Source organism: Herpailurus yagouaroundi, unplaced genomic scaffold (assembly GCF_014898765.1).
Source record: "Herpailurus yagouaroundi ecotype Mexico unplaced genomic scaffold, PumYag 186, whole genome shotgun sequence".
Lineage (NCBI taxonomy): Eukaryota > Metazoa > Chordata > Mammalia > Carnivora > Felidae > Herpailurus > Herpailurus yagouaroundi.
The window spans coordinates 30,794,707-30,866,795 of NW_024412417.1; the positions used below are offsets into that span (position 1 = coordinate 30,794,707).

General features: G+C 40.9%; 1 protein-coding gene across 1 annotated transcript; it reads right to left on the minus strand.

The window, feature by feature from the left end:
• Nucleotides 1-9,196: 9,196 nt before the first annotated feature.
• On the minus strand, nt 9,197-39,381 carry HAS2 (hyaluronan synthase 2). The gene is made up of 4 exons (XM_040494336.1): nt 38,708-39,381; nt 26,588-27,214; nt 13,974-14,075; nt 9,197-12,130 (listed from the first exon to the last, which is right to left on the minus strand). Exons 2-4 carry the CDS (start codon nt 27,212-27,214, stop codon nt 11,201-11,203), a joined length of 1,659 nt encoding a protein of 552 aa, XP_040350270.1. The 5' UTR covers nt 38,708-39,381; the 3' UTR covers nt 9,197-11,200.
• Between the last annotated feature and the right edge of the window lie 32,708 nt (nt 39,382-72,089).

The following is a 72,089-nucleotide window of genomic DNA, read 5'->3' on the forward strand; positions in this document are numbered from 1 at the left end:
GGATATTAATGTTTAATTTATAGGCTTGTTCAGTGTTTATGAAATCGTTTATTCAAAACTGCTTGTCATTTGGCAGGCTCTCAACCAAAATTTACTTGTCATTGACTTAAGGATTCTGTATTTTTTGCTAAATTAAGATATATAACTCTTATGTACTCACTTGATGACTTATTTACTCACATGATCAGCAAATACAAAGTCTTCAGTCAATAAGCATTTCATGGAGGTAAGATATGTTTACAAAGATGAGTAAGAGGGTCACTTGGGAGGCTCAGTAGGTTAAATGTCTGACTTTGGCTCAGGTCATGATCTTGCTGTTCCTGAGTTCGAGTCCCACGTCAGGCTCTGTGCTGACAGCTCAGAGCCTGGAGCTGCTTCAGATTCTGTGTCTCCCTCTCTCTCTGCCCCTCCTCCATTCGTTCTCTCTCTCTCTCTCTCTCTCAAAAATAAAGAAACATTAAAAAATATTTTTGAAAAAGATGAGTAAGATACAGCCCTTCTCCTTGGGCATATCACGGCCTCTTAGAAAGTAGAGAGAAACTTTTAAATCATTAAATATAGTATTTTATATTAAGGGCATTATCCCTGGAAAATACAGGTGCCATTTGGAAATAAATGATGGAGTCACTGACTCCCAGATGGAGTTTAGCGACTACCAAAAGGCTTCACAGAGGTTGTTACTTCACAGGATGACGTGACAAGTTGAGTGAACTAATCAGGACTGGCGAAATAGTCATGAATAGGAATCAGTTGAATTAAAGTGATTGTCTACTAATTTTTACCCCCAATCAAAGCCTCCATCCACCGTACGATTTACATCTGTCAACTTAGTTTAAACAGGAAAAAAAGAAGAATTTATCAGTGAGTTTAGACTAAACGAAATAAGACAAAGACACTGGTTCATACATGTTCTCATTCATGATGGTAGAAAGAAACAATGAGATTATAGCTGGGACCCATATTTGTCTGACTCCAGAAGTTCAGCTGGACAAGATCAACTCTGAAGAAATAGTTCAATGTTTATATACAGATTCTCACCCAGTTATATTTCTGTAGACTGCTCGTTATCTGGTCTATGAAGGAAATGATTCAAGAATGGAAAGGGAAGGCAGATAATGCCTATGGCATCATTGGATTTGTCCCTTGCCAGATAGTATTCCAATGGAGATGCTTTCTTAACTGGACCTTGTCCAGGCTGGGCTTCTATCCCTGCACTGAGATATCAGCTCTATATGCCCAGAAGTAATGTTTTGAACAGTTTGGAAGGTGGCCATCTGATGGAGTCACGGCAACATAAGCAGCCTTAATCAAGGCCCCAGAAGGTCAATGGAAGCTTTCAGCCCTCTTCACACTCCTTAATCTCTAGCTGTTTCTTCTGCCAAAAATATACTTGGGGAAAACTAGTACTGGTTCCAAATAACCATCCAGTTCCTAGATTCTTGGCAGGACTGGGTGGGACTTCTCCTGGGTGGAGTTGAAAATTAGGCAAGCAATAGCTGTGGTCATCAACGCACACAGAAGTAGCGTATTTCCCTTTTTAAAGTTATCTTCTCCAGATACTCAGAGATAAAAAGAAGGTTGTCAGCTATCAAAGATGGTAAAAAAAAATAAAACCCTCTTTGTGTGCTTAAATCCACATCTATGCAATATTGATTAAAACATGGAAAAAAAAATTTAGATCCGCAGTCTGTATATAACCAAGCCACACAGTTTCAAGTATTTCCTTGGGTCTAACATGTGGGGTAAGTTCTTGCTTCATGGAAATGAACAGCAGAGAAGAAGAAAATCCCTTTTTAAAATTTGAATAACAAATGAGGCATTCTTTATACTCTTGATGTCCTCTATTACCTGTTCTATGCTTCAATTTGGAGCAAGCAGGTACAAGATTTACGAAAGTTGAGCATTTAGCACCATTATTTTATACCTGTATGTACTTAGCAGTATTCACTGGGCACTTTCTATCTATCCAGCACCGTTCTAGGCTCTACAGACTCTACCCCTGCTCTCTGGGTTTTATTCTAGGAGCTGAGAGACAACAGTCAAGCAAACAAATCGATAAATATTTTAGTTTCCATTAATGGTAAAAGTGTTGAGGAAAATCACAGGATGATTTGTTAGAAAGTGACTAGGAATGGAGTTGTCACTTTAGGGAGCAGAATCAAGGCCTCTCTGAGGAGGTGACCTAAATAAGAAGAAACCAAGCATGCTAAGTTCTTAGGCAAAATAAATAGTAACAGGTAGTGATCTTGAAGTGGAAACAAGCTTGTCTCGGTTGAGGAACAGAAAGAGTTCCAGTGCGTTGTACAATAAGGAAGAAAGACGGGAATTCAACAATAGGTCATGGAAACAGAAGGCAAATCACGAAGGACCTTGTGGAGCATAGTATCTCAAGAGAAGAAGACACATTTGAAGGATTTGAAGGCTTCTAAGCAGGCACGTGACATGATCTCCCACTGACTGCTCCATGGAAAAATAACGAGGAGCGAGAGTGGAGGACAGATGGATGTCTGTGACAACAGGCACAAGATGATGGCAGTGCAACTAGGGTGTAGCAATAAGGATTATAGAAAGTGTCCATTAAGACTAAGGGCCCTAATCTCACTTCAGCCATGGTAAAAATCTGAATGCCTCTTGACGCTCAGAACTAACAACAGGAACTCAAATCTGAAGGATTTTTCTGAATTTCCGATGGCCTTTCCCTTCCATTATTTGTATCGACCCCAACAGCAGCCTTATAAGGTTTGTGGCAGGGGAGTTATACTTTTACCAATGAAAAAAACTGGGGTTTTCACTAAGAGTCAACCGGAATATGGTGGAGGCAGGACTCAAATCCATCTGATGCCAACGCCATGCTCTTCCTACTTCTCATCTACCCTGTTCTAGACATTTCAAAATATTTATTTTGTCAGACACAAAATCGTATTGAGTGCTCTTCTCAAAGTCAGAACATACTAGGCAATTGTAACAGTTCACCTGCTTTGTGTCTAAAGGAAAAGAAGGCCACCTATTCCCAGAAGAAATCTTAAGGGCATATAGAAACCAACAATTGGGTGATTTAAAATGCACATTTGAGGTACGTTGAAGGACACAACCAGTGGAATTGGTGGCTTTTGCAAGATTGAAATCATGGCAGGTCCAGAAACAGATGCCCAATCCCATTTCAGTGGTACCAGAAAAGTTTCAACTCACCCTCTCACAGGGAGAATGAATTGTGTACTGGCCACACATGAGGCATTTGCTCTGAGGTCTAAAAAAAGAGCTGGGCATCGGGCTCTGTGCTGACAGCTTGGGATCCTCTCTCTCCCTCTCTCTCTCTCTCTCTTTCTCTGCCCCTGCCCTGCTTGTGGCTGCAGCTCTCAAAATAAATTAAAAAATGAATAAATAAACATGAAAAAAATTAATGAAAATATTTTAAAAATAAAAAATTATAAAATTAAAAATTAAAAACACCAACCATGAAAGAGACACAAACAGAATTTAAAGTGCGCCATATCTGTTAAGTTCCCGGGCCGGGAGAAGCTGGTGCTGCCTCATCATGTGATAGTCAATTTGTACCATCGTGAATTATGAACCTGGAAACAAAATAAAGATAAAATGCATTCCTGAGAAGAAAAATTCCTTGGTATTTGAGCTAAACGTCCCAGCCCTTGGTTCAGTGGTTTGCTGCGTAAAGAAATTTTAAGAAGAAAGTAGGGAACAAGTGAAGGAAACAAATTAAGAAAAGGAGCATTGCTTTAGTTGCATTAAAGTTAGTTGCTTAGGAAGGAAGGGGAAAAGAAAAGAAAATTTTACTAAACTTCCATTCTGTGGCAACTTTCTTTCCTAGGGTACTTTTCATAGGCTGTCTTGACACGGTAACTTTGAGATGTGTCACCCCCATTATCCAGATGAGGAAAATAAGAAAGAAGTGGGATAATTTTCTCAAGTTTAAGTCAATCTGCAACCAAAGCCCAAATACAAAATAAGTCAGACCTCCACACTTGTTCTGGCCTTATGCACTTCCAAAGTGGGAAATATGGCAACAATTTGTTTTAGGGCAAGAACTTTGGAATATCCATTTTTGACACGTTAAGATATTTCTTAACAGTGCTGAAAATTTCAGGTATTGTTGTAGACTGCCCAGGGTGGGTTTTTATTTAAAATCCAAATATCAAAGCTTATAATTTACAACCCCTTTTGAGGGGAATGGATTTAAGAATAGCCTCAAAATGTCAGATGTAAGAGTAGGGTAGCTGCCCAGAAATCGCTAATTTGAGGTTTTCTGCAGTATAAAGCAGGCCAAAACATCTGGATAAAAGAAACCCAGATTTGTAGCCAGATGTGCAACCTTGAGCAAAGTGCTAAAATAACTGGATTGCAGTTTGATTCCTTTGAGATAAGGAGCCTTCACTCTCCCTCTCTTTCTTTAGGTCCTTGCCTCGTTCCACCAAAGATTTGAGGCAACTGAGTTGGACTGAATGAACCTCAAGTTTCCTTTTGTGACTATACTGACAGCTTCACTTAAACAGCCACTCAATTTTGATCCCAGAGATCCTTTTTTTCCAAGATTTTTATATCCTTAAAACTTTCATTTATGGTTTTTTTTTTTTTTCTTACTTGAAGAGACACATCACGTGTTTTCTAGAAAAGCGGGATGTGTCCCTACGTGACATGCTCATGCCTCTGTTCCTTCTGAGTAAACATGTATAACTGTGACTCTATCCTGACCTGGTTAAGAGATGAATGTGTTTGATTTTGCCTCCCAACAACCAACTCAATCCAAGATAAAAGGCAACCTTCCCTTTGGCTTATAAAGTAATTGTGCCTCTTTTCGGTCAGTTCTCTATACAATGCCAAATTCTTTCAGAGAATAGGCTCCCTACTCATTGCATGTCTCCCCAGCGTATCAGGATTGAACTTCTTGTTGCCCTAAATAGCAGAGCAAAAACATGTCACCTAGGTTTGCTGAAGCCAGAGCAGGGAGAGCTTTCTGACAGCAAGTGGGTGAATTGAACTCTTTTTTTTTTAATTTTTTTTTTCAACGTTTATTTTTGGGACAGAGAGAGACAGAGCATGAACGGGGGAGGGGCAGAGAGAGAGAGAGCCACAGAATCGGAAACAGGCTCCAGGCTCTGAGCCATCAGCCCAGAGCCCGACGCGGGGCTCGAACTCACGGACCGCGAGATCGTGACCTGGCTGAAGTCGGACGCTTAACCGACTGCACCACCCAGGCACCCCAGAATTGAACTCTTTTGAGAAGAGCCTGTTTCTGTAGTCCACAGGCTGAGCCATAATGAACCTGAAGGCTTCTCCCCCTTAACCCCTGACGTCTCCACACCTGGAGCTGATACTCAAGAAATAAGGAGCTTTAAGCTTTGCATTTTTTCTAGATCTTGAAAGAACACAAATCCAACTTGTGGTGTCAGGAATTATATACTGGCGTTACCTAAACTATATCCTGCAGGACAACAGTGTTAATCCAGACGTTAGTCAACATCACCATGGAATGGATGCCATAGTCATCTAAGTGTAGGACCTTCTCTAGGCGATGAGCCTCTCTTACATATTCATAAAACTCTTCAGCACACTGAGGTTTCTGAGAATGTCTGCAATACAGAAACTTGACTAAGGCAAAGAGCAACATGTGTACAACGAGGGAGCAACACTACTTTGATGGGACCACAAAAAATAGTAGGATTATGGACTGCAAGAGAGGACGTAAACAGATCATTAGCCTTGAATGCATTCGTAAAGATGTAATGCTTTTATCTTGCTGACAATGAGATGAAATGAAACCTTTTGTTCAGAGTTAGGTCTTAGAAGGAGAAGTTTGACAGAAATGTAGAGACTCCACTGGATGAAACAGAAATGAGGAAAAGAGGTAGTCAGGAAGTGTTTTTAACAGTTCAGGCAAGATATACAGAATGTCTAAAGTAGGGTGAGAGACGAAGTTGAGTGACATGGCAAGGGCGGGGGAATCAAATGGTTGTGACCAGCTGGTTATACGGCATATAAAAGAAGCTGAAGGTGGTATTTGGGTACCTGGAGGGAAACCTACAGGGAACAGGATGAAAGGAGCCAAGTGCCTGGAAGAGCAATACCAGTTTATTATAAGCACACGTGAACCAAATCATACTTGTTCATGTGGGACATTCAAATCCAAACCTCCACCATGTAGCTCAGTTTGCAATGTTAGAACCCCATTCAAAATTATCCGCAGGTACCGTGATCTATCACATTCAAACACTTCATCCTAGTATTTCTCCCTGTTGGGTTATGGTCTTCTATGATGTACCGTCAGATGTTCTTTCTATAGCTAAATCTGAACTCTTGGTTAAATACTGCCCACACCTTAAACTTGTTAATTCTGTGGAAAGGAACACATATCAAAATCACACCACCTCCTTTTCATCTGGAAAGTCTTCAGTCCCCATAAAGCCACACAACCTTAAAGAATCACCCCAGTGCCACACTAAATTGAAGCCTATCTTTACAGAACTACTCATTCACTTCATTCCTTCTTTTCATATCCCCATGCCATTCTTTATACCTTTATTATTCCATTTTGCACCAAATGTTTGTGTAATCATCATATCCTTCTTACTCAATTATAACCTCTTTGAGTATAAATTTTGATTTCTGGCTCATAAGAGGTGCTCAGTAAACTTCATTAAAACCAGGTATCTGCCAACATCCGTATTTGATACTAAATGTAGAAAGCTCAACAGGAAAATGCAAATATTTGAAATGATAGTTATCATAGGGATGATACTTAGTCTGAGGAAACCGATACACTAGATTAGAGCAATGCTTCTCAAACTCTAATGGGAGTAAAATCATCTATAGATCTTTTTTTGTTTGTTTAAGTTTATTTATTTATTGGGGCATCTGGGTGGCTCAGTCAGTTAAGCATCCAACTTTGGCTAGGTCATGATCTCACATTCTTGGGTTGGAGCCCTGCATTGGGCTCTGTGCTGACAGCTCAGAGCCTGGAGCCTGCTTTGGATTCTGTGTGTCTGTCTCTCTCTGCCCCTTTCCCACTCATGCTCTCTCTCTCTCTCTCTCTCTTTCTTAAAAGTCAATAAACAATAAAATTTTTTTCAAGTGTATTTATTTATTTTGAGAGAGACAGACAGTGCGAGTGGTGGAGGGCGGAGAGAGGGAGAAAGAAAACCGAAGCAGGGCTTGAACCCACAAAGCCGTGAGATCATGACCTGAGCCAAAACCAAGAGCTGGACGCTTAACCAACTCAGCCACCCAGGTGCCCGCATCTAGGAATCTTATTAAGCAGGTTCTGGGGCCCAGCCCAAGATTTTGATTCAGTGGGTCTGGGGCAGGGCACGCATTTGCATTTTTTTTTCCCCCTGAAGTTTATTTATCTATTTTGAGGGAGAGAGAGTGTGTGCACAAGCAGGGGAAGGGGCAGAGGGAGGAGAGAGAGAATCTTAAGCAGGCTCCAGGCCCAGCACAGAGACCAGTACAGGGCTTCATCTCACAAACCATAAGATCATGACCTGAGCCAAAATCAAGAGTCATGCACTTAACAGACTGAGCCATGGGCGCCCCATGCATTTTCATTTCTAACCAAATTCCAGGCGCTGCTTGTGCTGCTGGACCACAGACGGCACACTGAGTATAAACTGTTTAAAAGGTAATTCTGACATCAGAATGCCTGGACCTAAATTCCACCATCACAATTTAATAGCTTTATGGTCTCAAGATATCAACTCTAAGCCTCAAATTCCTCACCTGTAAGTGGCAAAAATAGTGGAACCCCTTCAGACTGATAGAGCTAAAATAGCCCGTCTGTACAATGTGCTCTGGCAGTACCTGATGCATGGTATGTGCTCGAAACTTAGGTGTTGGTGTATTTAATGGTACAGATGAGTCAGTAGATTCCTATAGACTAATAAGCGTCTTTAAACCATGGCCGGCAGGCCAGATCTGGTTCGTTGCCTGTTTTAGTAATGCTGGTAAACTAGGAATAGTTTTAAGATATTTAAATGACTAAAAAATACTCAAAAGAATACTTCAAAATGCATGCAAATTATAAATTCAAATGTCAGTGTCCATAATGTGTTATTGGAAGCTGGCCACACGCATTGGTTGGCATATTGCCTATGGATGCTTTTGTAGTCCAAAAGAAGAGAAGAGTGGTCACATGACAGACCACACAGCCAGAAAAGGCTACCCTGTATACTGGCTCGTTATGTTAACTTTGCCAGCCTCTAACAGAGCACCAAGTGACTTTATCAGCGAATCACTGATCACTGAGATTAGAACCATCACTGGAGTGGCAATAATGGTCAGTGGCTTAACGTTGTTTTATATTGTGTGTGTGTGTGTGTGTGTGTGTGTGTATAATGTAACTGTGCCAAAGTAATGAGAGATTCTCAGGAACTAAATAATAAAAAGAAAATCAGGAAGCAAGATGAATTTGAGGGATGAGTGGCAAAATGGATTAGCATCAGAGTTCCTCAAACCAGGAAATGCTATTAGATGCCCCGACCCACTTTTTAAAAAAAAGCAATATTTATTGTCCTTTTTCTGATTATAAAAACAATACAGGATCGTGGTATTTGGAAAATACAAAAATGTATACAGTATAGAAACCTGTGATATTCCCAATAGTAGAGATGATATTTAAACATGTTTCTTTTTACAAATTTGAGATGTTACTGTACAAAATGGTTATAAAATTTTAATGTAACATTTTTCCCATATCCTCACGTTCTCTGAAAACATTTTAATGGGCAATAATGTTACATTGAAAATGCCATAATTCACTTAATTATTGCCCTCTATTGGAGTTCAAGTTATTTTTAAGATTTTGTTATTATTTATAATAATAAAGTTGCTTATGAATTTTCTGAAAATCTGTGGCTTTTTCTCCACTATGATAAATTATTATAATAAAATAATTTTTGTCTAAATTTGGGATGCTTCCAAGGGAAATATAATATTAAAGAAAAGGCAAGATTATATTAACTGAATCTCTCTCTCTCTCGCTCCTCTGTTTTCCAGATTTCCAAACCACACTAATTTGAGGGATTTCTGCTTCATCATTAGTAACATGAAATGATTTCTATTACCTTTTACCAACTATGTTTGTTTATTTTCTATATACCCCATTCTTAAATCTATTCCACTACCATCAGGAAAACAGAGGTTTTGTTTCATTTGAAATTTCCCCTTCCCTTAGAAAAAAAGGCAATACTCTTATCAAAAATATTTTATTTACAAAAAATCAATTATACTATACATCCTATACTGGAAATACATTGAATAATTGCTACAATAAATACAGGCAATTAATTCAATCTTTTATAAGAATGAGAGAATTTGACATTTGAAAGTTATCAAAGCTTAACTTAGAACATAAATAGTTAAAAAGGCAAACTCAAGTTTTAGTTTCATTTATTGGCATGCTGTGTTTTTTCCCCACCAACTCTCCCATCAGTGAGTTTGAGTTGCAGAATGGTATGTACCTTTTGTACTCCGAAGGTAGAATGTGCAGCTTTTTCTTAAGCAGGACAGATGGAACGTAGGCATCTGCACGGAAAGGAAGCAGAATGACAGAGGCACACAGTTGAACCCTTTGCCACATTCACACTCTGCCTCATCACAACATTTTCTATGCGACGACTCATGTGTTCGATTGTGTTTAACACAGGTCTACACAGCACCAGCTACAAGGCAAGATGGGTCATGTCAAATGTCAAACTGGGTAACTGAGGCCCTTGGAGTAGCTAAATTAGCCGGGTTAGGGGTAGCTGGTCCATCAATTTCTTTTAGGTGCCAATTCTTGATACACTTATTAAACCTTGATATTATTTTTACTATGTAAACATACCTATGTAGGCCAATAACAAGACAGATGAAGCAATTATCTGCATAAATTCAGAAAAAAAATCCTCCCTAGAAAGTAGAAGAGGAACTTAAATGTATCAATTTTCATATCTATAGGCTTTACACTTATTGAAATGTATCCAACTCACCAGTGTAAACCTCATGGTAACATGTAAAGTGAACTGGTAAGCTGGGAAAAAAAAAAAAAAAAAAAAAAAAGACCGGCAAATTATGTTCAATATGTGGACAGTATCTGGTGAATTCAAGCCACAGAACAAAATGATGAACTGCATTGTATTTGTTTGTCCAAATAATACAGATAATTTTTTTCCACTTTCCATTGTACTCAGCCTGAGGAAACACTGCCAGAAACCCCAAAGGTTATTAATCTCTGATACCCATGTTTTGTCCAGTGCTGATGCCTAGTGTTTTCTTTCAAGGACTAGCATTCCCTTTTTTTTTTTTAATCTTATGAAAAATTGCACTTTTCTACCCCTTTGGCCTTGATTTTCTGATTTTCCTTTTATTTTGTACACCTAAGTACGTATTTCTACTTCCAAAGTGTGACAGGTATATTGGCCTTTTCTAAAAGAAATGAAGTTAAAATATTGAAAGTTTAAATATTTTTCACAGAAAGAAACTATTCCATTTTAAAAGGTAGAGAGAGAGAGAGAAATATTTTATTCTTTCTATCATGAACAACATCAGTCAACCAAGCTTCACATTTTGGGTAGATTTTTTTTTTTTAAGTATGAATTTTTTCAGAACCTATTTTAATAATAATAAAAAAGAACAGGTGTATTTTGGCAGAGAAGTAAAATATAGAATATGCAAAATTTGCTTTAAAAATTGGCATACAAAATTTTAAAACACAGTACAGTTATATAAAAATACAGCACAGCCAACGGCCTTTAAAATTTCCTTTGGCATTTCATTTGGTAGAGTTAAACAGAAAATCCTTTCTAAAAAAAAAAAAAAATTAGCTATCAACACAGTCCATAAGTTAGGTTGTATACGTTGAAAGAACTTTTCCTTGAGTTTCCAAAATCCTTTTCTTCCGTGATAACCCACATAAAGCATGGCTAGTGAGGTATATAGGACAAACACTGTTAGGCGGATGTACAGTAAGGAAAAAGTGCATAAACAAAGAATGTTTCCCATTTTCATAGAAATAACAGGTTAAACTCTGAGTTTCTTCTCATTGATGTCTTGTTTTACTTTGGCAGAATCAAAATAAACCCATAGAAATGTCTTTGTTCAAGTCCCAGCAGCAGTGATATGTCTCCTTTGGTGGCACTGTCTGATGCCACAAGAGGAACTAAGGTTTTGTGTGTGTCTGCGTGTGTGACTGCAAACGTCAAACAACGTGAGATCATACATCGAGCACCATGTCATACTGTTGTCCCTTCTTCCTCCTGCCACATTTATTGATGAGAACCACATACAGCGTCAAAAGCATGACCCAATAGCACGCATAGAGCAACGTTCCAACAATTAGAACGGTCTGTTTGGATTCTGAGAATGGCTTCTTAGATTCCTTATAAATGGTGAAAATCACACCGCCCAGGAGGATTGTAAACCAAACTGATACTGGAATGAGTCCTATGAAATTAACAACAATGGTTTTCCTTCCAGATGTGCCCCACCCAGCTTTGTTTATCGTGGCAATTGCAAACATCTTGGCAGGAAGTAAACTTGACATGTATAACACTGAGTAGAGGGACATGAAGACCATGACAATATTTCCTCTAAGGCAGCTGGCAAAGGATGACTTTATGAGACCTACTAACTGGACAGTTAACAAGAAGAGGAGGATGTTCCAAATTTTTCCCCTGTAGAAGAGCTGGATTACTGTGGCAATGAGGAAGAAAGGGAAGAATCCAGTGATAACTGCCTCATAGGTCATCCACAAGTGATGTTTATGAAACCACATCGCATTGTACAGCCACTCTCGGAAGTAGGACTTACTCCAACGGGTCTGCTGGTTTAACCATCTCAGATATTCTATAGGTGTCTCCGTAAGGCACTTGGATCGAGCTGTGTATTTTGTTGCATAGCCCAGACTCAGCACTCGGTTCGTTAGATGCCGATCGTCACCAAAACTACATTGGCTGCCCATAAATTCCTGATTGTACCAGTCTTCCACAAATTCATGCAGCAAGGAGTTTCTGTACATTCCCAGAGGCCCACTGATGCACTGGACACACCCAAAATAAGACTGGCAGGCCCTTTCTATGTTAAAAGCCATCCAGTATCTCACACTGCTGAGGAAGGAGATCCAGGAATCATACTTGTTTAAAATCTGCAAGAAGGAAAAAAAAAAAAAAGAATAAATAAAGGTAAGCCTTAGCTAAAATACCAACAAAATCTGTGCTGTTGTGAGGTTACTGCCTAGAGCGAAGTGTGTTATTTGATCCTCCTATGAAGCATCCTTCTTCATTTTGACACAGTTATCTTTTATTTTCTCTGATCCTATGTTACTAGATTAGTCTGATCAATTGTGTCCATGCATTGGGACTCCTTGATGAGCAATAGTTTTTCTACTTCATGACTCTGTCCTCTTTTTGCTGCTTTTTGTCCTTCTTGTTGTTATGCTATAATATTTTTAGGCTTTAGTTCTCAGATCCTAAAGTTTCCCACTCTTTCCTACCATCTAAGATTTGAAGGTTTTTAAGTCCTCTTCTCTCCTGTTCTGATTAATTTCCAACTCATTCAATTCTATTAATTTTCCTTCTCCTTCTTTCTCTCTTTTACACAATGCCAGTGATAAATTGCTTGTTCTAGCCTTTCCCCAAAACTTAAATCCTGAAATAATGCTCTATGCAAAAGCTACTGAAAATTAGCAGCTTTTTCTTGGCAATATTTCTAAATTCTTTCTTTCATCTCAGTTTTGTTCAGTTCTCATCTAGATTTTGCATGCTTCCTCTTTTATCACCAGGCTGTTTCTTTGTCTGCTCCAGGCATTGTCTTTGCCTTCAGTGTCACCATGCATGTGTAAAATGGGTTATACAGCAATGCAGAACCCAAATTGTATAGTCAAGTTTCCACGTGCTTCTCACCTCTTGCCAAAATCTGATCACGTGTTTGCAAAGCACTCATTTTTTTTAACTTTATTTATTTGAGACAGAGACAGTGCAAGTGGGGGAGGGGCAGAGAGAGAGGGAAAGAGAGAATCCTAAGCAGGCTCCCTGCTGTCAGCACAGAGTCCGAAGTGGGGCTTATACTCATGAGACTGTGAGATCATGACCTGAGCCGAAACCAAGAATTGGACGCTTAACCGGCTGAGCCACCTAGGAGCCCCTACAAAGCACTCATTTTAATCTTCACATATTTTCACATATTCACATATATATTCATTTCCAATCCCACATATTCCAAGTAGCCTTCATTAATATTTGTTTACTTGTTCCTCCACTTGTAGCAAATACTGGGAAATAAAGAGAATTAGCGGGGGGACACCTGGGTGGCTCAGTCAATTAAGCAGCTGACTCTTGATTCCGGCTTAATGCTTGGAGTCTACTTAAGATTCTCCCTCTCTGTTTCTCTCCCTCTGCCCCTCCTCCCTCTCAAAAAAAAAAAATAGTGGGAAATAAATCATAATCAGAAAATCCACTTATTAATTAATTATTCCTTTGCCTTTCTTACCAGTATAAATTTGACTTGCTTCTTCTCTTTTCTTTCTTTGTATTCCAATTTGGATTTTTAATCAAGCATATATTGACCAGCTTTTAAATACATAGGTATAAAATATAGAATCCATCATCTGCCCTTCTTCCTTTTTTTTTTTTTTTTTTTTTTACCTTCACAGCTAAATGAACTCTAACATCAGATTTTACCAGAACATTAAGTTATGGTTCAAGAAGATACGGTAGAAATCATTACACATTTAAATTAAATATATATCACTTATCAGCCACAGCAAACAAACGTTACATTCCAGGGTTAAACAAAGAAATTCTAATTCTTTTTTTCAATTTAGGAAAGGAAAGAGGCAATAAAGTGGGTCAAGGCACATACTAATGTGTCTCTAGCACCAAAAGCCACATCTGGCAGAGAGTTTGGTGTGTAATAAATACGTGTTCAATGAATCAATGAGTAAGAGTATAACTAAAAGCGAATCATGCCGAAAGTGAAGGCTTACACACCTGGACATCTCCCCCGACACCTCCGACCATAGGGTCTTCTTCTAAAACTTTTACCATTTCCACAGATGACGCAGGGTCAAGCATGGTGTCTGAATCACAAACCTGTGAAGCAAAAAGTACAAAATGAGTTAAAGGAAGAAGTAGGAGTGTAGTCAATACAGTCAAAATTGGGCATATATATTATGTCTTCAGCCTTATTGTCACAGGGCCTCAATAAGCAAGTATTTATTGCAAGGGATGACCGTTTGTTATGTCACAATCAATACAAAGAGCGAGCTCAGTATTGAAGTAAATGGCATTGCTGGATAGAACAGCTGAAGTGACGTGCTAGGTAGGTCTTGTAGGCTAACTAGCTCATCTTGGTTTACCATGGATGTTCCTCATCATGGCAGTGAAAGTCTTATCTCCCAGGTGACATCCCAGTTTTCCAGGATTTAGTAGACATCTGGGTTGGTCACCATAGATGGGTTTTTTTTTTTTTTCCCCCTTTAGGCAACGTATCCCTCAGGTCTGAATGATGGTCATAAAATCCTAAGAGTGTATTGAAAGGGAGGCATGTTTAATAGCGACTTTCCTCCCTATCTTCATATGGTAACTAGAAGACAGGAAAGCCATTCTCCTCCATTCGGTCGTATAGTTCTGAATCAAGTTGCCCATAAGAGCAGGACTTAGCAACGGACACAACATCAGAAAGGGAGGTAGCATTATCTGCAGACCACCTTTTTATCCTAAAGCATCAAGTATTCATCCAGCCCTTTGTACATAAAAGCAAATGTAAATTATCTGAAGTCATTCTAGACATGCTAATAGTTGTTCTTAAAAACAATCTTCAGGGGCGCCTGGGTGGCGCAGTCGGTTAAGCGTCCGACTTCAGCCAGGTCACGATCTCGCGGTCTGTGAGTTCGAGCCCCGCATCGGGCTCTGGGCTGATGACTCAGAGCCTGGAGCCTGTTTCCAATTCTGTGTCTCCCTCTCTCTCTGCCCCTCCCCCGTTCATGCTCTGTCTCTCTCTGTCCCAAAAATAAATAAACGTTGAAAAAAAAATTAAAAAAAAAACAAACAAAAAAAAACAATCTTCAGGGGGGTTGCCTGGGTGGCTCAGTTGGTTAAGCGACAGACTTCAGCTCGGGTCATGATCTCGCAGTTTGTGGGTTCAAGCCCCGCGTTGGGCTCTGTGCTGGCAGCTCAGAGCCTGGAGCCTGCTTTGGATTCTGTGTCTCCCTCTCTCTCTGCCCCTCCCCTGCTCATGCTCTGTGTCTCTCTGTCTCTCAATAATAAATAAATGTTAAAAAAAATTAAAACAAACAAACAATCTTCAGGGGTGCCTGGGTGGTTCAGTTGGTTAAGCGTCCGTCTTCGGTTCAGGTCATGATCTCGTGGTTCGTGAGTTTGAGCCCCGCATCGGGCTCTGTGCTGACAGCTCGGAGCTCCAAGCCTGGAGCCTGCTTCAGATTCTGTGTCTCCCTCTCTCTCTGTTCCTCCCCTGTTCGTACTCTGTCTCTCTCTCTCTCTCTCAAAAATAAATAAAGATCAAAAAATTTTTTTAAAAAATCTTTATACGGGTCCAAAAAAGCAATTCTGAAACCAAACCAAATTATGACTTCAAGAAAGTTATTGGGATTAGTCTATATTAGTGAACCTCTGACGAACATTCCTGTTGGAGGCCCAAGGGGGCCGGGTTACAAATACTTTTCTTGCCAGCCTGATTTCTGAGCCAACTGGAAAATGAAACGGAAGAATAAGGGAGATGAGAAACCCAAATATCCCTGGTATCATCGTAAAGCTGATACAGAGCACAGGGCTTATACCCTGTGGAATAGCAGCCTTCCTAATTACATTTTCCAGTATTAGACAGACTGATCAAGTCCAAATAGCACCTAAGTGCGGGCAGCCTCCTCTTACAGATAAAGTGCATGCCCTTCTAAAGGTCTGGCCGATGACAGCTCCTTGGTGGCCACCCACTCCCAGAAGGAAAGGGTAAGAAGGAGCCAGCTCCCCGTCTCCTGGACTCACCAATCAGATTAAATCACTTCTCTTAGGGAGGGAGGAGTGACACAGCTGAGAAATGCTACCACCTTTCCCGCAGGTAGGCTATACCTGTGGATAGAGCTTCTTCCACATGATCAAAGAAAACCAGAAATAAGAGAAGTGCCCCCACCTCCCCATCCCTGATTAATACCAATAAGACATGGTATTCCTTTCTGGGGACTACAGCAAAGCCTAGTAGATAAAAATGGATCGGGTTGACATGTAATGAACCAGTTTCACAACCCCATCCAAACAATAAATAATTAGTAGAGACTGGAGTGTTATCAGCAATTCCATTATTTTTCCATCAAGTCTGACTCACCAGAATGGATTTAATCAATATTTAGCCTATTTATTTACACCAAAAGTAATTATCTTTACAGTTCTCCCTACTACTTTATTAAAATAGTAGGGATTTCATATACCAGTTTGGAGTGGGAAAAAAAATTTAGAAAATAATTTGTAGAAGCATAAAGTCTTGAGTTAAAGGGGATTCTCTCTCCCCCTCTCTCCCTCTCTCTCTCTCATGAGTCCCTGACATAATTAATTAAGGAATTTCAACATTTTAAAAAATGTGTGTCTCAGTTTTACTGACAGCTATTTTTTTCTGAAAAAAGTATAAATTTTTTTTCAAAAAAATATATATTATATATTAATGAATAACGTTGGTAAAATAGCGATTTAAATGCATGATTGAAACTTTTATGGGGTGCCTGGGAGGCTCAGTCGCTTAAGCGTCCGACTTTGGTTCAGGTCATGATCTCACAGTGTGTGAGTTGGAGCCCCATGTTGGGCTCTGTGCTGACAGCTCAGAGCCTGGAGCCTGCTTCTGATTCTGTCTCTCCCTCTCTCTCTGCCCCTCCCCACCTCGAGAACACGTGCATGCATGCACGCGCGCGCGCTCTCTCTCTCTCTCTCTCAAAAAATAAACATTAAAAAAATCGTATAAATTAAGAAGTATATAGGGTATTCAGTTATAATCTCTCTGTATTTAGTTAATCATAGTAATTTTAGGGTTAACATCTGAATTTCTTATTTTACTCTAGTTATTTAGGACCATTCATTTTCTCCATAAAACCACTTATTTTGTTTTATTTTGTTTTGTTTTGTTTTTAGTATTCTCTTTTGGTCCAGCATGATCTCACTTTATCTAGGCAAGAGCTAGGCATTAGTTTTTCAGTGTAGAAAGTAGGATTTCACTAATACTTGGGTTTGGACGAAGGCTCAGAAGCAGCCTAAACAAATTTCACCCAAAGTGACGTTTTTGCCTCTCTGAGTGCCTGGTCTACCACTGGCTTGTACATGGATGGCTGCAAGCGGGTCCCGCCTGGAATACGGGTAGAAGGGCGGGGGCAAGAGTTCGACCCACCTTTAGCTCCAGCATCCTGAGCTTATGGCCACACCCACCTCTATTGACTCAGGCTGGGAAAGGTAAAACCAGAAAGCTAAAATAAGACTAAAAACAACAGGAAGGGGCAATCTAGAATTAATGCGCAAGTCACTCCGCCTGCTTGTGAGCAGGGGCGGGCCAAGGGAACCGCCCCTTTGAAATGACCTTGAACCACACTTCTGAGGCTCTGAATGTTTAAATTGGTCCTGCCCCTCCCACTTTCCAACTGCAAACAGCCAGCCGTTCTCCGAGAGAGAGACTGTTCTGGTGGGTTTAACTGTGTCGGAAGGGAAAGCTCCCAGAAATCTCCTGGGAAGGGGTTTACAGTGGCAGGATCAAAGAGCTTTAAAGAAGTTCGATTTCTGGTAGGTGCTTCAGCAGCACATAAATGAAACGTGGAACACTACAGAGGAGCCGAGCATGGCCCGGAGCACGGAGGACACGCAAGGTGAAGGATTCCATATTAAAAAGAGGAGAAAGGAAAAAAAGAGGTCCAACTTCTGGATGCTATTTGGTGACAGAATGCCAGCTAGAAAGCCATCACTTATGACAGTCAGCATGTATGTTCATCGACCTAATAGTTTGTATTTATTAGTATATCAAGAGTGTAACTTTAGTCCCTCTGAAAATCCGTAGAGTGGGAACAGGCTTTCTAGTTGTCTCCCCACCAATTAATAATAAGTATGTGATTTCATAAATGTTGGCCATTTAGCTCTAGGCTAGAAACGGTGGGGGACAAACACCAGTTGACGCAGAGCTTGACCTCACCTGGGGACAAACTACAGGCCGTGATTTGCACACAGGAAACAATTAGAGAACAAATCAAAACATCTCACTGTCCACACTGAATGTCTCAACTGTAATTTGTTTAAACCACCTCATCACTAGTCATAGGATTTCTCACTAGGAGTTATGGAAATGAAGCAAAGTTTTCACTAAAATGAGTGGGAAAGTGTCAAGGCAAAAAGACACATTTGGGAGGAACCAGCCACCTCAGTCTTAACCACAGAATCCAACTCAAGTGCGTAAGATCATCGTCCCTCCGTCTTCATCCTTCCCCAATGCAGTCAAGAGGGAACACCCTCCCCTTTCCTTCCTATCTAAACCAGGGTTGATGGGATGCCTCGGTGGCTCAGTTGGTTTAAGAATCCTACTTCCTACTCGCACTCAAGTCACAATCTCACGACTGACTTGTGAGTTCGAGCCCTGTGTCAGGCTTGGTGCTGACAGCTGGGAGCCTGGAGCCTGTTTCAGATTCTGTGTCTCCCTCTCTTTCTGCCCTTCCTCTGCTCTCTCTCTCTCTCTCTCTCTCTCTCTCAAAAATAAATAAAACATTTTTAAAAATTAAAAAAATAAATAAGCCAGGGGTTGACAATCTGAGGTCTTCAAGCCAAGTCTAGCCTGCCACCTGTTTTGTTAGGGCCTATGGGCTAAAAATGGCTTTTACCTTTTAAAATAATTGAAAAAATTAAAAAATAATAATATTTTGTGGCACATGGAAGTTATATGAAATTCAAATCCCAGTGTCCATAAATAAAGTTGTATTGGAACTCAAGCATATTCATTTTCATGTCATCTATGGCTGTTTTCACACTAAAACAGCAAAGTTGAATAGTTGTAATAGAGACCATATGGCCTGCAAAACCTAATATTTACTATCAGACCTTTTACAAGCAGAGTTTGCCAACCGTGGGACGAAAATAATTGGTTGCAGGGGGAGGGTTCTCTTTCATAAATTTTTTTTTAAGTTGAGATTAAATACGTTCTAAGCCCAATTTTAATTCTAGTGGATTAAAAAAAAAAATCCTGGGGCGCCTGGATGGCTCAGTCGGTTAAGTGTCCGACTTCGGCTCAGGTCATGATCTCGCGGCTCGTGAGTTCGAGCCCCGCGTTGGCCTCTCTGCTGACAGCTCAGAGCCTGGAGCCCGTTTCACATTCTGTGTCTCCCTCTCTCTCTGCCCCTCCCCTCTACATGCTCTGTCTCTCTTGTCCCAAAAATAAACAAACATTTAAAAAAATTAAAAAAAAAAATCCCCAATGCCTCCATCGTCATGTGTTATAAAGAACAGTAACTGCATAAAAAGTGTGAAACATTAATAAAGTAGTTTTTTTTTTCCTTTTGTCAAGTTGTGCCTATTATAAGGATAAATGCCCTCAGAATCAAGAAGCGTCAATTAAGTCTTGGGTCCTGTTTGTCACTACTTCTGTGACCTTTAACAAGCCACTTACCATCATCATGGTACTGGAGTGAGACACTGCATATCAAAGTACCTTGTAAATTTACAAAGGACTGTAGAGAAGTGTATTATTAGTTTAAGGTAATAAGCTTTACACTTTTATACTCCCTAAGTAAACCCATAACCTCAGGGATTATGACAATCCTTAACACAAAGAGATGGCTCAGTAAAGAATCTCTAAAATGGCCATGGGAACTGATTACATATCAAGGATGTCTTATCCCAATGAACAAATTCAAATGTGTCTGCAACGATCTATAATCCAGTTACAAACGATTAGTGTATAGTTTATTACGTAAGTTATTACACTATAAATTCATTCCAATTTATCTCACTGATCTTAATCTACCTCACTATAATTTAAACAAAAATCTCCTTTAGAAATAGTGTTACTGGGCACCTGGGTGGCTCAGTTGGTTCAGCGTCTGACTCCTGATTTGGGCTCAAGTCATGATCTCACTTTTGGTAGGTCTGAGCCCTACACCGGGCTCCATGCTGACAGTACGGAGCCTGCTTGGGATTCTCTCTTTTTTCTCTCTGCCCCTCCCTTGCTCATGCTCTCTCTCAAAAATAATAGATAGAACTTAAAAAAAATAAATAGAACTGAAAGAAAGAAATTAAGAAAGAAAGAAAGAAAGAAAGAAAGAAAGAAAGAAAGAAAGAAAGAAACATTGTTACCTATTCTACCAAATGCTGTTCAAATTCTAAGACCCAAGTCTAAAATGTCAAGTCTCCATGTTTCACTTTTTTGAACGTGTTTCCTTTCAGACTGCCTGGTGGACCTCCCCACCCCCAACTCGAGTCCCATACCACTTCAAAGGGCACTGAGAGCTACACAGATTAAGAGGAAATCTTAATTACTCTGGCTGCCTTCAACGAGGAAACAGGTTGAAAATAAATCAGGACCCCTTCTGTTGCTACTGCTTTTATCCTTTGCCTGCTTGCAAGGCTTGACCCTTCATCTTAACCTTGACCCAGTCAGACTATTTTTTTTCTATAGTGTGTGGAATTTACTCTTGGTCATGACCCTGCTACCAGCTTTCCTGACACAGCTTTACCACAAAGTAAATGGAAAGTCTCCCTCACTCTCCTTTCCCTGGGGACATTTATCTAGTGAAAAGGGGTAGGCCAGAACAACAACAACAAAATTTACAAATAGTTATTTACTACCAAACACAAGATGATGCCAGTTTCCTTGAACTCTTAACAGTATAATACCAGAGTAAACACACTATTGAAAGAAGAGAAAGCACCATGCAAATATTGGAACTAAACAGATCTCAATCCACCGTTCACCAAGTTTATATAAACTTGGACTAGCTTGTTGACTGTAGTGTCCTTACCTCACTTTCCTAAGTCTCCACCTCCCAGGTGAAAATATGGATAATCACATCCACCTAAAGTTTGTTATATTGGTAATTTAGTTCGATCACGTATGTAAAGCACTTAATATTGGCTAACTCATAGTAAATGCTCAATAAAAGGAAGACATAAAGTGACGAACCAAAACCAGAAGTGACAAACCAAACACAGAGACACCCACTAAGGACCCTAATCCAATGAGAGAAGGGGTCCTTCGTACAATCACTGTAAATAAGTGATGACTCACTGGGAGAGCAGGGAACCAATCCCTACCTAGTCCAATACCCAATAAACTTAAGTTCAGCAAACTCAATTCTGAGCAGGCAATGTAAAAGTCCTTACACTGGGTTGTTTACTAGAGAAAATTAAAAAATTAGAGAGCAGTTTGCAGCCGATTATGATTCCTTTACAGCCTTGAATGTACCTTTGGGGAAAGTACATTCTATTGTGGGAAAATTCATCCTATAGCAAAGAGTAGACCCTGGACCCATTAAAACTTAAAAAAATGTTTGTTGCATCTTGACTTCATATCTCATTGACATTAAACCTAATGCATGTGATACTATTTAAAATGGGAACATATTCTTTGGTTTCGGAAGTACATAAATGTAGAAGACAGAATTTTATTTTTCAAATCTCAACTTGAAAACTGAATTATCTGCTGAAAAGGAGTACATAATTTGGGTGAAACCACATACATGCAGGAGATAGGGGAGACCAAAAAATTAGGATGGAAAATAACCTTCACAAAAATAGGATATTGCACACAATTTAAAATTTCTCATATAACCAACAAGGTCACTCAAAAGCTTATGATGGATGGTAATTAATTTTATCATAACCAACTTCTAGGACTTTATCAATATTGCATGATACTTTCAATTTTTAAAAATCTTGATTTTCTATTTACTTGGATTTTGGGTAAATGGAATTTACAAGTAAGTCTATAGCTAAATTTACCAGCCTCGGATTCAGTGGCAAATACAAAAATCATAAAATTTAAGAATTTTAGAGTTAAAAACACACTTTGAAATTTAGCAGTAAAACCATTCCAGAAAAAAAAAAATACCCTCAATGAAAAAATAATCATTCTTTTTGTGAGAAGGAGGCAGGATAAGGAAGATTACCCTCTCCTACACCAATTGAGTTTATGACAAAGGATCTCAAATCCATCCAGTGGAAAGCCTCTGTATCATAGACATCTAAGCAATTTGGCCCTTCTCTGTTGCTCTTTTTTAAAAGAATTAGGAAGATATAGGGGCGCCTGGGTGGCGCAGTCGGTTAAGCGTCCGACTTCAGCCAGGTCACGATCTCGCGCTCCGTGAGTTCGAGCCCCGCGTCAGGCTCTGGGCTGACGGCTCAGAGCCTGGAGCCTGTTTCCGATTCTGTGTCTCCCTCTCTCTCTGCCCCTCCCCCGTTCATGCTCTGTCTCTCTCTGTCCCAAAAATAAATAAACGTTGAAAAAAAAAATTAAAAAAAAAAAAAAAAAAGAATTAGGAAGATATATACCTTCCTTGGGAGAATGAATTACCCAAGTTGTTGTAAAATACTTACTGACTTTGGTCAACCTAGAATCTATTCAAAACATTAAGGTTAAAAAAGGAGTCATTTGGTCATTCTCTTTTCTTTTTAGGAAGGCTTAAACATGAGTGAAAGTCATAGAAGGTGTAAAACAAAGGTGACAAGACAGCTGGGAACGTGGGAAACCAAATGTTGTCACCTCTAAGGCTGAAGCCAAGAAACACCCTTATTCCAAATGGCTGGAATTCTCATTCTAAAGAAGGGAATCAGAAGTCCCATAATGGTAGCATTTAACTCAGGGCTTACATTCAAGAGCCCAAATTGGGGGGAAAGGGCGTACTAAAAATCAAAGTGAGGGACGTCTGGCTGGTTCAGTCGGTGGAGGGTGTGACTCTTGATCTCAGAGTTGTGAGTTCGAGCCCCACGTTGCCTGTAGAGATTACTTGAAAATAAAATCTTAAAAAAGTAAACCAAATAAGTGAAAAATATGATAGTAACTGTTAAAAATGTCAGAGAAATTAAAACTGTACTGAAAAACAAACAAAAAAACAAAAACAAAAAAAACCTGTACTGAGTTAGAGTTCCGAGCTGGGAATGATCTCAGAGATCATCTGTTCTACCAGCTGAGGCCCATAGCAAGGAAACAACAGATTCAAGTCTGGAATTCAGATGTCCCATTCCTATTTCACTGTGCTCCAATCTTATCCTCTAAAATGAATGATATAAAAAGACATAGAACATTCTCAACATTGGCCCTCAGAATAGTTCAGGCTTCCCATACAATACGGGAACCAAGCAAATACTACATACATACTTGTCAATTCTCATGATTCAGGGTAGTTATGTTCCACAAAGTTTCCATGAACACTGATGTAGAGAACACCAAAAAAAAAAAAAAAAAAAAAAAAAAAATGGCTTCTAGCAGAAATATAAGGTTAGGTTCCTCTGAGGCTCTGGTCACATCTTTGTCTACTGATCAATACCTAATAAATACCTAATAAATCAATACCTAATAAATCAATACCTAATAAATAACTGTGTTATTTGTGTTCCCATTTAAATACATCTTACTATATGTATTTGAATCATTAACAGTGAATTTAGGGCCAAAGGTACTGTACCTGATGCCTGAACAAAGCCCACCTAAGAAATACATTTTCTCCATAAGGCAATCATAGCTTTGTGCTCAGGAACACTAGACAGCAAGCACTTCAGCACTACACTTGGGGGGGCATTTTAAACAGCTACATCACCAACAAAAAGCACAACAATGTGAAAAACATGATACTAAATACATTATGAAGAAGTTACTTGTTTACAGTATAAAAGCTGAAAAAGGCAGAGCACAGTCTTCTTTGACCTCAGTTGGGAACATGAACATCAGGTGAATCAAATTTCTTGCTGTTCTGCACGTCTCAAAATGATCACAAAAGCACAGCCAAGTACTGATTTGGGGGTTACAACTATATTTTAATGAGGAGGGTAATTTACAAGTACAGACTCCATGAATAACAAGGGTCAACTCTACTATTTTGAATAATTTAGTCTTCCTTTTCTCCTGCTAAAAGGGTCATGGAGGGGCGCCTGGGTGGCTCAGTCCATTAAGCGTTGGACTCCTGATTTCGACTCATGATTCTGAGATAGCGCCCCGCATTGGGATCGGCACGGACAGCGCAAAGCCTGCTTGGGTTTCCCCCTCCCCCGCATGCATGCGCTCTTGCGCGCGCTCTCTCTCTCTCTCTCTCTCTGTCTCTCTCTCTCTGTCTCTCTCTCTCTCTCTCTCTCAAATAAATAAACTTAAAAAAAAAAAAAAAAAGATGAAGTGAAGAGAACTAGCCAGTGCAAAGATTCAGCCGCATCTGAGAAAAACAATCATCGGAGCCATCTCTGCCCAGCTAAGCATTGTCTTCAGTCAGGGTAGCAAGGATGTGAGCAGATGGTCCTATTTCTGCCCCAGCCCCCATTCTCTCTTGTGTATGAGCACCTAAACTTTACTTCCTTCCTTCGGTAGCCAATCTGCTCTCCACATTCAGTCACTTGTAAGCTTAGTAGCCAACATCCTTGAACCTCTCTCCTTGGTCTTTCTGTGGCTTCTGCTTTGCAACTCTCAGACCCTGGGTCAGTCAGAATGGATGGTGAGAACGTACTGGTTTGACTGTTATAATGTTTCCACTTTTATAGAACACACAGGGTTAAAAATTGGGGATTTTGATGAGGAATGGCAGGATGGAGTCACCTGATTTCAGAATGCCAAATGGTTTTCTACTCTTGTGTCAGTCCCCTTGAACATTTGGAATGGATGGAGGATTCTAGCAGGATTTAGGACCCAGTTAACAGCTGGTGCTCAGGTTAGTCTATTTGGAGGCCTCAGCCTGATGGAAGGAAAGTTCTCAAGCCTGATTAGGGTTCTAGCAAGGAGCCCAGGCTAACGTTCCATAGCTTGTATTATTTTGTCCTGGTCAGGCACAATGTCAAGTTGTCAAGGATACAAACAAAGTTCAACACAGGAATGATGGAAGAAGCGGCTTTGGGAGGAACAGGCTTAAAAAAAAAAGAGAGAAGAAAAAAGAAAACCCACACAATGACATCTTGATTAGAAACGACAAATGTAGCAATTGTTTTAACTAGAATTAAAGGTGAAATATCAAAACATGTTTCTTCATTTTCGGCTTCAGTCTTCAAACCCTCTGTAAATTCCCCAGCCATCCCATCACTTCCTTTAAAAGGATCATTTCATCCTCTATCTGGGCCTGAAGTTACACTATGAAAATACATAAAAATGTCCTGAGTTAACTAAAAGTACCTCGATTGTGAACATTCTAGAAATTAGGAGAAACTTGGGAATGAAACTCTATCAACTCGCTAGAAGAGATTAATATGCAGATTGGTACCAACTGAGGGGGAAAAATGCCTCAAAACTCCTCAGATAGTAACCAGAATTAACCCCGTGGTAATCTCAAACCCTTTGTGAGACTGGCTTATTCTCTCCATGAAACTGAGGCTTGGAAAGGTGGTCCTGCTCCAGGCGGGTCATCCAGCTGACTCTGAAGCCGGTGCCCATTCTCCCCCAATCACACAGAGCATGCCATCCCACTGGGCATGACCTTGTGACAATCAGGGACCCTAAAGTATATGATGGGTCTTCCGAAAAGTCGGATTTCACTGATTGGAGATTGGGAGAGTGTCCCAATGGATTCTCTTAAACTGCAGACATTTCTCCCTTCTCCGTATCATCATGGCCAAAATTTAACTGAAGTATCTGCAAGAAAATTGCAGTTTAGAAAACTCACAGGGACCCTACTAACATTCTAAAGAAAGCTTCAGTGAGAACGAGGAGGGGAGAAATCCTGGAGCAAGCAGAGCAGTCAGGGAATTAATGACAGACACAGCCTGTCTCATTTTCATGCAAGCAAACACCATCACAAATGCTTTCAAAGGTCAAGTGCAGTGAGTGAGGTAATGCTGTTTGGGGAGTGAAATAAACATTACTTCGATTTTGCTCTGGGAAGGGTTTTTGTGTGTGTTTGTTTTTCTCCCTTTTTCATTTTCCTTCTCCTTCTGTCTCCCAGCTTTGAATGCCTTACCCTTTTAAATCAAAATTGTTCTCACCACCCCCATTTTGCCCAGTCTCCGTGAAAAACGTTTTATAGCCATCCCTTGAGCCTGCAGATTTTCTCAAGACCCTTCTGCTCGGCAGACACTATTTTCGTACAAGGTCTGGAGATTTTAAGACTGTGGAAAATGACGTTGGATTTGACTTGGCAGAACCAAGGGGGCAGAGAAGGTAAGGGAGGGGGAGAGAAGGAAGGAAGGGTCTCCTGTTCAAAATAATCTCAATTTCCAACCAATAACACCGCGTAAGTTCAGCACTTTCGTAGATAGTCTTTAACAGTTTCACAAGATTTTTTTTTTCCTCGCTTTCAAAATGTGCTTTCAACAGTCACGCGGTTTTCAAATGAACTGAAAGGAGTACTGTGTTCAGAGGGACAAGGATGGGCTATAGCATATGCCTGGAGAGACACAAAAGCTGCTTTATTTAAATGTATGTTTGCCCTGGCAGGAATTCGGAAACCTACCTGTACATAATCCACACTTCGTCCCAGTGCTCTGAAGGCCGTGTACATGACTTCTCTTTTTCCACCCCATTTTTGCATGATGCAAATACTCTTGTTGGACAAGACCAACTGGGTGACATGCTGCGAGCTTTCCTTATGTGACTCATCCGTCTCACCAGGACCTTTCTCGTGGAAGTTGTTCTTCCAGATATAAGTGGCTGATTTGTCCCTGCCCATGACTTCACTAAAGATGTCCATCATGTAAAGATCATCTTCTGAGTTCCCATCTATGACCATGACAACTTTAATCCCGGGGTAGGTTAGCCTTTTCACAGATTGCAAACATTTTCGTAAGTAGTCTGGATCTTCTTGATACGCGGCGATGCAAAGAGCAACGGTTTTGTTCAATTTAATGGGCGTTTCTAAGGATTTTTTCATTTTTCGGTGCTCCAAAAAGGCAAACAGACTTTGGATGATGAGGTGTGATGCTAAAAAGGCACCATACAGTCCAAAAGAGAAATAGTAATTATCTGTTTGGATAAACTGGTAGCCAACAATGTAAGCAGCTGTGATTCCAAGGAGGAGGGAGACTCCAAAAAGTGTGGTTCCAATTATTCTCAGGATACAGAGAAACCTCTCACAATGCATCTGTAATATAATCAAATGATACTCTTGGTTAACCACTCTTGTCCCATACTTGTTATACACATGGTTTCACGGGGAGTGTTGGACTAGAAGCACTCAGGAGCTCCAACCTCACTTTCTCACTTAACTAGCTAAGTGACTTTCTGCACCTCAATTTGCTCATTTGCACAACAGGGATACGGATGTCCTTCTGGTGGACCTCAGAGTGCTGTTTCAAGGATCAAATGAGATGACGGTGGCAAGGCTCTACTGATAAGCACAATGTGTTAGGGGAGCCTGGGCGGCTCAGTCGGTTAAGTGTCCAATTTCGGCTCAGGCCATGATCTCACGGTTCGTGAGTTCAAGCCCCACATCTGGCTCTCTGCTGTCAGCGCAGAGCCTGCTTTGGATCCTCTGTCTCCCTCTCTCTGTGCCCCTCCCCGAATTGCTCGGGCAAACACACACACACTCTCTCAAAAATAAACCTTTAAAAAAAAATAATAAAATAAGTTAAGGAAGAAAGAGCATCGCACTTCATTTCAACAGGTAAATTTCCCATCCTTTTAAAGCCGTAATACAAAAAAACTTAAAAAGAAGAAAGTAAACAAAAAATAAAAAGATGCTTCTAAGCTGAAAAACAAAAAGCTGTGATACGTTAGACCTGAAACACATTTCAGCTCTTAATAACAGCCAATTTTGTATTCCTCCCTATGGTCTGTGTATCTTCTGAATAAGGTTTTGAACAACCAGAGTAGAGAAGAACTATATATTTTTTTGTATTTCCTGAAGTATCTCCAAGGCTGAACATAGAAGAGGTACCTGGTAGACTTTTGTTAGTTCGTTTTTCTTTTGGGCCCAACTTTTCCTGGACCCAACTCCAGCGTGTCAGGGAAAGGAGGTTCCTCACCCAACAAACAGTTCTCCAGACAACAGTGGGTGTCCCACAATTGAACTCAATTCTGACACCATCCCTAATAGCATCAGACTCCACAGGTTAAGGGTTCAGTCCCACAAGACTGCCACTCATCTCCCCAACTTCAGACACCAGTCCCAAGCCCAGGTTGTTACCTGTACTTCTAACCAACTGGCTCTAAATCAGAGGTTCCCAAGACCTGCCCACATTGGGTTTGATTAGTTTGCTAGAGTGGCTCACGGAACTCAGGAAACCTGCTTACCCGCTCGATTACTGGTTTATTATAAAAGGACATTACTCAGAAGCAGCCAGCTGAAAGGGGGGTATGGAAAGGGCACAAACTTCCACGTCTCTCCAAGAGCACCACTCTCCCCAAATCTCCGTGTGTTTTAAAATGTGGAGTTGATGGGGCGCCTGGGTGGCGCAGTCAGATAAGCGTCCGACTTCAGCCAGGTCACGATCTCGCGGTCTGTGAGTTCGAGCCCCGCGTCAGGCTCTGGGCTGATGGCTCGGAGCCTGGAGCCTGTTTCCGATTCTGTGTCTCCCTCTCTCTCTGCCCCTCCCCCGTTCATGCTCTGTCTCTCTCTGTCCCAAAAATAAATAAACGTTGAAAAAAAAAAAATTAAAAAAAATAAAATAAAATAAAATAAAAAAATAAAATGTGGAGTTGACTTCACCCTAACTAAGACAACCCGAGGTAATGCAGAACAGTCTGGAGACCAGGATTCTAGCTTGTGGACGTTATTTTCTTTTGTTGGATGGAGATAATAATATTTGTCAGGGACCCTTCACAGAGCTGCAGTGAGGAGCCAAATCGAAGTGTTTCTGAGAGGGTTTTAAAAAGCCAAAACACAATCCAGTTTGAAGTACCGACATCACACTATATGCTAACTCACTTGGATGTAAATAAAATAAAAAATAGACAAAGTATCCGCTAACAAGGAAGCTAAAACAACCAAACACAGATGTGCTCCCCTTCCAGCACTTCTACAGGACACCACAGTATGTAACCTGGGAGGCTGATAAAGGGAACCCCAACACGAATGGAAAGTTCACGGTGCCGGGAACAGTTCCAGTGAGAGGCAAGAGAGCACAGCATCCCTTGTTAATTAAAACAGCTGACAGGATGCTGAAAACTCCCACCGGGCACCTTAACGAATGCCTAAAGGTGCTGGGAGCACCAGACTTGGAACTCGTCATTTCCAAGACGTGAGTCATTCTCACAAGAGTGAAAAATTTCAAGGGGACTGCAACGCTCAGCCAGGGAGAAGCTGAAGTGTGTGCTTCGCTTGGGTTTAAAATCACCATAGCCAGCAAAAGTACTGCCTGCCATTCTTTTCCATTATTCACATTTTCCTTGCTTTTATCAGCACACGTGGACAAAGAGAGTGTTTGCGTAGCATCTGCTGGCCACAGCTGGAGGGGGAACACCCTCTTACATCATAGGAGTCTACAGAATGTCCCTTTGAAGCCTGGGAAAAGTTGCTAGTACACTGCAGCAGCCTGGTTAAAACTGAACCTTTCTATTTCTGAGATGTATCGTATTATTGCCCGGTAAGACACATGCAGCATATGTCAGTACAGGCCAAAGGGCAAAAGGCACATTTTCAGAGCCAACTTTACGGAGGGAACACATTGATCTCAAGGAGTGACACACAGTGTGTGTTTCTTTCTCATTTCCCCTGGGCAATTGCATAGATATGGGCACCATATGTGTGAGACTTTCTGAGACAATCCTCAATTCAGATACTCTGCTTCATAAGCAAACTCTCCTCAGACATATGGCTTCATTGTTCAATTGGAAAATACGGTAGTTCCGTCCTGGAGCTTAAGAGTTTACTGCTAAAGAGAGAGATGACTTAGAAATCTACCTTCCGGGGCGCCTGGGTGGCGCAGTCGGTTAAGCGTCCGACTTCAGCCAGGTCACGATCTCGCGGTCCGGGAGTTCGAGCCCCGCGTCAGGCTCTGGGCTGATGGCTCGGAGCCTGGAGCCTGTTTCCGATTCTGTGTCTCCCTCTCTCTCTGCCCCTCCCCCGTTCATGCTCTGTCTCTCTCTGTCCCAAAAATAAATAAAAACGTTGAAAAAGAAAAAAAAAATAAAAAAAAATCTACCTTCCGTGAGTATGTAAAACATAGAAGTTGGATTTTATTTTAATTATTTTTTTGCCCACATCAAACTTGAATTGATTTTTAAGCTATTTGATTGGATACCAATTATTCACCAGTACGAGTCTTCACAGAATTCTAAGCCAAACCAAGCGTAAAGAATAGATTGATGCACCCTAATGTAAGTTCCACAAAGTCAACAGATTTTTCTAAATCTACTTTTGCTAATGTGCCCCAAGGACCTAAAACCCTGCCTGGCTTACAGGTGGTATTCAGTAAATATTTGCTGAATGAATTCCTGTAACTTTATGCATCAACATCGTCATTGACCTCGTTGTTATATCTGCTAACGTTTATTCACCATTCATTAGGTTCCAGGCAGTGGGCTAAGTATTGTCTGTCTTATTGAATGGCATGATCCCATTTAATCCTAACTACTTTAGGTGATAAATGTATTCTTAATCTCATGTTACAAATAACATACACATAGGATGAGGAAACCAAGACTCTAAGAATTTAAGTAACAGTCTCAAAACCAGAAGTAGGATCCGCATGGTAGCATAGAGCCAGGTTACAGTACTCTCAGTAAATATTCGCTGAATAGATTTGATTTGTCATGACAAAACAGGCAGCTTCCTTTTGTTTCCAGCCAATAAAACATGTTGTGCAAGGACAAGTTAGAAAACTCTTTTTCCCGTTATTATGGAAAATGGGGAATTGACACTCAGGTACAGATACAAGATTAGTCAACACGCAGAGATTTCTGGGTTCTTAGACTTTTCTGCGTGGATGCGGCTAAAAGGGACAGAGAATGGGGTTATCCCAGAGAAAGCTGGTGGTTCCATCTATGCAACAGCATGTTATTACCGCCTACAGCCAAAATCCTGCTTTACCTTAAGAAAGGCACTGTTACATTCATTGTTCCACCTGCAGAGCAGATAGAAGCCTTGCTGTGAGCTCACATACCCCAAGTAGGACTCTATAGGTCAATGGATATCGGAGCCTTTCTTCCTCCTATTCTTTCTATTAACCAGAAGGCAAGGTGGGATGAGCTAGAATGACAGCCGCTCCCATGGCACTAAGGGGTGCAGGGGTGAGAACTGAGTTCCCAAAGCTTCATAAAGTGGTCCTTCTGTTTTAGATTTGGGGAAAAAGAGGAAGTGAATTCAAATTAGTCATCAGCATCTGGGAAAGGCTACAGAGTTAGAACTAAGGGATATCTCTTCAGAGAGGTCTCAGCTTACCATTCTCTTCTAAAATGTCTCCTCCACCCTACCTTCTCTTCACTCCCTGTCACTCTCCCCGGACCACACTTGATTTTCTAACTAGCCCTATGTACGTTCTATGGCTACAGGGACTTGATTATCTCAATCAACTGTGTGTTCTTGTACCAAAGACAGAGGCTGGCGCATAGTAGGCATCCAATAAACATATTTTGAATAAATGAGTAACTCCTTTTGCACTTGGGTGGGTCCCTCTCCTTTCTTTACTGCAGTGGCAATGAATATATGTTGAACCCTTAATACCCCTCATCCTAAAGGGGTTTTTTTCTTTCTTTTTCTTTTAATTATTTTATTTTTTTAAGTTTTTTTATTTTGAGAGAGAGAGAGTGAGCACAGAGAGGAGAGTAGAGGGGAGAGGCAGAGAAAGGAGAGAGAGAGAATCCCAAGCAGGATCTGCACTCTCAGCACAGAGCCTGATGTGGGGCTCAAACCCACGAAACTGCAAGATCATGACCTGAGACGAAACCAAGAGTCAGATGCTTAACAGAGTGAGCCATCCAGGTGCCCCTTTTTTTCTTTCTTTTTAAAAGACAAGTTCCATAATCTCTTGCCCAGCTACCTAAACGTAATGGTTTGTAAGAAGTACCAGACCAACTGTAGACCTTTGGATAATAAAGGGAGAAAAGGCAAATGGCCCTCCAAAAGCGTTTCCAGAAACTGTCAGTTACAATTTGAGGAACCTTATGAATTCAGGGGTCAAGTGTGGGTCATGGGGGATAATGAGATCATCTTTTATCTACTTGAAATCTGGAACTCTTACAATATTTATGGTGCATTGATCCATATACTGTTTTGCGTTCGGCTCTAATAACGTGTGTGTGTGTGTGTGTGTGTGTGTGTATGTATGTATATGTCCTGGTCCCTCTGGAACCAGACTGAATTGGGATAGATTCCTGGCTTTTCCTTTTAATGGCATGGCAACATTGGGAAAGCCACATGATACTTGCCATCTTTAGTTTCTTCATCTATAAAATGGAAATAATCCCACTGACTTCACACAACAGATTCTTAATTTAAAAGAGAGAACTCATTTAAGTACCTAAAAAGAATTATCAACAGCTAGAGCTCAGTGATGTTAGATCTCTGCCACTTGTTGCCTGCCCACTAACTACCTAATCAGCCTGACTCACTCCCCTGCCCTCTAATCCACTGCTAGTTAACTGTGGCATAGGGAAAAGACTAGCAGGACTGGGAAGAAATGGGTTCAAGCCCAAGTTTGGCCTCATATTAGCTACCTGACTTCAGGCAAATCACCAGAGGGTTCCTGTGAATGAGTCATGTGTCCTTAGACAATCGATTATCTCTGAACTTCACATTTTAGGGACAGGATGGAAACTTTATTTTCATATTGTAGCCACCCATAGCTGAGTGTCTATAAGAAGGATGAATGTAGGTTGCAATGTGGGCATGTTCTTCATCATGGTAATCTGAAGGAGGAGTACAAAGAGTACATTTTTGGTATCTACTCCTGAGCCTCAGTTCCTCATCTGCAAAATGGGAGTGCAACTTTTTTGCAGGCTTACTGTAAGTAGGTAAGGACTATATATATTTATTGCAGCTTCAATGGGATACCAATGGTTTTGATGTAAAGGAAGAGTAACTTAAGGGATAAAGTGCACTTGTCTCTCTTCCTCATTATATTCTCAAATCCACTGAAGACCAAGTTGGTGTCTTTTTAACTTGTAGCCGATATTTACACATACAAAGGCTCAAAGGCCAAAAGGAGATACATAAAGAATATTTGTTTAGAAAATGCATTGCTCAAAATCACATCTCATAAAGAGAAGGACTGGTTCTGGAACACAGGTTTTCTTTACCCCTAAACTCATTGTATGGAGGATGGGGGTGCTAAGCCTCAAATCATATGTAGATCAGAATTAAGAATATTAACTTAGGCAGGTGACACTGGCATGGAGCACGGAAACCCACGTCTTTATACTACAAGACATTCTTTGCTTGTAGACATTTGCCTGCTAACAGTGGATTAGGAAACCATGGTGGTGAGCAAAGGTTAAAAAGTCGTGGTTCCCAAATGTTGATGTACGTCCAAATTAACTCGGGGGATCTGTAAAAATTACTGATATGCGGTTCCTACAACATCCAGAGTTAATTGGTAGGGGGTGCTAACAGGGCATCAGTAATTTTCAAATCTCCATAAGTGATTCTAATTGCAACAAAGTTTGGCAATCACTGGGTTAAAGTCTAAGAAAACCCCAGTGATTTATTTGGATTGATACGCATTCCTCCATGCATATTGCCTCTGCTACTGTCCTCAACTAGAAATCCGAAAAAGTACCAAACGGAGCCTCTCAATAGTCTTCACATTAGAGAACATTACCCTCTGGGACATATTAGAGCACATGACCCTCATCTTGTCCCCTTCTGACCTCCTCTCCCTCTCTGGCTTTGAAGTTGGCCTTTGTCTCTCCAGTCCCACTGCATTGATCCTGGCAGAGACCCTGGAGCCAAGCTCGCAAGGTTAGGCAATAAGCCTTTCAAAGGCCTTGTCACCCCAGCTGTGTCTGCACCCACAGCTGTAGGTTTCGGATTTCTTCCTCATTTGTACCATCAGCAATGATCCATGACCCCCAGGATGCCAATTCGCCCAACTGCCCTATTGGTTGAGTTTCACCGCCATAAACTTCATCCTAGAGTTCAGTGTGGCAGAGGGGAGAAAGTTTGCAAAAACAAAAAAAAAAAAAACAAAAAACAAAACAAAACTTGGCATGGAATCTTAGTTCTCGAAGTTCCTCCATTGGCTCTTGGGCACACTATCTTTTAGGTCAACACCCCATGTAACCATATGTGCCACAAGTGCCAAGGCTCTTCACAAAATCCTTCCTGATCTCTCACAGATGTGATTTCTCCTCAATTTAAGCCCTCAGAAAACTTGACTAGTCCAGCCACAGCATAGTCCAGTTCAAGGGCATTATATTCAAGATTTATTGGATTAAATTTCATCCACACTCCTCACTAAACACTGTGACTTTGATTGAGTTGTTCAACCTTTCTGAAGCAAGATTCCTTTAATTACAAAATTTTCTTGATGCGGGTTTGGCCCATATACATTAGATATAATGCATATAAAATAGGGGCGCCTGGGTGACTCAGTGGGTTAAGCATGGGACTTTGGCTCAGGTCATGATCTCGCGGTTCATGAGTTCGAGTCCCATGGGAGGCTCTGTGCGGATAGCTCAGAGCCTGGAACCTGCTTCGAATTCTGTGTCTCCCTCTCTCTCTGCCCTCCCCCACTCACACTCTGTCTGTCTCTCAAAAATAAACAAACATTAAAAAAATAAAGTATCTAACTCAGTGCCTGATACATTTTAGACATGTAATAAACAGTAGCCATTATTTCACTTTTTATGGGTCCTCTTCTATCTTGCCTTACACTGTGGTTATTTATAGACTTCTTTGAGTATATTTTTTGTATGACAATATTCCATTAAAATGTGAACTGCATCTTGTTTTTGTTTTTTAGTTTTCACTAAAATGATGCATTTTAGAGGCATTCTTTTGTAAATATGTTATTATTTAAGTTAAAGAAATATTTAAGAGTGTGACCTCATTATATTTGTTTGGACTTCTATACCAACAACATTTTTCTAGATTGTGAGGGGCGCCTGGCTGACTCAGTCAGTAGACCATGCTGCTCTTGATCTCCGGGTCAGGAGTCCAAGCCCTACTTTGGGTGCAAATTCGAAAGACAGGTTGTGGACAAGGCAGTATATATACAAACTCTATAAATCTATATGTATTGGTGACATTCGAGATATACTTGAATAATTTAAGGTATATGCCGTGGGGCGATACTTATTCTAGGCAGATTGCCACTGGAGAGAAAAGGATTAAAACCAAGTTGAGGTGGAGGTGATTTTTCTACAGGGAGCTGTCTCCCCCAATCAGCTGTCGCACCAGCTGCCACTGGCTCTGTCCTTGCAGGCTCCTAGTGGAACACAGCCTGAGTGAAGGTGGATTTAAAAACAAAAACAAGCAAAAAAAAAAAAACAAAAACAAAAAAACACAACCAAAAAACAAAACAGAACCCAGAAAGAGACAGTGGAGTTTATGATCTGTTCTCCAATTACATTAACTCATCACTCCCATATTATGTAACAGTCAGGATGCTGATAATGTAACAAACTACTTGCTCTTAGATTGAAAAATGTAACTGTGTGACTAAGCCACAGGGATAAAAGGTACCGCGTAGGGAACAGAATCCCTGGTATTGCAATATGTTTGTACGATACCAGGGGCAGGGGGAGCTACACTGGTGGTGAGCACAGCATGAAGAGCAGACTTGTTGAGTCACTATGTTATACACCTGAAACCAATGTAACACTGTGTGTGAACTATACTTCCATTTTTAAAACTATGACAATGTAATATAGCTTTGCCAAAGGAGACCTACACATCGCTCCCCAAGGGCTTTCCCCACAGTTCCAATAACAGATACTAAATGAATCAGTCTGTGCTTCAAATGTCAAAAAAAAAAAAATTGTTTTAAAAGAAAGCTGGTAAGGAAACCATGTGTAAAACAAGAGTTTAAGAAATTCAAAACTGTAAGGCTATTCTATAAACCTACCAAAAGTTATTAGTTCCAATCTGACTTACTTTCTAGTAAGTTTTTTATTCGTTTGCTGCTCAAGTCCTGTGTTCCAGGAAGGTTAACCTACTACATCTTTGCTTTGTGGAGAGTGACATGCAAATTTGATGCTAATCGTCTATTTAAGAACTTCATTTTTATAAGCTGCATAACTTTCTCTGGTAAAGAGTCAGTTCCAGGTACAACACAAACAACTGAGGTAATATACTTTTGTCAATGTATCTACAAGACAGTTTTCTATTCCCCTCAGGAAGTACATAAATTAAAAAAATGTGAATAGGAGTAATGATATTCTCATGACAATGCTATCATCCAGAAATATTTACCTAGAATTCTGAATACTTGTTCCAAAATTGCGAACTCACACATGACATAATATAGACACTAACATAGGCACGTTAAAGAGTTAACCTTTTATTGAAAACGTAAAAGGGCCAAGCAGTGGGAAAAACCTGAGATGTGGCATGATGGACATTAAAAATGTAGCACCTCAGTGGTTCCTGTAATCGTATCTAGCAACTAGAAAAACGCAGCAAAAATATAATTAATGAGTCAATTTGCACACATTGGTATGAAAAGAAAAAGTTTAGAATTTAAGTATTCTTTTCAATCCTATTCTGTAAAATTTAAAACAGTATCTACAAATAATTTGACGGACACAAATATTTGTCCTAGCCAATTCTATATAAATGCACATTTTAATTTTAAACCTTTCGTCACTGCATATGTGTTTGAATAAGTGTTGACCTTTTAAAAAGTGGTTAAAAACCCTTTCTAAACAATTATAATCTTGTTTAACACTTCCAAAGGTACATTATCAAACTCCCTCACTGCAGTGAAAAATCTGCGAGGGGAAAAAAAAAAGGGGGGGGGCTTGAAATCTACAAAGGGCAGCGAAGTCTTTCCCCCTCTTGGCAGTCACTTCAGTTTCTCAGCAAAGCCCAACTACCAACACCCTTCACTTTACTCTCAGTACTGAGCTGAGTCTGTATAAACTCAGCCCTCCAGTTCGGGAAAGCCCTTCGCGGCCAATCAGGGCTCCCCGACCTATTGCGTCACACCTCCCCCCCAGGGTGTGACGTCAAAGGCAATCCCAGGCCAGCCACGTGGGTTGGAGCGCAGCGTTTCTGGGCAGCAGCTCGGGAGACGCCCGGCTGCAACGGTCCCCAAGCGTGGGGAACCGGGCAGGGAGGGGCCGGCAGGGCTCCTACACGCACCTTCTGGGCGCGCGGCTGCAGCGGCTCGTACGCCCTGGAGGCGCGCAGGGTCGCCGAGTCCAAGTACTCCGCGCGCGCGTTCGGGGGATGGAAAAAGAGGCGCTGGCACCTAAGCCGGTGTAATAGGACCCGGGTCTTGTAAACCCTCCTCCCCAGGCACCGCCTCTCCGCTCCCAGCCCCTCTTTCCAGCCTTAATTATCCTTTCAGCGCCGTTTCCCCTCGGCTGCGTTTCCCTGGCCGGAGGGGAAGTGCTCTCTCGCCTCCCCGTCCGGCCCGCGCACAGACCCTCCTTTCAGACCCGCCCTCCAGTTCACGGGGACCCGTTTCGGAGCCCTCGCTCACGCTGGGCGGGAACCAGCGTGACCAATTCCGCCCAAGGTGTTGATTATCCATCCCAACCCTGCCTCTGGCTCGCCTCCCACTTAGCCCCAGCTCCCGCGCGCCCCCGTCCCCCCTCCCCAGGCCGGGCGCTGGGGACGGCACCCCCAAGCCCCCCACCCGCGCGGCCCCGCGCTGCAGCTGCGAAGAGAAGCGCCAGCGTGCTCGGTGCCACGTCGGAGTTGGCTCCCGGGACGTTGCAGCTGCCTGCGCTGCAGCGCGCGGTCCCCACGCACGCCCTGCCCCCGGGCGGCGGCGAGCAGAGGTTCGCGCGCCCTCCTCCCGCTCGGGTCGGCGGCTGCCACCGCTTGTGTCCGGGACCCCTGGCCCAAGTAAGGCTTCCGGAGCCGGGCTGAGCCCGGGCAGACCGAGCCTGACACTGCCTTGGGGTCCAGGGAGTGCAAAGGACGGGAAGCCCGGGAAAGTGGGAGTGGCCGAGCGAGGCCGGTAGCTGCGAGGAGGTGGCGAAGGACCCTCCTTCTCGGAGGGTCTCGGCTCCCTGGAGCTGGGAGCCCAAGTCACTTTAACCCTTTGCATTCCAAGTAAGAAGCGGGTTTCCCACTTACAAGTAAAAGGCACTGAGCTGGCTGTTCCAGGGTTTTCCTCCCGGCAAAGGGAGGGGGGTGGCTGTGCGGAATGCGTTTTCCTTGCACAGTGGAAATTCTGGTTTCCTAGCCCGGGAGCCCCTCTGCGGCTCCGGAAGATGAGGAGTGGAAAAGTACATCTCGGGACGTGCAGTCTTTCCCAGGCAGAGAGGTTACCTGTGTTCCCAGAAAGGCAGCGGATTTCTGCCGAGCGCCGCAGGGATGGGGAAAGCCAGGGTTATATTGCCAAGCCTGACAGTGATCTGAAATATTCCCTGATTTTCAGTCTGTTGGAAATTATCAGACCTCAAACTTCTCTGTCGAAAACTAGCTTTACAATTTTTTAACACTTATGTGGGTAATTTCTTCCCTCTCCCTGGCCTATTCGGGGGCCCTCCTGGTTCACCATATCGCGCCAGTGTAACGTACCTTGTTCAGCTCTTGGTCATAAAGTTGTCCTCAGACTGTCTGTGTGGTCCCGGAGGGTCGGTGGCGGGCAGTTTCCAAAATTGAGGTAATAAGAGATCAGATGAATTTGAGACGACCGGCCAAAAAAAATAAAAAATTTAAAAACAACATTTAAAAAGGATGGGGGGGTAGTCTGAAATGTTTGGTTCACCCCCACTTTAAAAGGAAATTTCACCACTATTCTTTTTAATATTTCCGTTGCACTTCAGTCTAATTCTTAAAAGAAAAATTTGTGCTTTAAAAATAAATTAACTTTATTTTTATTTTATTATTATTATCATTATTATCATTATTATTATTATTTTGCTCCAGTTCCCCCTCCCCTGATAACGGAAAGTCTCTTTTCTTTTTCGTATCAAGAAAAGCCCGGTGAAGTCTCAGCAGAACCCAGGAAGCGCAGAATCGGGAGAAAGTCTTTGGCTGGGGCTGGTTCAAGTCCCTGGTTCAATGGGCTGCTGGAAGCCAGGACTGGGTAATTCTTTCCAGACGTCTTGACTTCTCCTTCCTCGCTGTTGTTGCCTTTCTGCCTCCTCCAACTTAAGGGGGTCTTAACAAGGGAGCTGGTGGGTGTTTTAATAGGGCGGAGGAGGGAGTGGGGGTTGAGGGGAGTGGAGAAGGGAGGTGCGGACTGGGGAACCCGGGGGGAGGGAACTGGGAGCGCGGGCGGGCGGGCGGGAGGCGGGGAGGGGGAGAGGAAGAAAGAGAAATTGGCCATTCAAAGCCCTCTCTGAGCTAGAGGCCGGTTCTAAACTCCAATGAATTCAATTAACTTGATTGCTAACGTGTGCAGAGAAATGCACTGCGCACAGGCTGGCCACCACCTGATTCCCTCCTTCCCTCCAGCGACGGAGCTGGGAGGCCGCGCTTTGCAGAAATCCCTCAGCTCCGGTCTGAGTTACAAGGATTCCCTCTTCGCGATAAACTCCCCAAACGGTTTAACTAATTTGCAGCGAGGCCAAATGGTGCCCTTAGGCTACTAAGTAACAGCCCTGGGGAGAGATATCTGGGAGGGGTGTGTGTGTGTGTGTGTGTGTGTGCGCGCACACCTGGAACCTCCGAACGCCGGCAGCGACTCCAAATAAAATCTGCCACAGGTCTACCGCGTGTTAACCCTTTCTTCCCAGTAGCTCAAAAGTTTCTGAGCAGGCGTCAAGTGTCAAAGTCCTCCCTACACAGAAGTTTCGGTCTTGGGTGGCGGGAAAAGTGGAAACATAGTTATATTTTTTTCCTTCACTTGGCCTCCTCACGTATAAAACACGCAAGCAGCGAGCATTATAAATATAACAAAATAAAAATCGTGCTCCGTAGAACTCGAAAGTAGCGCGCTTAGAAAAAGCCATCTCCAAGGGAATGGCTTAAATGGCTTCTGCTTCTTTCGAGCTTTCTAAGAAGATAACGAGTCAAAATACTTATATTTGAGACGCTCTTTTCTCCATCTTTTCCCCAACGCCCTAAAGCTGGAAAGAGTCTTCCCGGTTACTCTTTTCCCCTTTCTTTATTTCTCTTTGGTCCTCGCCAAAGCGTCTCCTGATGACTTAAAATGGACACTAGGTGGCACTGTCTAGGAAAAAATGAGAGTGGGTTTACAAATTCACTAATTTGGCCATTGAAGGTTCCGCTGTAATTATTGCAGGGTAAAAAGAGATTTCTTTCCTTTCCTTTGCTTGGCCCGGCGCCCGCCCCCGCCTTCCAAGGATCCTCTGAAGTGTGAACTGCTTTGGAACTCAGCTAGGTCTTGAAAAGTGGGGTCTTGCTCCTTATCACGTATTTTGGACAATAAGGAGCAAGTCAAAACAGAAAAGTCGAGTAAACTAGGAACGATGCTTTTCAACAAGTTCGCGCTGGGTGTGGTGTTAGGGGATGTGCTTAGAGGTCAAGAATTTTATTGCAATACCAGGCCAGGTAGTCAGCCAACCCAGTCCCCAGGGGCCGACCTGCCAAGTACCGCGCGTTTCCGCCCCACCCGCACCACCACCCCCACCCCCACCCCACCCCTCCTCCCGCCGCGGTTACACCTCTGGGAAGCATTGCCCTGGCCTGATGACTTCACGCTGGTCTGGGGAAACCCACTCACTAATTTTCCCCAACAAATCTTCAAGGCTTCAGCCTTTGTGTGAACACTGCCTGAGGTGATTCAACTCTTGAGGAACTGGCTTAAATTTGAGAGCCGGATTCATCCCACTTAGACTGGTTCTTGAATTTTACTTGTATGATAGTTTTTAAAGGCTAAGTTGTAATTGAAAATATATTATCTGGGGGGCGCCTGGGTGGCTCAGTCAGTTAAGCGTCTGACTTCGGCTCAGGCCATGATCTGGCGGTTCGTGGGTTCAAGCCCCTCCTGGGGCTCTGTGCTGACAGCTCCGAGCCTGAGCCTGCTTCGGATTCTGTGTCTCCTTCTCTCTGCCCCTACCCCACTCATGCTCTGTCTCTGTCTCAAAAATAAAGCGCTAAAAAAATTTATTAAAAAAAAACCATATTATCTGACTTATGTACTCTTACATATAATGCGGATTAAGCCGATTTAGGGGTACGGTGAAAATTGTGGGTGTCAAGTGTCTAGCTGTGGGACCCCACAGGAACACTCAATCTTAGCTCTAAATTTCTATGCTTATTATTTGTAATGCAGAATTGCAGATTTTTGCTCAGTAGCACTTAGCTGCCCCTTTGCTAATAGTTCCAGCAATAAGAACCTTTAGTAAAACTGGGTTTCTTTATTAAACAAAAGCACATTTGTTGTTTGTCCCCTTTTACTTGCAATTCATGGCCCATAAAGAAAAAGTAAAATGTTACCTGACTGTGAATGAATATAAAACCTCATTACATATCCATGCATTTCTATCAGTTCCCCCTACCTCAAGAGAATAGGGAAAAGGCTAGTACAATTTCAAGCCAGAAATGAAAGTTCCTCAAGGGTAGAATATTATATATATATTTAAATATATCAGATTTTCTTTTTTTTTCTTTTTTAATGTTTATTTTTGAGAGAGAGAGCGTGCGCTTGAGTGGGGAAGGGACAGAGAGAGAAGGAGACACAGAATCCAAAGCAGGCTCCAGGCTCTGAACTGTCAACACAGAGCCGGATGTGAGGCTCAAACCCAGGAACCCTGAGATAGTGACCTGAGCCGAAGTTGGATGCCTAATCAACTGAGCCACCCAGGTGCCCCAAGAGAGACCTGAAACCCAAACCCTATCTTTGATTTGGGACTGTGTGATGTGGAGTCTGTGTGATCCTGGAAGCGTATTCACCTCACTAGACCTTTATTTCCTAGTTGAGAAATGAAGAAAATACCTGCTTTACACTGTTGTTATGATGATATAATTTGTCAAATTATATTAGGAGATAAGGGTAGGGCTAAAATCTACTCTTAGGTAATGTAAGCTAGGGGTTCCAAATGTAACCTAGTGGTTTCTAATTGAACCGTCGTGGGTATTCAAAAAACAGTACCCTTCTCCTGGCTTTCTATTCTGTATATTATTCTTGATGAGCATTGACTGAGGTTTTATCCTATGCTCATTTATTTGACCTATTTCAGCTTCCTGCTGTCATCTCACTGAATCTCATGGATTGAATATTTCTCTGTGCCCATGGATACACCCAAACCTTCACATTTAACCAAAATTCCCTTCTGAGTCGTAGGCCTGAATTAGGGCCACCAGCCATGTAGTACTGATCCACAAGCAGCAAATTAGGGGACATGAGATTCAGTTACACAATCTACAGCACCAACCACCTGAATAACATTCGATAATTAATTTAAAATATAACTTCTATTTTAAACATGAGCTATTTGGATCAGCAGATGACAGGTGTTTCAGGTTTTGACATCCTAACTCCTACCTTATACAACTTCTACTTATTATGTTGTCAACCACACAAGACAACGTAGCAAAGAAATTCAGAGGTAGGAGTTTTACTTTAGTTAATGTGAGTTAGTATCTTGTTGCTGATCTCCCTCCTCCCAGATCACAAAAGAAGTGCTCACTATGTCTGAGAGGCAGTTTCCAGAAAAAGGATTTAGTACCTTCACAATTCCATGCATAAGGGGCTCTCAACTTTTTGATGTAAAGGACCTCTCTATACATTCTTAAAAATTATTGCAGACTTCACAAAGCTTTGCTTATAGGGTTTATATTTATCAATATTTACCAGATTAGATATAAAAGCTGACTGAAAGTTTTAAAATATTTACTAGTTCATTTAAAATAATAATAAACACAATGGCTTGTCAACTTAATAACGCTTTTGTGAAATGTAACATTGTTTTCCATTTTTGCAATCTCTACTATCTGGCTTAATAGCAGACAGCTGGATTCTCATATTTGCTTTAACATCCAATTATTGTTTTGACTGAAGTATATAAAAAAATCTGGCTTCAAACAGATATGTAATTGGAAACTGGAGAAGTATCTTAGTAGTCTTTTTAGATATTCTTTGACACTATGTCAAAACTTGACCAGTAATAATTTTTTTTATTTTTTATTTTTATTAAAAAAATTTTTTTTTAATGTTTATTCATCTTTGAGAGACAGAGAGAGACAGAGCATGAGTGGGGAAGGGGTAGAGAGAGGGGGAGACACAGAATATGAAGCAGGCTCCAGGCTCTGAGCTGTCAGCACAGAGCCTGACGCGGGGCTTGAACTCAAGAACTGCGAGATCATGACCTGAGCCAAAGTAGCATGCTCAACCGACTGAGCCACCCAGGCGCCCCAATAATTTTTTTTAAGTAATAAAAATAATAAATTTTTTTCAGTGTGGGGCTCAAACTCAGGATTCCAAGATCAAGACTCTCATGCTCTATGACTAAGCCAGCCAGGTATCCCAACAAATAGTAATTTTATTTTTATTTTATTTTTCTAATGTTATTTATTTGTGGGGGTGGGGCAGAGAAAGAGGAAGACAGAGGATCCAAAGGAGGCTCTGCCCTGGCAGCAGTGAGCCCCAGGTGGGGCTTGAACTCAGGAACCGTGAGGTCATGACCTGAGCCCAAGTCAGACACTTAACCAACAGCTTAACCAACTGAGCCACCCAGGCGCTCCCAAATAGTAATTTTATAAAGGTAAGTTGCAATGTTGTATCTGAAACAATAGTGATGTAAATAAAAAATAAAACAATAGGAATGAACTTTGTATACTCTGTTACATTAAAATCTGTTGGTTTACTTTACAATTTAAATGCATCCTTTACAACCATTCATGAATTTACATTGTGAATTGATTCTTTGGAAAATACCCTTTCACTGAGTAATGCAGGATTTTCAAATGTTGATGTATGTCCTTATTCTATATACATTTGAGATGTAACATTCTCTAAACCCTAAGACTGTACCCCAGTAGGGATTAAAACACAGCATTTTTCAGCTTTACAAAACATAGAAGTTTGTGAGTCTGAGCTGTGCAAAAATGGAAACAGATTGAACTGGAATTTAGTTTTCTAGATCCCAGTTTGGATAATGTGAAGGAGTTTCCAGAATCACATAGATATCAGACTACTTTTCGTGTTAATTCCAAGGCTAAACTTTGAGGCTCTCTTTTTCATTCAGACCAAATTTTGAAAAGGGTATGGCTAACTGTGTTTATGACTAAATTTGAAGATGTGAATATAGGGAGATATGGAAGCATCTATCAGACATCCAGGAAATTAGAATAAACACATTGGAAAAGACCAAATACTTATTGATTCACTGATAAAGGTAGAAGAGGATAGTTTATATTTTATTATAGTTTTTGAAGATCTTACCATATCAGAGTAGCAAATTATCAATTGTTGATCATTTCAGATTACATCCTGATTATTATTAGAATTCTGTTGTAAGGATTATTCAAATGAAAGAAAAGGGATGGAAATCCCTTTCTCATCAGACACTCTTTGTAACCACCTTCTAATATTCCTTTCCATGAGTGAGGAAACTATCTTTAAAATATTATATGACTTGGGGTGCCTGGGTGGCTCAGTTGGTTGAGTGTCTGACTTCGGCTCAGGTCTTGATCTCCCTGTTCATGAGTTCGAGCCCCGCATCGGGCTCTGTGCTGACGGCTCGGAGCCTGGAGACTGCTTCGGATTCTGTGTGTGTCTCTCTCTCTGCCTCTCCCATGTTCTCTCTCTCTCTCTCTCAAGCATAAATAAACATTAAGAAAGAATAAAGAGGGATGCTGGGCTGGCTCAGTCAGTAGAGCATGCGAGTAAGATACTGACTTCTAGCCCCACATTGAATGTAGAGTTTATTTAATTACATATATTGAAAGAAAACTTTATCTTTTGGAACTGCACCTTAAACCACTGAATATGTGGGAGCTTTACTTTCATATTATTGGTCTATCAAAATTTTTTGATAATTTTTAAAATTATTTTATATAAATTTTAATTTTTTTAATTACCTCCAGGCTCCTATGTATTTCGGATTGGAGGGGGAGCAAATTCTTTATACAGTGTAAATAACACATTTATAATTTGGATTTTTCTGACTCAGATTACAGAAAAGGACAAAACTATTTATCCTCCTTGATTTGAATGCCAACGATTTCTGTCAATGAGGATTTATTATTTACATGACAAATCAATAAAAGCAGAAAGTGTTACTCAAAGGGAAATGTGTAGTCTACTTGTCCTTTGATATTTTAATCCTAATCCTAATGACTAAGGAGATGTTATAATATCTGTGTCCACAAGCAGTTGCTAATAGTCTTAATTGTGAAATTAGATTAAGTAGCCATATTATTTAAATGATCTGCCTTGGAGATTTTCACCTTAGTCCTGAAAAGATTAACAAACTTTCCAGCTTTTTAAAATCTTAGAAAAGATATGCTTAATTTCTATAAACTAATGTTATTTCTGATTCCATATTCGTATTTCTTATTCTAAACTAATTTATTTCTTACTAGTTGTTAAAGTTTTCTAGGTAGAGGGAGCCCATTTTTATAATTTAAAAAAAACTGACCCTGTTCCCAGAAAAGTGAATATTCACTCAAATTTTTCCATACTATTTCAGGGGGTTCACAGATTGCTTTCTCCAAAATCTGTTCACGGAGGAACTAAAAATTCCCTTGTCCAAAAGAAGTATTATTCAGTCTTTGAAAATATCACATCTTCCTAATTCGTTACATCATATACTTAAAGCTTTAAAAAGAAGACAAAGGGGGGGAACCCTAAGTGAACCTTTTCTTTTCTCTAATGATTCACACTAATTTTCTTTTTAAAGCCTAAATTGGGGGAGGGGAAATCTCAAAGGACTCTTAGGTATTTGGGAGAAAGCTACCTGAGAGGAATAGGAACCAAGAAATACAAAGATTTTCAAGAATCCATCCCAGTTAGCCTTCCTCAGGCATTGAGAACTGATTTTATCCTTTTAGAAAAACAACAACATCCAAACTTTCAGGGTAAGAAGCCTGCCTTCAAATGCAGGTGGCCGAAATCCTTGGAAGGAAAAACCCTGAGCCAATTCAGTAAAGTGAGACTTCCTACCTTTCTCCAAGAGAGGTGTTAGCTCCAAGACCCAATTAGCAGAATTACCATTCCAATGGCACCTGAGACCCGTACCGCCACCTTCAGTCCTAAAAATACCATTAAGAGGCGTCACTCCATATGCCTCGCCTTAGTCACTTCCTGCCTACCACAGGTATCAGGATGATTTGGGGTTAAAAGCAAGCAATTGTGATGCTATTCAAAGAATTCCATTTTTCTGAATTATGCACACGTCCTCACCCATAGCATTTTTTTTCGAGGATTTTAAAGTTTCAGAGTTCAGCCCAGATTGCTGGTTTTGAGAACTCAGTAGGCCAGGGTTCCATCTACGTATTTACGCTTAAGCCAAGAACCAGCACACATTCTGATTCGGGTCCTGACTCACCTCTTGCAGATAGCACCTGTTGTTTGTTCACACCAAATTTGTCAGGCTGCTATTAAGCAATTTGGGAAGTAGCCTTATTGTTTGTTTTGAAAAGTCAGGTATCTCCAAGAATCCAAGGTGAAAAGAAATTTCAGAACTCAAAGTGTGGACTGAGGGCGGCCTCCCCTGCAATTAATTACTTGGCTGCTTTTAAAACTACAGACTCATGTTCAAACCCTAGACCTACTTCATGCAAATTCATAGCAGCCGAGTCCTGGGGACGTGCCTATTTTGAAAGATTCCTCAGGTAATTCTTAGGCACTCTGAAGCTTGGGAACTTCTGCTTTAGAGATGAAGAGATCATTTCCTGGGCTTTTTACACATAGCTCTTTAAGATTCGATTTTTGTCCCTAACTGTGATTGGATAACAAAAGAGTAAAAATGCCTCTTTTGCAAAATACAGCTGAATTGGGAGTTCCAAAGAATATCTCTTTTAGAGCCAGCATCTTTGTCTTGATGAGGCTTATCTAATCAATACGTTATCTGCTGGCATATTAATCCAGTGATTTCCACCCCAAGGAAGGTAATACCAAGTGTGAAAGTGAGAGCTCTAAACTCCCACCACCTGTCTCGGGGCAACGCTATATGGTCTTGGGCAAATCGCTTAATCTCTCAAAGCCTCAGTTTCTCTCTCTGTAAAATGGGTATAGTAGGAAAACTTGACTTTAGAAGTTCATGTGAGAAGTAAATAAAATTATCCACCTAAAACTCTGATAAGTGTGCAAGCAATTTTAACCAAAATTATTGGTGTCATTGAAAACATTGTTAGGTTGAAATATAAGTATCTAAGAACTTGCTCCTTCGCTGCTATGGAGATATTCAGTCTTCCCAGTCCTAGTGGGCTTTTTGCTCCTGTCTATTTTTACTGATGAGGGAGCATGAGGCAGGCTAAGGGGCAAAGAACAAGCTAGCACACCCGCCCCCCCAGGTGGAATATGTGTGATATTTCTCAGACAATCCTGGCTGCCCAAGAACAAAGGAAAGGGGCTTAAGTGCTTGGCATGGTAATGTGGGAAACTAAGGCAAATGAAAAATTAAATTCCTTCATGCCTATAACCCATTGACAAGTCCTTGAAACTGGCAGAGTGACCTCCCTCTAGGAGCTCAGCTGCCTCAAGGATGACACTTTGCTAGGGGCCAAAGAGAACCTTAGCTTAATTATCCCAATCTTGAGGATCCTTTAAATATACTTCCTTTATCTCAGCTAGCCCAGGATATGCTGGCAATCGGACTCCAAGCTTATGGACCCCTGATATACATCTGAAGGGTCTCATGACTGAGGTTTTACAAAACAGTAATAAATGATGTTTTCCTAACAACAGGTAATCCCTCAAGGTCCTGGAAACTTTGCTTCCAAAATTCTTAGGGACTTACTCTATCCCTGACCCCCTCCCAACCTGAGGGCATGTAAAGAGTTACCCATCAGGATCCCATGCAACTCTTCCTGCCCCTTGGTCCTGTCCCCATGCTTTAATAAAATCACCTTTTTTGCACCAAAGACGTCTTCAGGAATTCTTTCTTGGCCATCGGCTCCAGACCCCACAAACCCCCCAGGACCCCAAAACTTCATCACTAGCATTGATCAGATTTCAAAAAGTTCAAAATCTGCAAATCTCAAAGATTTAAAAGCTGCAGATTTGGTTTTTAATTCCTAAAGAAAATCCTTTTACAATAAAGTTGAGTACCAGAAGTAAGTATGCAGTTCATAAGGAATTTGCTATCTAAGTATTCACCAAGTTCTAAGAAGCCCCATGTTTAAGAATTAAATGCCAAATTTAAAATACTTCTTTGTGGGGCACCTGGGTGGCTCAGTCTGTTAAGCGTCCGACTTCCGCTCAGGTCACGATCTCGCGGTCCGCGAGTTCGAGCCCCGTGTCAGGCTCTGGGCTGATGGCTCAGAGCCTGGAGCCTGCTTCCGATTCTGTGTCTCCCTCTCTCTCTGCCCCTCCCCCGTTCATGCTCTGTCTCTCTCTGTCTCAAAAATAAATAAAAAACATTAAAATAAATAAAATAAAATACTTCTTTGAAAGAATTCAATGTTCTTTTTCTTCCACGACGTATTTACCAAATGAAGCCAACTTAGATGGAGCATCTGGTTTTCGGCACACTCTTGCTTTACACCTGTGTTTCCTGCTGAATGTTCTGAGAGGTCAAGTGACTTGCCCCAGGTCATACACAATGAGTCAGTGATTCAGGCCTGATTGAATCAAGGGTTTTTATGCCCAGGCTTCTGGCAAGTTTCTTTGGTAGGAGTGTCCACAAATAAATGGTTAACTGAGATAAATATTTACACTTCTGCTTTTAGAGCAAAGAAAGGAGATACATTTGCTATTTCTTGTGTCATTATTAAATTTAAATTTCTAAATAAAATAAATATTCTAAATATAATAACTTGAACGTGGCTTACCAACTCTCTTCCAAATAACTAAATTTATGCTGTTTAACTGACGATACTGAGTTGGAAGTATAGCAGAAGAGTTTGTCTCTTGGAAATACTGGCCAAGTTGGTCTACTCTCCGTCCTTATTCCCCAGTTTGAGTTACTGTGTTCATTGTTGCCAAGTATTCATTCCCAAAAGCTTATCGATCATCTACTATGTGCTTATCAATCATCTGTTCTACAGTCTGGCCACTAATATTTGCAGGACTCAGCACAAGAGTACTAGTGAAGGCTGATACACCATATATCTAAAGGCCTAATATCTATAAATCAAACTGGCTTCCTTTTTCCTAGTCCAGGCTACATCCTCTAATGTGATGGTGTAACCAAACCAACCAAGGTGAGTTCTCTCCCTACTGAGTCAGAAACTGCCCCAGGTTGAGTTGTTGTACAAAGAAAACTCTTATTTGCGGTAAACAAAGAAATCACAGAATGGGTTCCAAAGCCTGGCTCTCCTGGAGAGGGTGAATGGGTTCTTTTTGTTTAGGGTTAGGATGAATATTTAGATAGGGAAGGCTTGTCGTTGTATGTAAAGATGGGCATAAGGTCCTGAATGGGCCTTAAGGAAACGTGCCTACACATTGTATGTTATGTAAGTGAGGCTGAGGCTTCTCCTTGGGTGGACATTTTAGTATTATAATGATGTAAAAGTAATGGTAGGTCATTCCATACGTCACTCCATGGTCCATCTGCATAGGCACCAAATGGGTTTAGCCCAGAAAGTCTGGGGGCGCCTGGGTGGCTTGGTTGGCTAGGCGATCGACTTCAGCTCAGGTCATGATCTCGCAGTTTGTGAGTTCAAGCCCTGTGTCAGGCTGTGTGCTGACAGTTCAGAGCCTGGAGCCTGCTTCAGATTCTGTGTCTCCCCCTCTCTCTACCCTTCCCCTGCTCATGCTCTGTGTCTCTCTGTATCTCAATAATAAATAAATGTAGAGAGAAAGGAAGGAAGGAAGGAAGGAAGGAAGGAAGGAAGGAAGGAAGGAAGAAAGAAAGAAAGAAAGAAAGAAAGAAAGAAAGAAAGAAGAAAGAAAGTCTGGGTGGTCTGGGCCAGCTGGAGACCTTGCTTGTCAGGGCAGTTGCCATCACCTGAGAGGTGGTTTCTGGTTCCATTTGCCTGCGTTAAGAGTTAAGCTGGAGAAAAGGGATTAAGGAAAATGTGGGACAAACATTAGTGAGTACAAGAAAGTGGACAGTATATGTCAGGTCTTGTGGTCTAGCTGGTGACGGGGGCCTTGAACACATGTATTGTATGAGTACCAGCTTACACGGCCAAGTGCATCCACTGTTCCTGAAATAAGGCACCACAGCATCCTTCCTCGGACCCCTGATCTCCAAGGGTGGAAGCTTTTGTTAGCCCTGGGAATAGGCTCAGAAATAAGGTCTTTCCTCTAAGTGTTGTACTGCCAGGAGCTACACCAAGGCATCCACGCAAGACTAAAATTTTATGCCGTGCAATCTGAGTATATCATTCACCTAAAATATCACCACTTTTCATCGTCAGCTCAGCAAAGGCCCAAACTCTTCATCTGATATGGCCTTAAACTTTCCAACCTGATAGCGAACTTTTCCATTTACAGTGTTAGAAAGAAAACCACAGGCCCAAAATGGTGTTACTTAGGCTAAGTCACCAAATCTGGGCATCATACCTAACCAATTGCAGTTTCAGCTTCCCGCAGAAATATATGTCTTAGGCAGTCAGTCAAGAATTTTCTGATCAGTACCAATGAGGCAATCTATCACACGGGCCCTCTCCATCTCCCCCCAAAATGAGGTAATCCATCTAATAAGACCCCTGCCCTTCTCCCTAAAGGAATGTGGCCTTGTCTGGAACAGTCTTTTCTTTCGTTAACTTCTTTTGTTAACAACCTCCTTCCTATGAAAACCTTCTGTTTTTACACCTCCTCAGAGCTCCCCTCTGCTTGCTAGGTGGGACGCCGCCCCACTCATGAATCACTTAATAAAGACAATTAGATCTTCAGATTTCCTCGACTGACTTTTTGTTCTCTGACAAGAGTGTACTTATGATAAGCGAGTTAGAGCATGTTTCCATCCCAATAACTTACTCTGTTTGTCCTTTCTTTTCTTTTTTTAAATTTTTTTCATGTTTATTTATTTTTGAGAGAGAGAGGGAGAGAGAGAGAGAGAGAGAGAGAGACAGCATTAGTGGGGGAGGGGCAGAAAGAGGGAGACACAGAATCTGAAGCAGGCTCCAGGCTCTGAGCTGTCAGCACAGAGCCTGATGCGGGGCTCAAACTCACAAACTGCAAGACCGTGACCTGAGCTGAAGTCAGACACTTAACTGACTGAGGCACCCAGATGCCCCTCTATTTGTCCTTTCTGCCTAAAATACTTTTTTAAGGGCACCTGGGTGGCTCAGTGGGTTAAGCATCTGACTCTTGATTTCAGCTCAGGTCATGATCTCAGGATTGTGGAATCAAGGCCTGCGACGGGCTCCGTGCTAACAATGAGGAGCCTACTCAGGATTCTCTCTCCCTCTCTCTCTGCCCCTCCCTCCTCTCTAAAATAAGGTAAAATAAAATAAATATAATGAAATTAACAATAAAATAAAAATACTTTTCCTATCTCTGCCTGGCTTGATGTTCTTATTCATCTCCCTTTATCTTTAGGAGACTCCACGCTGTTCTTTTCATCACACTTAGCCCTAACGAGTTGTGTGTTTACACTAGTTTTGCTTGTGAATTCTTGAAGCCTAGTCCTATGGCATTCACTTTCTTTCAATTCTTTGAAAATAGCTTTCTTGGGGGCACCTCGGTGGCTCAGTCAGTTAGTGTCTGACTTCAGCTCAGGTCATGGTCTTGGCAGTTTGTGAGTTCGAGCCCCCGTGTCCTGCTCAGAGCCTGGAGCCTGCATCAGATTCTGTGTCTCCCTCTCTCTCTCTGCCCCTCCCCTGCTCACACTCTGTCTCTTTCTCTCTCTCAAAAATAAATACATATTAAAGATTTTAAAAAATAGCTTTATTGTTTTTGTAGAAATGATGCTTATTTGTTGTAAGTGAATCACACCACAAGAGAGTGTAAAAAGAGAATTGACACTCAGAAGTGTTGCCAATTTTTTCATATAGATACATGGATTGATGTATAGAAGTTAGAAAAAGAGGAACATTTATTTTTTGTACCTCTTTTTTCAATTGTTACAGCGATCTACATAGTCTTTTTAAATGACTGCTTATTATTCTATGCTACCGATACTTCAGAACATATTTAACCAATCTCTTTTGCGTAATAGTTTAGTTTATTCTCCGTTATCTATTACAAAAATATTGTAAGACATGTTTTCCATTTTAAACTTTTTCAGTCGTGTACCATTATCCCCTTGGCATAGATTCTTTTTTTTTTTTTTTTTTATTAAGTTTATTTATTGATTTTGAATGGGGCAGGCCGAGAGAGAGGGAGAGAGAATCCCAAGCAGGCTCCATGCTGCCAGCACAATCCTGACGTGGGACTCAGTCCCTGAGATCATGACCTGAGCTGAAATGAAGAGTCAGATGTTTCACCAACTGAGCCACCCAGGCGCCCCATCCCTTGGGATAAATTCTTAAAACTAGAGCTTCTGGGGTCACTCAGCTGGCTCAAGCATAGAGCCTGTAACTCTTGATCTCAGGGTTGTAAGTTTGAGCCCCACATTGGGTATAGAGATTACTCAAAAATAAAATCTTTTTTTTTTTTTAATTTTTTTTTCAACGTTTTTTATTTATTTATTTTTGGGACAGAGAGAGACAGAGCATGAATGGGGGAGGGGCAGAGAGAGAGGGAGACACGGAATCGGAAACAGGCTCCAGGCTCCGAGCCATCAGCCCAGAGCCCGACGCGGGGCTCGAATTCACAGACCGCGAGATCGTGACCTGGCTGAAGTCGGACGCTTAACCGACTGCGCCACCCAGGCGCCCCAAAAATAAAATCTTAAAAAACAAACCAAAGCAAAAACTAGAGTTTCTGTCATGCCCAAGCAGTTGTGCCATTTGCTTTTGTGTCTCTTGGAGCACCTGATGTGAAGCCTTAAAAATAATAGATATTTACAAAATATTGGCGGGGCGCCTGGGTGGCACAGTCGGTTAAGCGTCCGACTTCAGCCAGGTCACGATCTCGCGGTCCGTGAGTTCGAGCCCCGCGTCGGGCTCTGGGCTGATGGCTCAGAGCCTGGAGCCTGTTTCCGATTCTGTGTCTCCCTCTCTCTCTGCCCCTCGCCCGTTCATGCTCTGTCTCTCTCTGTCCCAAAAATATATAAACGTTGAAAAAAAATTAAAAAAAAAAAATATTGGCTACTGACTGACCTATAATATGATGGACCTAATGCAGTAGTATTAGATGTTCTGGGAGGAGCCAACCCAGACTTACGCTACTTGTTTACATAGACAAAAACTGCAGGAAAAGGCGGTGGGGAAGGAAATGGTAAGATTTAAAATGAAAGGAGCAAAGGGCACCTTGGGTGGCTTAGTCTGTCGAGGGTCCAACCCGTGACTTCAGCTCAGGTCATGATTCCAGGGTCATGGGATCAAGCCCTGTGTTGGGCTCCGTGCAGAGCCCGCACAGGATTCTGTCTCCTTCTGCCCTTCTACCCGGCTCGCACATGCACATTGGCTTTCTCTAAAATAAACAATAAATACATAATTTTTAAATAAAAAGAGCAAGATACGTTTGCAGTGAACATTACCTGTGTCTATTTGATATTCCTAACAACGCTATGAAAAGATAAAACCGATCTCGTTACTTCTGTTTCGCAGATGAAGAACTTGAACTCAGAAGATACGATTTGCCCAAGGTTACCCGACATGCAGAAGGAACCCCACGCTTTGTTTCTGCTCCAGTCCAGTGTCTTCTCAAATGCTCCGCTTTCCCTTTAAACTAAATAATGGCTTTCCACCATTTCACTTAATAAAGTACTCTGCCACAGGCGTTGGCTTCTTGGAATCACTGTTTATACAGGCGGTCTCTCCTTCTGCCAGTGGGAAAACCCAAATTGGAGGCCAACAACCTTCTGTTTCTTCAGTGGCCTCTAACTGGCTAGCTACACCTGAGGGTGACTTGGCTTTTCTCAGTTGGTGAAGATAGCAAGTTTGTTGAAAGTCTTGTGCCTTGTTTATTTATTTTTTTTTTGTATAATTTTTTAATGTTTGTTTATTTTTGAGAAGGAAAGAGAGACAGAGCACGAGCAGGGTAGGGGCAGAGAGGGAGACACAGAATCCAAAGCAGCCTCCAGGCTCTGAGCTGTCAGCACAGAGCCCCACTCAGGGCTCGTACCCATGAACCACAAGATGGTGACGTGAGCTGAAGTTGGACGCTCAAACGACTGAGCCACCCAGGCGCCCCTCTTGTGCCTTGTTTAGATGAGGAAGGAATGTGTCCTGCCTATTTAAATCATGTAATTCATTTTAGTCAGGGACAGGCTTTGCCCTATTCTTTGATTAATCCCCAGCATCTAGCACACTGCCCGGTATATGTAGATCCTAAAAAATATATATATTTATATAAAAGAAGGGAAGGAGCAAGGAAAAAAGGGAGTAATGTTTATGTCTTCTACAAAACATTATTCTTGAACAATAACTGTCATTGGCTTATTTTTATTTATTTTTTAAATGTTTTATTTATTTTTGAGACAGAGACAGAGACAGCATGAGCAGGGGAGGGGCAGAGAGAGAGGGAGACACAGAATCCAAAGCAGGCTCCAGGCTTTGAGCTGTCATCACAGAGCCCGACGTGGGGCTCGAACCCACAAACCACGGGATCATGACCTGAGCCGAAGTCGGATGCTCAACCGACTGAGCCACCCGGGCGCCCGGCTTATTTTTATTTTGCTAGATGAAATTTTAATCATCCTCAAACATCTATAGTAACTCACCCAAGTACAATTAGATCAGTCTCCAAAGGTTCTTTCCTCTTTTGTCTCTCTCCAAATATTCCTATTTATATTTTGAAACATAGGCTATAATCTAAAAGGCGAAAAGTTTTTATTTTGGGGGGAAATGGTGACATTAGGATCAGTGGGGAAAAATGATTGTGGTTTAAAAATAATTGTTTAGGGGCGCCTGGGTGGCGCAGTCGGTTAAGCGTCCGACTTCAGCCAGGTCACGATCTCGCATTCCGTGAGTTCGAGCCCCGCGTCGGCCTCTGGGCTGATGGCTCGGAGCCTGGAGCCTGTTTCCGATTCTGTGTCTCCCTCTCTCTCTGCCCCTCCCCCGTTCATGCTCTGTCTCTCTCTGTCCCAAAAGTAAATAAACGTTGAAAAAAAAAAAAAAGAAAAGAAAGAAAAAAAAATAATAATTGTTTAAACAAATTGGCATAAACTGTGCTTATTCTTAACTTTCACACATATTCCTATTCTTTGTAGAGACTAACATAAAAATGTTTTCTGTTGCTATACAAATAATATCATTAAGGTGAGATAAATATAATTATATATAATGCATAATATAAATGTGTATAATAATATAAACATAATATATAAAGAAATATATACAGATATATATAAATTCTTTCTCCCCACCCACCCATATATCCACATTCTTTAAGTAAATTGACCACATAGGGAGGATTTACTAGGCAGTCCCAATTTCAAATATTCTAAACCTTTATTCACTTGCTATATCATCCCATTCATGCAAGTCTTGAGTGTAGAGAAAAAGTGGCGTCAATACCTATGGCTCATAGAAATAACATGTTCTGACAGGATAATAAGGAAACTCATCGGCATATATCAGTCAGCTGAGGCTAAGTTATACTACGGTACAAAAAAGACCCCAAATCACAGTGACTTACGAAAGCAAAGGTTATTTCTCAATGTATTTGTGTCATTGACTGAGGCTTTGCTTCATGGCTCTTTACTTTGGTGTCCATGCTGAGAGAACAGCTCCTGCCTGGAACGTCCAAAGGAAGAGAAGGTGGCAGAGGAGGCTGGATTTGGGCCGCTTCTGCTCAGAAGTGACACCACGCTTCTGCTCCCAGTTCATTGGTTTAAACAAGTCACGTGGACAAAACTGACCTCAAAGGGGTGGAAAGTGTAATTTTCAAACGAGCTCCTAGGGGACAGGATCTACAGGGAGAGGAATGGCACAGTGGGGGCAACTGTACTCCATACTGCTGACACCCTCTGGTAAGTCCTCCCAGCTAGAGCTCGTGAAGTAATCTTTTTGTCTGCCACTTCCCTCATTCAACTAAGATTCAAGTTGTTTTACTTTTATTTTCTATACATTTCTCAAATCTAATCTCCCTTCTGTATCTCACCTACCAGTCCATTGTTCAGGTTCTCAGTATTTATAAACAGGTCTTCTGATCATACATTAATTCCATATAGAGGCACCACTGTGAAGTATGCAAAGTGCACAAATCTAAAATGTCATTTTTCTGGGGCACCTGGATGGTTCACTTGGATGTGACTCTTGACGTCGGGATCTTGAGTTCAAGCTGTGCGTTGGGCGTAGAATTTACTTTTTTTTTTTTTTTTTACTTTTTTTTAAATGTTTATTTATTTTTGAGACAGAGAGAGACAGCACATGAACGGGGGAGGGTCAGAGAGAGGGAGACACAGAATCTGAAACAGGCTCCAGGCTCTGAGCTGTCAGCACAGAGCCTGATGCGGGGCTCAAACTCATGGAACGCGAGATCATGACCTGAGCTGAAGTCGGACACTTAACTGGCTGAGCCACCCAGGCGCCCCAGAATTTACTTTTTTAAAAACTCAGCTGGATTTAATAAAAACTTTTAAAAACCCAATGTTATAAAAAAAATGTCATTTTTCTTTCCACAAATATAATTGTATGATAAATAGAATATATGAAACCAGAGGTAAAAATAAGTCTAATTATATTTTAAAATGGCAATATAATAAGCATAAATGTGTTAAGTTTACTCACATAAAAAGCTAGTTTTCCATTTTGGCTATCTCACACACACACACACACATTTCTACCATTTTTTCCCTAAACAGACACATTTTTGAAAACAAAAAAGCCAAGCAAAAGAAATTTTTAAGAAAAAAAGCTAACAGAAATTTGAAATGATGGATGACACACACCAAATGAAAACCACAATAGCAATTTTATATCAGTTGCTACTTTACTCTGTTTAGTAGTAAACTTATAGGTACTTCTGTGTTTCCTATACTTTTTATTTGTTATTTATTTTGTCAGTTAGCAATATCCTTTTTTGTCTCTTAGTCATATAAACTTGTCAATTAGTAGTAATAAAATAAAGTAGCAACTACTGGAATTATAAGAACTTATAAATTAATCTAAATTACTATGTAAGAATTTTTAAAAATTCTCATATTTATTTAGATATTTCTTCTTTTCTAAAGCATGCATGTAGAACACTGTAAATTTCCCTCTCAACACCATTTTAACTACTCCTCACATGCTTTGATATGCTGTATTTTTATTTTCATTCCATTCAGTATATTTTCTTATCTACCTTGAAAGTTCCTCTTTGACCCATGGATTATTTAAAAGTATATTGTTTAGTTTCCACATGTTTGGTTATTTTCTTCCCTTTCTGTTATCAATTTCTAGTTTGATTCCATTGTAGCAGAAAACACATTCTGTGTGATTTCATTTATTTTAAATGTTTTGAGATCTGTTTTATGGTCCATGGTATGGCCCACCTAGCAATATTTTCTGTGGACACTTGAATATATTCCACTCTTGGTGAACAAAGTGTTCTATAAATGTTGATTCAATTCTGTTGGTTGATTGTGTTGTTGAGTTGTACTGTTTTTCAGATTTTCTGTCTGGTTCTCCCAGTTGTTGAGAGAGAGATTGGAAGTGTGAATTTGTCTATTTCTCCTTTCAATTTTATTATTTTTTCCTTCACAGATTTTGAAGCTCTTGTTGTCTGATGCATACACATTTAGGATTCCTTTTTTTTTGCAGATTGATCTTTCTTACCATTATGTAATATACCTCTTAGCATATCGTAATTTTTACTGCCTTGAAATCTACTTTAGCTGATATTAATACAGATATTTCTGCTTTCTTTTAATGCTTTTTAAATATTTTATTTTTAAAGTAACGTCTACACCCAGTGTGGGGTTCTAACCCAGAACCCCAAGAACCAGAGTCATATGCTCCTACTGAGCCAGCCAGGTGCCCCTGCTTTCTTTTAATGTTTCCATGATATATCTTTTTCCTTTCGTTTACTTTTAACCTACCTATATTATTATATTGGAAGTAAGTTTCTTGTAGACCGTACATACTTGCACCATGTTTTTCATCTACTCTGCTTATTTGTATCTTACAATTGGCATATTTGGACCATTTACATTTAATGTTATTATTGATATGTTGGGGCTTAAGTCCACCATTTGAAATTTTCTTTTCTTTTTGTTCTATCTGTTTTTCACTTCTGTCTTTTTTCCTTTCCTCCCTATGGATTGCTTAAACATTTTTTAAAAATGTTATTTTGATCTATTTATAGTTTTCTTCAATTTATCTCTTTTATATCTTTTTTAACAGTTGCCATAGATACTACATTACATATATCTAATTTATCACAGAATACTGGTGTTGAAATTTTATCAACTTGAGTGAAATGTAAAAACCTTATTTCCCTTTGTGTCCCTTTAACTTTGACCTTTTAGAATTGTCATGAACATCTCCTTTTCACAAATATTAGATCTTTCATGATACTCCCACAGATTTCCATTTTGGCTGTCTCACACACACACACACACACACACTTCTACCATTTTTGCTAGAACTCTATTTCTTTTGCTTTGGGTTGTTTTTTTTTTTTTTTTTTTGTCTGTCTCTATTCTATTTTCCAGAAACAGACTTTTTAAGGTTTTCTTTGTTTGTCTTATCTATAATTTCAAGGTTTCAGTTGTACTTTGTAGGTGAAATAAAGAAAAATATATCTACTCTATCTTCTTAGAAGTAGAAGCTTACCTTATTTTTGGCGGTTATGATTATGATTATGATTACCTTAAGAAATTATACATAAATTAACAAAGCAGTGTTTGTGTCAGGAGAATTAATGGATCTATAAAAACTATCGTTGTTTGAAATAAAGAAAAATTCCATTCGAAGAGCAATTTTAACTTAATATGAATGCATTTGTACTCAAATGTTTATAGCAGCACTATTAGCAATAGCCAAATTGTAGACAGAGCCCAAATGTCCATCAACTGATGAATGGATAAAGAAGATGTGGTGTATGTATGTGTGTATATATATATATATATATATATAATGGAATATTACTTGGCGATCAAAAAGAGTGATATCTTGCCATTTGCAACAATGTGTATGGAACTAGAATGTATTACGCTAAGTGAAATAAGTCAATCAAAGAAAGGCAAATATATGATTTCACTCATATGTGGAATTTAAGAAACAAAACAGATGAATATAGGGGAAGGGAAAGAAAAATAAAATAATATAAAAACAGAGAGGGAAACAAACCATAAAAGACTCTTAAATATAGAGAACAAACTGAGGGCTGTTGCAGGAGAGGTGGGTGAGGAATTGGGCTAAATGGGTGACGAGCATTAAGGAGGGCATCTGTTGGGATGAGCACTGGGTGTTATGTGTAAGTGATGAATCACTAAATTCTACTGAAACCAATACTACACTATATACCAATTAACATGCATTTAAATTAAAAAACAAAAAGAAAGCAAAAAAAAATATGAAAGCATTTGTAATTTACCTTTTAAAATACGCATTTTATAAGACCTGGTCATTATTTTGTACATGGGTGCACACACATACACACACACACACACACACACACACACGAATATGCTTCATAAAACAAAGCTAGCTATATTCTTGCACCTGCAACTTCTGGGTGGTAATAACTTGAATTACATTGAAACTCATGTGATGGAGATGTTAATTTCTCTACTCTCTTTGGACAGTGGAACAGATGCTGTCTTAAACTTCAAAGGGGCTTGACTACTTTCTGAGTTTCATTAATGAACAACAACTTTTCACAGCCTGGCTTAAAAAAAAAAACACAACTAACAAAACATACAAAGGAAAAAGACCAATGAGGAATCCATCAATCTTTTCCTTCTGAAATGTTTTCTAGGGATAGAAAGGAAGTCAAACTCAAAACATTCGATCTTTCCCAGGAAACTGGACTGCACTGTATTTATTGCTTTTCAAATCTGACAGTTCATCCCGTGACCTCGCATCATGGTAAGAGACCCAACTGTATCAGGAGAAGATGCGCTTGGGGAGATAATTTGTTAAAGAGCTTGATAAAAAAAGAAAACCCAATTGGTGATAAAGTTTCTATTTTTGTTTTTTTGTTTTTTTCCATACTATCTTATCTAATTCTGTCTGTTGAGGTTAGCTCAGGTATTGGTTACGGTTTTAAAAGAGGAGACAAATAAAAGAATAAAGACTCCATAGTTTTGAGCAGTCTGATAGAGCTGGTAAGTTCTGAAGCAAAGAAAGCAGGTTGACTAATATTCTAACCAAAAATATTAAGAAAATCTTCAACTCTTAGAAAAAAAAATTTAAATGTCTATAACATTGATATATTACAGGGAATTTTTTTTAAATCAAGATTATTTATGTGTTAATTTTGTACCCACAGTTACAGATCTCTTCAAGAGGAGCAGATAGAGGTTTGGGTTCTAAGTTTACCAGACACAGATTGGAACACCAGCTCCACCATTTAATAGCTGTGTCATCTTGAACAAGTAAGTAACTTAACATCTCCAACCATCTGTTTTTGTGAAACTGGTGTGGTAATAGTGACCTATAATCTCTTAGTCAAAACTTGGGATCAGAAGTATTTTGGAATTTAGGAGAAAAATAATAGACTTTTCACGTATAAACTTACTGAAGAAGTGGTCTTTCAATATAATTCAGATACTCATTAGACCCTTATTTAAGCATCTTTATGAACCACAAGTAATACAAAAATGAATAGAACTATCCTTGCTGTCTAGGGGCTTACTATTCTATAAAACAAATTCAGATGACTAGACTATATTGTTAAGTTTCCTTACAGAATCATAAAAGTCTGTGGAGGCCCATAAGGAGGAAATGAATTCTGATGGAATGGGGTGATTCAAGAAAAATGATAAAAGAAGCAGTATTTGGAATTATTTAATTTCATTAATTTTTTGAAACTTCTTTTTACTACTCTTTTTTAGTCTATTTTGTGTATGTTGTGTGTGTGGTTTCTTTCTCTTTTGTGAAAACTGCTATCAAATTGACTCACATGTCATCACAGATTCAAATCCTGTGTAGACAGCACTCAAGTCCTTTTATCAGCCAAGTCTAGCTTCAGTCTAAAACACCAAACACCATGGTCAGCGGGGATGTTAAACTTGAAAGGTTACAGGTGTTCCTTAATTAATTTTTTTGTTCCTAATAATTATGTATGTTTATCTTTCCATAATGACCTTTTGAACATAGTGTTATTAAGGTAAAATTTAAATATTATGTACATTGATGTGTTTTCTGTGTACAATTCAGTGCTTTTTTTTTTTTTTTTAAGATTTTAAGTAATCTCTATACCCAACATCCTTGAAATTACAACTCTGAGATCAAGAGTCGCATGCACCACTGATCGAGCTAGCCAGGCACACCCAATTCAATGATATATGTATCTTCAAATGCATGTGTACTTTTATTTACTTATTTGTTTGTTTATTTGTTTTAGAGAGAGAGAGCATGAGCGGGAAGAGGCAGAGGGAGGAAGAGAGAAAGAATTGCAAGCAGGCTCCATACCCAGTGTGGAGCCCAACGCTGAGCTCGATCCCATTGTCCTAGGATCATGACCTGAACCAAAAGCAAGAGTCAGACGCTCCACCCACTGAGTCACCCAGGTGCCCGCAGCGATTGTTTAAGTAAATTGACAGAATTGTACAACTGTCCTCACAGTCCAATTATAAAACACGCTTTTAAGTTTATTTATTTATTTAGAGAAAGAGAGAGTGGGGAGGAGGGGCAGAGAGAGAGAGGGAGAGAGAGAGAGAGTCCCAAGCAGACCCTATGCTGGCAGCCTGATGCGGACTCAGTCCCATGAACTGTGAGATCATGACCTGAGCCGAAATCAAGAGTCGGTCGCTGAACTGAGCCACCCAGGCACCGCAGTCATAAAACATTTGTGTCACCCTAAAAAGATAAAATTTAGAAGTTTCAAATAATAAAAGGGAATGCAGTGCAAACATTATGTATTATCTAACAACCTAATAATGCATATTAACATCTTCAGGGGATTTGAGACAGCTCTCCATTATAAAAACATTTACTTTCTCTAGTGAATCATGCTCATGTTCACACTAAATGGAAGAAAGTCTACACATTGCTTTATGTCCATTCAAGTCAGATTTTTGCCTGCAAAGGAGTTCCAGTGAAGTCATCCAATGAATACTGAAGCATTTTCAGTGTTCGGGGCTTCTGTCATTCTGAAATTGCAGGTAAGGTGCTGTAGCTGGAAAACACTCACCTGACAGGATCACTGTGAGAAATGAAGAGAAAAGGTGGTAAGGTGCTTAGCACAGCACAGAATACATAGCGGACTCAGTCTCTCTGTTTGTATATGTGTTGATAGTTAATTAAAGCACGCCATTAGGGGGCATGTGGTACAGTGTAAAATGTACTGTTTGTGCAGCCAGGAGACTTGGTTCCTGGACCCTTTGTTTTGTTATCTGGTGTGGGATATTGGGTCAAGGTGGGAAATGACATTTAATACTTCTGATGAATCAGGCGCCGCTCTTAGCATTTAACACATGCTAATTGATAAATCTTTGCATCGACCTTATCACACAGGTATCATTCATCAACATCGCCCATTTTATAGGTGATAAAAGAAGCACAGAATATTTACACAACTTGTCTAAAGTCACAGAGCAAGCAAAAGTGGGAGCGAGATTCAAACCCAGGCATTCCGTCCCTAGAACTCATGCTCCGAAACACCAAATTCTGTCTGCAAAATACCGTTAACATTGTTAACTCTCTCTGAGCTCTGCTTTTCTAATTTTTGAAATAAAGGGAGAACAGCGGTGCCTGGCTGACTCAGTCGGTAGAGTATGCGACTCTGGATCTCAGGGTCATGAGTTCAAGCCCCATGGTTGGCCTAGAGCTTACTTAAAAACAATAATAATAATAATAATAATTAATTAATAATTAATTAATTTAAAAAATAAAATAAAGGGAGACCAGAACTGCACATTTTAATTTACATGATGTTACAAACTCAGAATTTGTGAGCCCTAAAGGATCTTAGTAGTTACATCATCCAAATTAGCATTTTGTCGCCAACGAAACTAAATTCTAGAGATTAAACAGCATACCCAGCGTCACACAATTAGTAACAGACCTAAAACCTGGCACTCTGATTCCCCAAGAGGAAATCCTTATTGAATGCCAAACAACATATGTTAATAAGAATATGTGTATTGGGGCCCCTGGGTGGCTCAGTCGGTTAAGCGTCTGACTTTGGCTCAGGTCATGATCTCACGATCCGTGAGTTCCAGCCCCGCATCGGGCTCTGTGCTGACAGCTCAGAGCCTGGAACCCGTTTCAGATTCTGTATCTCCCTCTCTCTCTGACCCTCCCCCGTTCATGCTCTGTCTCTCTCTCTCTCTCTCTCAAAAATAAACGTTAAAAAAATTTAAAAAAAAAGGATATGTGTATCAAAATGGTAAGACATGATATCCCAAATTGCATATTTACAGAATAAGAACACAATCATCTTTAATTATTAAATTTTTTTTTAACATTTATTTATTTTTGAGAGACAGAGAGAGACAGGGCACAAGTGGGAGAGGGGCAGAGAGGGAAACACGGAATTGGAAACAGGCTCCAGGCTCTGAGCTGTCAGCACAGAACCCAACACAGGGCTCGAACCCACGACCCGTGATCATGACCTGAACTGAAGTTGGATGCTTAAAGAACTGAGCCAACCAGGTGTCCTTGTTCTAATTTCTTTTTTTAAGTAATCTCTGTCCCCAACGTAGAGCTTGAACTCAGAACCCCAAGATCAAGAGTCATATGCTCACAGACTGAGCCAGCCAGGTGCCCCTGCCTAAGCTTTTCTTTAAAAAACATTTTTAAAAAAAATCTTTTTATTTACTTTTGAGAGAGACAGAGTTTGAGTGGGGGAGGGGCAGAGAGAGAGGGAGACAGAATCTGAAGCAAGCTCCAGGCTCTGAGCTGTCAGCACAGAGCCCGATGTGGGGCTCGAACTCACTAACTGATCATGAGATCACGACCTGAAGCCGAAGCTGAAAGCCTGTGGCGTCTTCAAAGTGTGATGAATTCATTTACAATTATTTGCTGAAGTCAGACCCTTAACTGACTGAGCCACCCAGGTCCCCCAATTCCTAATCTTTTCTTAATCATTAAGCATTTTCTTTTTAAGTATTGCTTTTACAAAAAAAATGATTATCTTATTAAAAGCTCCTTTATAAAATGCTTTAAAAAACTTAAGTACAATGTAAACTCAGACACATGTGAACAGCATAGCTTTCTCATCCTCCTGCTTGTTTTCAAAACCAAACCTATGGTTAAGGCTCTCCCAGAAGACACTTTGACAATTAAAGTCATCCAAAGAGTTACAGAGTTCACACATATTCCAGTCAGCTGGTTGTTAGACCAACCCTTGACGCATCAGGCTAATTCCTCCCAAAAGAAAATGCTAGAAACTACAAAACTCAGAATAAGGTGGGGTGGGTTCGTGGTACTGATTTGCATGTCTCCACAGTACCGCCTTCAAATCCTTTATAATCACCTTGCAGGCAGCCCCACCCCACTCAATCCTGTTTGCTGTTTTAATTTCCCATCTCAAGAAACTAACCTGACTATACCACTCCAGTAAGAGGTAATTAGAGTAAATGGTCAACAAGAATGTGAGAAGCAGCAGAGGCAAATGATTTCACAAACTGCTGTCAGTTCCAACTAAATCAATGTGATCCCATCAAATGGAGTGGATGCCTGCCAGGTTCCCTACTCTGGGAGATAAAAAATGAAGCAAATCTTCCTGGCAAGAAGTTCATATTCTAACAAAGATAAGTCACAGAAGCCAACCCGGCAAGTCCATGCAGTGCTGTGAGGGAGGTATGGACAGGTTGCCAGGGAGTAACAGGATGGGGGGACCTGGGACCTGTTGTATTTAGGAAGGAGTGGGAAAGAGACACATGGAAGGCAGATGGTGAGGGAATCCATGAAAGACATCATGCGGGTCTCTGCATGCAAGTTTCTATCTTGAAAGGAGGATAAAATTTCGAAAGGCTGGAAAGGAAGAGGCATTCAAAATGGAATGAAATACACGAACAAAGGTAATGCCATGGCAGCATGAAGGACGTTTTGTGGAGGCTGAGGAGAATACCATTCAGGTGGGGCGCCCTTTTCTAAAGTTTATTTTTATTAATTTTGAGAGAGACATAGAGAACGAGTGGGGGAGGGGCAGAGAGAGAGGGAGACAGAATCTCAAGCAGGCTCCTTGCTGTCAGCACAGAGCCCGATGAGGGGCTCGAACTCACGAACCGTGAGATCATGCCCTGAGTGGAAACCAAGAGTCAGACACTCAACTGACTGAGCCACCCAGGTGCCCCTGAGGGGCCCTTTTCTAAAAGAGTGAAAATATGATAGGAAAAGATACAGTGCAGTAGGCAGAGAGGGAAAGATTAGGACCTGAGGTCCCTGGGTGGGGAAAAACATGTGTTTTGGAACAATGCTGGGAGTGGCTGACCACAGCAATCCCCTCAGGCATAAGGTCCCTCTTGAGAATGTAACAGACACTGGGGCGCCTGGGTGGCTTAGTTGGTTAAGTGGCTGACTTCGGCTCAGATCAGCAGTTCACAAGTTTGAGCCCCTTGTCAGGCTCTGTCAGCTCAGAGCCTGGAGCCTGCTTTGGATTCTGTGTCTCCCTCTCTCTCTCTGCCCCTCCCCTGCTCTCTCTCTCTCTCTTTCTCCCTCAGAAATAAACATTTAAAAAATTTTTTTTTAATTTAAAAAAAAAGAATGTAACAGATACCACCTACTCCCCCTCAAGTTCCCCTCAGGAATTTGACAAAAGACCTGACTAAAACTAGGTAGACCATAAAAGCTTATGACCCTCAAGGAAGGTATGTCCATAGACCACCCCTCATACGTGTCTGACTCCTGATACATACAGAGTGCGATGCATACTATGTGCCCGAGTCTTTGCTCAGCTCTGGAGTCACACATATAACTAAGCGACACAATCCACGCTCTCTGGGACCTCTTCTTGCCCCTCAAAGGATTTCAGCAGCTTAATTTAGATGGAGTAAAAGAAAGTCATGTTTTAACATGCACTAGTCCATGCAATCCCCACGACAAACTTGGGAAATAGGTGTAATGATCCCGTTTGATAAGTAAGGAAAATACAAGGATTGACTGGTAATTTGAGACCACATTGTAGGAAATAACCTAGAAGTGTGGTATGACCATGCCTGCCTCTTCCCTCCCTTACATGGTAACCTCTCAGCTCCAACGTTCTGCTGTGATGAGAAATGAGTATTCGAAACCATGGCAACCCCAGAAATATTCAGAACACAACAAATGTATGTGGGATGGAAGTATATCCAAGAACACGGCATAATTCAGGACAAGAAGTTTTGAGGGACACTTCCTTGGGAGATTCAAGGGCTTAAGCAGAGGCCCGGATATAAGCCCCCAGGTGGAAAAGCTGAGGTGTTTTTTTTTATAAATAGAAAAGAAGTTTCCCTGCAAAAGTTGCAATGAGTCCTTTGACTCTGTAGAGATATGATTCAATGAGCTGTCTTCTCGCCTTCAAGTTGGGGATTTGTCTTCTTATTATTTAATAAGGACAGTGATAATAATAATTACTATTTATTGAGCACAAGCAGTGTTAAACCCCATATTGGATCCTTTCCACACGTTATCCAAAATCTTTTTGTTAACCCTGCCAGGTGAGAATTAGCTCTGTTTTATGGATGAAAAAGCTGTGGCTCAGAGAGTTTAAGTAACTTGTTCAATTTACTACAGATTAATAGAGCTAGGATTAAACTCCTACTCTTTCCATTAGGCCATCTTGCATTCATTAGACATTTATTATTTCATTTTAGCTTGGGAAACTAGTCCACCACACTGAGCTGATGTAATTCCAGTCAAAAGCAAATAAATTAGTAAACATGCAGTCTTATTTCTGCAAAAGGTGGCAATAAACAACTGAGTTTACGAGGTTCTAAGATAGGTGTTAGATTTGTGAGCACATCCTTATACTGGAGCTAGGTTTTAAACCTCTGACTTCATGCCTCCAGTTCTTGGCGTCACCTTCTGGAACACAAGAGCATTGGATTCGAAGTCTAAGATACGCCACAGCTCTGTGATGCTTTGCCTCTTTGCTTCCCCTATTCCGTTGTCCACAGGACTAAATATCTCAACCAACTGGGTTTTCTGGATTTTCGAGATTTCTGGAGACTTAATGAAATAAAAGGAGCATTTTCCTGTTTGTAAGGGTAGCTTTTCTCCTTTCTTCCTTGAGATGCCGTGCTTAAGGTGCTTCTCAGGCTGAAGACCAGAATGAAAAGGTCCTGGTTACCTTTATGTTATCTAACTTCATGAGCTTATCAGTTTGCCCTGTTTGACAGTACTACTGTCCGAGAGAGTAAGTTGAACTTCATGGCTTTATAGCTTCTTCACAAATCATCACATGCAAAAACCGGAAACGTAACAGAGAAAATTATCTCCTTTTCCTAAGAGATAAGAAAAAGTTCTAAGAAGCTCATCTGTTGAAGAGCGCTTAAGAGCACATCTTAGGGATCCTCGGAAATCTGCATTCCAACTGCCTCTCCATATCTACAGGGCAGCATCTGAAGGGGGTACAGTCTGCTTTCTCTCCTCCACACCCAACTGATAACGCACAGATGTTGGAGTTGAGGCAAGTGGCAGCATGCCTATATCAGGCTGTCTCAGAATTGGAAAGTGGGAAGAGGCAATTCAGGGTCAGGAAATAATCTAGGTTCAAGCTGGACCAAGTCTCCCGCCAGATCCAGTCTCGGCCAATGTCTAGACATGGCAGCCAAGTTTCCATCCGCTTTGCCATTATTAACGTATATAGAGACATGCATTTCTCAATAACAGAATACGAAACCAAACAGGAAGGTAACTGGCTGTTAGAGGCGAGGTTTCATTTCTGGGTAAATCAGCTGTCATTCCACAGAGGCACTCCTATGTGTAATCTCAAACCAGCTATGACAAATGAGACAGAATAAGAGAAAGTGTGTTTAGCAACTGCTCTTAAATTTCCCCTGGTCGTCAGGATCTGTCTTAGTTTGGGTTTTAGATTCTTTAAAGTAGCAGTTGTCATGTTCAACTTTAGATAACCCCATAAATCCGGAAATAGCTAATGTGATTCATGTGGGAATCAGTTACGGTAACGATCTGTGTCTAAATGTTGGTTTTATAGTCAATGCCTATTCCAAGAGCTGTGTTCCGTGAGAGGATGGCAAGTCATGGTCTCTGCAACCCTGAGTCACTGCTCCTTACCTACAAAATCCTATTATCTGGACTGATTTTGAAGTTGGCCTGTCTGTTAGGCTCTGGGCCAAGTTTGGACTTTTAGGGCAGGGTGAGGGTGGGAGTAGAGGAAGCGGGGGAAGGTCTGCTCAATGAGATGAGTAAAAAGTGAGAAGACCTTTTAAGGGTTACAGATTATAAATGTTCCAAAGAATTATTTATGTAAGCTGTCTTTGTGATATAAAGCCTGAGGTATTTGTGTCTGTGTGTGTGTGTGTGTGTGTGTGTGTATGTGTGTTTGTGTGTGTGTGTGTGTGTGTGTGTGTGTGTGTGTGTGAAGCCTAAAGATAGTGAAAGTTCTAGCAAAACTGACACATCTTACCCTCTTCCTCTTTAAAAAGTTCATAACCTTTATCTCAATATACCAAAAATATATTGGGGATCTGCTGTGTACAAAGGTCCCCCGTGGGAGTTACAGATCTGAAGAGGAAATAGTACCTGCTCTCTCAGGGCTCACAGTCCAGTGAGAAGACAGACATGTGCAGATGTAACTCTAAATCAGGGCAAACTGGGGTGGGTGCAGAGATCATTTCCTCTTGGAATATTTCTCTGACCTCCCAAATTTGGGTTTCTGTCCCCTCATCTGCATACCTGTAACACACTGTATTTGTGGCACAGAATGCCTGTCACCAATCAATATCCAATTTCCCCTTCTTACTAATAGAACCCCAGTTTATCTGGAATAGCAACGTACATATTAGAATAATACATTTCCCATCATCTTTTTGCAGCCAGATATGGCAATGTGACTAATTTCTGGCCAATACAACGTGAGTGGAAGTACTGTGTGGGACCTGTGGAAAGCTACCTACAGGATGCAGGCTTGGCTGGCAGTTCTCTCTTTACTCGTTCGGTTTCCTCCTTGAGCCAGCCTCGCATGTGCACATGCCGGCTATGTAGCCAAGAGCTGTCTGGGACCAGAAGTGGACCTTGAGGATGGAAGTCATGTACTAAGAATAGCAGAGCAGGAAAACAGGAGTCTGGGTCCCTGGTAACTCTGTGGAGATGTTGTATTCGACCTGGACTATTCTACTGCTGGGACTGATTGCTTGAGGGGTGCCTGAGTGGCTCAGTTTGTTAGGCGTCCAACTTTTGATTTCAGCTCAGGTCGTGATCTCACGGTTTGTGGGGTCAAGTCCCATGTAGGGCTCTGCACTGACAGGGAATTCTCTCTCTCCCTCTCTCTCTCTCTCTCCCTCTGCCCCCTCCCCTGCTCATGCTCTCTCTCTTGCTCTGGAAATAAACATTTTTTTAAAAAAGATTAATTCATTCATTTTACATGAAAGAGAAATACATTTATATCTTTTAAAAGCTCTATTTGGTTTTCTCTTCAAGGAAAGCAAACTTGAGGCACCTGGGTGGCTCAGTTGGTAAAGTGTCCAACCCTTGATTTCAGCTCAGGTCATGATCCAAGGGTCATGGGATCGAGCCCCACTTCAGGATCTGTGCTGAGCATGGAGCCTGCTTAAGATTATCTCTCTCCCTCTGCCCCTCTCCCCTGCTTGTGTGCTCATGCTCTCTCTCTCTTTCTCTCTAAAAAAAAAAAAAAAAAAAAAAAAAAAAAGGAAAGTAAACCTAATTATAGCTAATACACCTGATATTAAACTTGACATACTGCATGTGATTGCTCATTTAATATTCTGATTCAGAAAAAATAATCCTAAAATTTGTATGGAATCAGAAAAGACCCTGAATAGGCAAAGCAATCTTGAAAAAGAAAACCAAAGCAGGAGGCATCACAATCCCAGACTTCAAGCTATACTACAAAGCTATAATCATCAAGACAGTATGGCACTGGCACAAACAGAAACTCAGATCAATGGAATAGAATACAGAACCCAGAAGTGGACCCACAAATGGATGGCCAACTAATCTTTGACAAAGCAGGAAAGAATATCCAATGGAATAAAGACAGTCTCTTTAGCAAGTGGTGCTGGGGAAACTGGACAACATACAGAAGAATGAACCTGGACCGCTTTTTTACCCATACACAAAAATAAAATCAAAATGGATGAAAGACCTAAATGTAGGAGAGGAAGCCATCAAAATCCTCAAGGAGAAAGCAGGCAAAAACCTCTTTGATCTTGGCTGCAGCAACGTCTTACTCAACATGTTTCCAGAGGCAAGGGAAACAAAAGCAAAAATGAACTATTGGGACTTCATCAAAATTAAAAGTTTCTGCACAGTAAAGGAAACAATCAGCAAAACTAAAAGGCAACCGACAGAATGGGAGAAGGTATTTGCAAATGACATATCAGATAAAGGGTTAGTACCCAAAATCTATAAAGAACTGATCAAACTCAACACCCAAAAAACTAATAATCCAGTGAAGAAATGGGCAAAAGACATGAAGAGACACTTCCCCAAAGAAGACATGCAGATGGCCAACTGACACATGAAAAAATGCTCAACATCACTCATCATCAAGGGAATACAAATCAAAACCACACTGAGATACGACCTCACACCTGTCAGAATGGCTAACATTAACAACTCAGGCAACAACAGATGTTGGCCAGGATGCGGAGAAAGAGGATCTCTTTGCATTGTTGGTGGGAATGCAAGCTGGTGCAGCCACTCTGGAAAACAGGATGGAGGTAGGTTCCTCAAAAAACTAAAAATAGAACTACCCTACGACCCAGCAATTGCACTACTAGGTATTTATCCAAGGGATAGAGGTGTGCTGTTTCGAAGGGGCACATGCACCCTAATGTTTATAGCAGCACTATCAGCAGTAGCCAAAGTATGGAAAGAGCCCAAATGTCCATGGATGGATGAATGGATAAAGAAGGTGTGGTGTGTGTGTGTGTATGTATTACACGGCAATCAAAAAGAATGAAATCTTGCCATTTGCAACTACGTGGATGGAACTGGAGGGTATTATGCTAAGCAAAATTAGTCAGAGAAAGACAAATATGATAAGACTTCACTCATATGAGGACTTTAAGAGAAAAACAGATGAACATAAGGGAAGGGAAACAAAAATAATATAAAAACAGGGAGGGGACAAAACGGAAGGACTCATAAATGTGGAGAACAAACAGGGTTACTGGAGGGGTTGTGGGAGGGGGGGATGAGCTAAATGGGTAAGGGCCTTTAAGGAATGTACTCCTGAAATCATTGTTGCACTATATGCTGACTTATTTGGATGTAAATTAAAAAATTTTTTTTCTGATTCTTCACATATCCAGACCTTAATCTACTTAATGCAATAGACCTTGTTTACTTAGTCCTTATTGTAAAGATTTATGTGTTAAATTGAAAGATAGAATAAACAGAAAAATTTATTAGATTGGACAAATTTCATAAGTTGAAAGATGATGTACAGATTTATTGGAAATTGGAAACGGGATCTGAGATCCCAAAAGAAGTCAAGCATGATTTCCAAGTAGTTAGCCTGAGCGACTGAAAGGATGATTCAGGGCAGGTTTGGGGAAAAGATCCAGAGTTTGGTCCTGAGTATACTAAGTTTCAAATGGACATATAAATTTGGGAGTTGCCAGCAAATTGTGGCAATTAAAGCCCCAAAACTAGATGAAAT

Excerpts from the sequence above, each read along its gene's own strand:
- HAS2 (XM_040494336.1), bottom strand. The coding sequence starts at position 27,214 with ATGCATTGTGAGAGGTTTCTCTGTATCCTGAGAATAATTGGAACCACA. Across the intron at positions 14,076-26,587 it reads GAAGTGTGGATTATGTACAG|GTTTGTGATTCAGACACCAT; the intron begins GTAGGTTTCCGA and ends TTTGCTTCACAG. Across the intron at positions 12,131-13,973 it reads GTGTCGGGGGAGATGTCCAG|ATTTTAAACAAGTATGATTC; the intron begins GTGTGTAAGCCT and ends TCCTTCTTGCAG.